A 72,089-nucleotide genomic window follows, 5' to 3' on the forward strand; every position below is an offset into this window, starting at 1 on the left:
TGCTTGGACTCGCCGAGTGCACCAATGGACTCGCCGAGTCAGGCCAACTCGCCGAGTCCACTATAGAACTCGCCGAGTCCATGACTCAGAAACACAAAAATCGAATTTTGCAGTTATGTTCCGACCAATTAAGCAACAATTTAAGAGAAACCAAGCTAGGCTCTGATACCACTGATGGGTTTTAGCCATAAGAACTTTCCTATGTGCACATGCAAAACCCTGATGCTTGGATCTAGGCTTTCTAATTAAACATGATTTGAATCCAAGACTTCTAATAACTAATTAGGTATAAGAACAATACTAAATCAGATCTGTAATCATACCTTTGAATCTCTTGCTTGATCTTGTTGTCTTCGAGCTCTAGAGTCACAATTGTCACTCCTCTAATGGCTTACAAACACCAAATAGCAAGGAGGATGATTTGGGAGAGAGGGACTAGGAGGAAATCGGCCAGAGGTTCTCTATTCTTAATGAAGTGCCGATTTCCCTTTGCCATAGGGTCTATTTATACTTGTAGACTCCTTAAGGGTTACAGCTTAAACCCTAATTGGATAATCTTCTCTTAAAGCAATCCAAATCCATTCCTTAGATAGCCTTGGACGATTTGAAGCTATCCATAGCTTCTAGAATCCATCCACTATCTATCCAATATGGATTTACAGTCTAAAGTTTAACTATCAAACAATTGACAGTTTATACCCTTTTATTTAATTAATCTCTTTAAGTCACCAAATTAATTCCAATTAATTCCAATTAATTCTATGACTTATATTAATTAAATAACAATATATTATTCTTTATATTATTCTCATAATATATTAATAATATTTATTCTCTCATAATAAATCATCCTATCAAGTTGCTATGGTGAAGGCAACCCAAAAGGACCATGCACAACCGGGTTAAATACTTGCCTAATATAGTTGCAGCCTTAGACACTATTCCAACACAACGTACCATAGGTACAACCAGCATACTAAGGGGAAAACCCTGTGTCCAAGTCTTGCTAAGGAACGCCCAGTGCACCCCAATTATGCCCAACGTAATTAACACAAATGCAATTTAATTAAACATTTAAAACTTTAATGAATTTACCTGGGAACCGAGCGTTACAATTCTCCCCCCACCTGTACCAGACTTCGTCCTCGAAGTCCGCCGATGCAAATAACTCAGGGTAATGCTCCCACATCTCCTCCTCGGACTCCTACGTCCACATTGAACCCTTCCAATGCTGCCATTGCACCTTCACTAGACCCATAACCTTGTTTTGCAAAGTCTTCGTCTTCTTATCTAGGATCATAATCGGTATCTCTATGTAATTCGGACGCTCATCCACCTGAATATCCTTCAAAGGAACCAATGCGAAGTCATTAACATGTGCCAGTGAAGGTCAAACCCCACTCCATATTTTTAGATGGTGTTTTTGAAACCTTCTTAGTTGGTACAAGGTTTAGAATATAGGCAATAGTCTCTAAGAAAAATCCCTAGAATATGATAGGAAGTGTAGCATGATTCATCATAGATCAAACCATATTGAGTAATTTTTTATTTCTCCTTTTAGACACGCCATTATGTTGTGGTATTACAGGTGGAACCAACTGTGAAACTATTCAATAGTTCCTAAGATGATCGTTGAACTCATGACTAAGATACTCTTTGTTGGAAGATAGTATCCACAACCACAATAAGTTTGTGATATTACTATTAATGACAGTGTCATTTTGGGTTACATGAAAGAATAAATATAAGCAATATTGATTTTGAAAAGAATTATAAGGATCTTGTTTGTTAATTAATTAAGTCATTAATTAATTTAATGAAACTTATAGATGTATAAGGGTCTGAGTGTAAGAATCTGAAGGTCAGATAATTACCAAAGTTAAGAATAGTTGCTTGGTAACCAAGTAATTATTTCTTAGGGTTTAAAATCATTCTATCGTAAACACTACTAGAAAAAGCTAGAGTTTCCTACATAAATTTCCGATGACCAATAATTCATCGGTGTTTCCTACACATTACTAATGAACTTTCAAGGAAAATGCGTTATGATATTTTCTCAAAAATTCCTTAGTAATGTGTAGGAAACTCCAAGGAGCCTCACATACGTTAAAAGTTTTTCATTTAAGTTTGGAGGTCAAAATCTCATCCTATCCACCTGGGCCGTCGTCTCCACCTTCTTTTGTCCGATCCTTCTCCTTTTGAATGATCGTCGCGCTTCTCTTGAGATCAAGATCAGCTTCCCAATTCAGAACTAGAAAGAATAGTAAATAGCACTGTTGATAGACTTCTAGAACAATCATTTGATCTGTTTCATTCTTTGACTGCTCTGCTCCCCCAAAAAAATGGAAAGACTTGTTTCGCCAGTTGATCTGTTTCATTCCAATTAAGGAAACCAAGAAAGACATGGGAATTTTGGGTGTTGAGAAGTAGTACGCCCGGTTCACCAAATCATAGTGAAAAGAAGAGTTTGATCCTGACTCAGAAGGAACGCTAGTTATATGCTTAACGCATGGAAGTCGAACGTTGTTTTCGGGGAGCTGGGCAGAAGGAAAAGAGGCTCAAGTTTTTCATTTAAGTGGATTCCTAGAAAGTTTTTTGGAACTTCCGAAAATATTTAAAATAAAAATAATATACATTATAAATACGGGATTTTTCCAGAAAAGTTCCAATATTTTGAGCAAATTTTTAATAAAGTCCTAAATTTTATTTTTTGAATAAAAAAGTCCTGACTTTTTCACATTTTGAATAGAAAAGCTCAAAAAACCGGCTAATTTATTCACTTTAACCCTTTTTAACCTGTTCAGCAAGTCATGGGACCAAATTGTTAATTTTTCGAAAATAATGGAACTTTTTTACAGATTTCGTCAAAATTTTATGTAATGTATAAACATATCTTTTACATATCTATATCTATTTTTACGTATTTTTGTATTTTTTATGTTTTGTATGTATATATTTACGTATTTTTATATATTTTAAATGTATAAACGTATAATTTTACTTATTTATACGTGTTTTTAGCCAGTTTACATATTTTTTATGTATTTTTATGTGTTATTTTTATGTATTATGTATTTATATGTATTTTTATATATTTTTATGTGTTTTTTATGTATTATATATTTTTTTTAGTTTTCTTATATAGATGTTTATATATCTTTATGTATATTAAATGTTTAAATGTATATTTTAACATTGAAAATACATAAACGTCTACATAAAAAACTTTAAAAAATACATAAATACGTAAAAGTGTATAAAAATACATATAAATACATAATACATAATAATAACACATAAAAATACATAAAAAATATGTAAAATGGTTAAAAACACATATAAATAAGTAAAAATATACGTTTAAACATTTAAAATACATAAAAAATACGTAAATATATACATATAAAAACATAAAAATACAAAAATACGTAAAAATAGATATAGATATGTAGAAAATATGTTTATACATTACTTAAAAATTTCGACGAAATCTGTAAAAAAAAGTCTCATTATTTTCGAAAAATTAACAATTTGGTCCCATGACCTGCTGAACAGGTCAAAAAATGCTAAAGTGAATAAATTAGCCGGTTTTTTTTTTGGGGGATTCAAAATGGGAAAAAGTCATGACTTTTTTATTCAAAAAATAAAATTTAGAATTTTATTAAAAATTTGATCAAAATATTTGGGACTTTTTGAAGATATCCCTTATAAATACTATTAATATTATCATATAATATTATTATTAACATTATTTGTAATATTGTTGTTTATATTATAATTTGTTATAAACAATACGTCAATATCTATATTATCACTTTATTATTTAAAAATTAACAATTACATCGATAAAAGGAATATTATCGATGTAATGACGTCAAAACAAATGACAAATATTTGACCAAATAAAAATTATAAAGCACTTTACAAAAACTACAAAGACTCGTCACCTTTCTTTTAGTGGTAAAATACACAAAAATTTTATGGTTATGTTTAATGAAATTTATAAGAAGGGCATTACAAAGATCACAAATTTTATCCCACTACCTTCAGTATCAATCTTAACCCAAACCAAATCCAATGCATGTCAAACTCAATACAAGGTCTATCAATCCGGTATAAAGTTAAGTTACTACAACTTTGAACTACAATTATAAACAACATAACATAACAAAAAAATAAAAAAATCCAAATCATCCCCAAAAAAAAAAAAAAAAAAATAACCAAATCAAACGGACCCACGTGAGCGTATATCACTCGCTTGCCCGTCTCCTTTTGTCGGCACGGTGTACATGTTCTTAAGCAAATCCTGAATCTTATTATACATCATCATCTGAGACAGCTCACCACCACCACCGCCGCCACCACCACCACTGCTGCCACTACTGCCGCCGCCTCTGGATGAAGTTTCCGCCAACTTCATCTTCTCAAATAAATACTGTTTTTCAGCTTCAGCCTCATGTAACCTCTGTTTCAAATACCTGCTGGCGTAATCGTCCTCTGATTTTTCAACTTTTGCAAGTGCGATCTGTTGCAGGCGGTCGGCTTCGCGGCGGGCCTCGGCGGCTTTAAGGTCAAACATCTCGGCCTCGGCCTGTTTGAGTCTGACGATGCTTTGGAGCTCCTCCACTTGTTGCTTCTTTTTTTGTCTTTCCATTTTTAAGGCGGCTACTTCACACGCTTTGTCTTTCAGTTCTTGATCGCATGCCTCCAGTGCCAAACGCGCTTTTTTTGTCATTCGCACTTTTTCTTCTTCCACCATTTCCATTTTTTTAATGGCTTCTTGGACCACGTCTGCTATTCGGTTGAATGCTTCTTGTGGGGCCATTACCCCGCCACTTTCTTCGTGTTTTCGGGGGTCTATGTCAAACTCTGCAATAAATGGCAATGTACTTTCATTTCCTATTTTAAGTTTTTCCTATTATTTAAACATTGTACTTCAATATTCTACCCAATTATAGCATTGTACTTTTAATTAGGACATTACACTTTGAAGAATCTATCGTGAAAATTTCATTTGTATTTGGATGACATTGCCTTAATTGTGTTAACACAACCTTAACATTATCAAATGTTTAAAGGGAGGGAAATATGTAATAGCTTCCTACTTTTAATCCTTTTTAGGGTAAAATACAATAATTGCAATGTACTTTCATTGACATTTTACAGCAGCCTACTTTTGTTTTTTCCTATTATGGCGTTGTACTTTAAAAGATAAACCCAATTATAGCAATATCATCCAAATACAAAGCAATTAAACTATATTCCATCCCGATTATACCATTAAACTTCAATATTGATTTTATAATTATTATAACGATAACTATTATTATTATTATTTTCTCCTTTCTCTATTTTTCTAAGTTTTTCCGATGTATTACTACGGAATTATGATATTTGACCATGAAGAGTGATCTCTTATCCCATATCAGACTAGTTATTTTTCATGGATAATTGCCGAATTATGATATTTGACCTTATAAAATGAAAACTACAATCAAATTAACTAATTAAATATTTCAGCAGAAAAAAAAACAAGAGTAAATTACAAAAATGGTCCTCATGGTTTGGGGTAATTTGCACGTTTGGTCCGTAACTTATTTTTTTAACTTGGAAGGTCCCTACAGTTTGTTTTTGTTGCGTGCTTGGTCCCTGTCTTACATAAAAAGAGTACTTTGCCCTTGATTTTTTGATTTATTTAAATAAGTTGGGGTAGGTAAGGTAAGGTAATGTGAGGCGGAAGTGGGGTAGGGGTGTGTTTACGTAAGACAGGGACCAAGCGTGCAACAAAAACAAACAGTAGAGACCTTCCAAGTTAAAAAAAAATAAGTTATGGACCAAACGTGCAAATTACCCCAAACCATAAGGACCATTTGTGTAATTTACTAAAAAAAAACTACATGAGAATATTGATTACCTTGGAAAAACGAGAGTATTGCCTTTGAAGCGACAGGTTCTGCTACCCCAGTTTTCAGCTTTTCCACAAGTTCTCCACACTTCCAATACAATTTCCTCCCTCTAACTTCTTCACTCCCTCGAAAAATCCTACTCACATATTCAAGTTCTCTAACCAAAGCCTCTCGATCCCACAAAGGAGCACAATGATGAAACACATCTTTCACCCATCCAAACAATTCAGATGTCCTCATACACGCCCTACACCTAAAAACCATCTCCCCCAAACTCCCACCATTCCCAATTTGTGCATTATGTATTGCACAATCCGTATGTGTCCAATGAGAACACACATCACACCCGATCCAACGACACGTATTCACCTCAAAATCAAACTTGCTACAGATCACACACATGCAAAGATTACAGAAACCGTTTCTTTTCACACAGATCTCACACATGCAGTTATCAGCAGGGATCTGGTTTCCACACGCGATGTTTCTACATCTTTTGTATAAAAAGATTTCGATTAAAGAAGCTTGAGATAGACTAACAGTTGGATGAAGGAAAGCTTGGATTCCAGTCTTTATAGCGACCAAGATTTCTAACTGTCCTCGGTGAGCTAAAACAAGGGTCTTTTCGGTCAAATCACCACGACTCAAAACCATTTTTTGAAGAAAAATGTATTCTTCTCATTGTTGATGACCACCCATTCCTTCGATTAGACCACGGAGTTCGTTTTTTAGCTTGTCTAAATACTCGTTGGGAAGATGATGCATTCTATCTGCGATTATATCGACTCTTTCTCTTGAAATGTCTCTAAGGGACATTTTGTCAGTTATATGGCGGATGACAGAATGTTCGGCTTCTAGTGGTTTGGATATTGTTAATGGGTCGGGTGTGGGCCAGGTTTCACGGGAACTTGCACTTTCGGTTGGTGAATCACGGATTTGGTCTGAATTTGAGCCACGTTCTTGAATGTTGGGAGATCCACATGCTTCACCTGGAACCAGAGTTAGAGATGTGTGGAGGACCCCGGACTTTGGTTGCTGACGTGGCGGCAACATTGATTACTGATGTGATTAACAAACACATAGGGAGATTTAGTTTTAATATTCAGAATGAATCATCATGACTGTAATTGAAGATGATAGGTCAAACATTTGCATACAGTATGATTCAAGAACAAATGAACAGTTACATATTTGAGTCTTTAAAATGTTCAGGGAAAAAGGGGTATCATCAAGGAAAGGAAGTAGAGAGATTTTTCTCATGTGCCCTTATAAACCGTAAAATAAGTTTGTAAAAAAGCCCAAAATCTTTCCGGTGATATCCAAATACCAAAAATGGAAATCTAGATATAGTAAGCACCCAATTTCGATCTTCATAAACGTCGTAAATTTCATATATGTCACCTTCGAAATCTTAAAAATGTTTTAGAATCGTAATTCGAGCAAAACAGTTGACTTTTGAAACTCAGAGAGCTTCTTCATTTTCAATTTCATCACACCGCAATTCATAAACCTCGGGATCCTAAGCTTCCAAACACTACCTTCTACACACGTCTAGTGCTAAATCAACGATTTGATGTTCCAATCGACAAAGACTATGACACGGGAACTATGGATTCCGTTAAAATCCAACATATATAACACGAAATGCAAAAATAACATAAATCTAATCGGAAGTATACTCACCAGAAACCAAAAAGTCCTCGATTTGAAGAGAAATTAGATGGATAGCCTTCAAATCAAGCTTTCAAATTAAGTCGATGAAGAGAGAGAAACACGTAATTTTAAGATCGCTCTCCCTTCTCTACTTCTGCAATCCTTCGATTTGACCTGACGAAAACCCTAATCCATTTTTCTTGTGTTTATACCAAAGAAGGAAGCCGACCGTTTTTTCCCTTTTCGCCTTTTTCTTCAATGCGTTGACCGGTTAATCCGGTCATCGTCTTGGCGGCTTCAGCGTTCTTTCACTTATTTCGGCAGTGGACTAACAAGCCCCACAACTATCTCTATATATTATAGACACCCCTCCATGATTCGGTAAATGAGAACACATTGACCCTTTTATAAATGAGAAATTAAAAATCTTTTATTTTTTGTTCCTATAAATCTTCTTATCAAATAAAATGATAATATGTGTCATATTTAATGTTCATTTAATGATATTTTAGTATACTAAAATGATACATGTTATCATTTAATTGGATAGAAGAATTTATAGGAACAAAAGTAGAAGAATATTTAATTTTTCTTTATAAATATGTTAGCAGTAAATGCAAAAATAGGAACGTAATTTGAATTATTTATCTTTATATTTTTATTATAACGTTATGACTTAAAAGAAAATGTTTAACTGTAATTTTCAATTTTATAGTGATAGAGAATTTTAAAATATATTAATATATAAAAAATAACTAACTGTAGGCTATAATAATTAAAGAGAAATTTTTCTTATTGGCTAAAACAAGTTTTTTTAGTATCGTCTATTGGTGTCGAAATTTGAATTTGGCTTTTTATTCGAGTTTTGATCTCATGAAGTTTCTTGTTAAATAACCCATTTATTAAGTCCAAAAGAATGGGATAGGTATGAAGTTCTTTTCATACAACTCTCGACGACCAAGATGTTACCGTTGTAGTAAAGATACAACGAATCAGAAAAATTGTCTCTATCTTCTGTATCTTCTCTTTCTCTTTGCAATTCTCTGTATCTCAAGAACACAAATCATCACAAAGTATTTTTATGTCTTTTAAGTTGAAAAATTATTGAGAAAACATCTTAGTTATCATCGTACAACAAATAAGAAGGCAAACAGACAACAAGTTGTGCCGCTAAGCTTTTTTGTATGGCAAACCCAATTCTCTTGAAGACTACATCCACAGATCTAAGGAGATATAACATTGTTATGCATGATCCGTTATAATCTATTAAGAAGCTTCACTGCATCCGACATGTAACACCGTGAATTTCCAAAATAATTTTTCGCAAATTATAAAAACATTTCTCATTTAATTTTCATAAAAACATTAAGTTTAAATCCCAATTTACATCATACAAATCCCAAGATCATATATAAATCAAAAATCCCATGTGTGTGTACAGATCAAGCCGGCGCCTTCCCCCGGTCATCGCTAGTACCTGAAACAACAACACTAACACTGTAAGCACAAGGCTTAGTGAGTTCCCCAAAATACCACATAAACATATATTAGCCACTCGAGGCTATAACTCTATGGGTCCGTGCACCCAAGATCTGTGAACCCTCAGGTTCTAACTCTGGGAACCTTCCGGTTCCAACTCTATAAACATGCACAGCATAAATCACATAGACATCATGCAGTACAACACATAGCATACACATAACAAACACATAATCTGACACATAACTCTGATTACCTACTCAAGGTAAAGTATAGTGAGAAGACTCACCTCGTGTATCTCGATAACTCGCGAATCCTGGAAATCACTCGTGCTCGATCTTTCGAGCTATAATCCTCCTATAACATCAGATGTCTCTAATTAACACTTTTACCACTAAGGTTGACTACCCCTAACAAGTCAACACTGGTCAACTCTGGTCAACGGTCAACGGTCAACTTTGACCGGACTCGGCGAGTGCACTAGGGCGACTCGGCAAGTCTATATGTATTCACCAACCCTCTAGGATTCCCTTTTTGACACGTCGAGTACACCCCTGACTCGACGGGTTCCACCTGGCATGAATCGCGGGGCCACCACGACTCAACTCGCCGAGTCTTAAGAACAACTCGGCGAGTCCCAACTCGACTCAGTCCACCTGTCAACCCTCGCTAACTCTCCCTGACTCAGTGAGTCAACTCATAACTTGGCTGGACCACTCACTGAGTGGTCAAGGACAATCTTCATGCTACTTGCCGAGTCTGTTCTTCAGACTCGGCGAGTCCATGCCATGCATCTACTCAAACTAGCTTCTGAGGTCAGATCCGCACCATCCACTCATAGATCTGGCCCTCCTAAGCTTATTCACCACGTAAAGTCCATATCTTGGTGCTCATAACACACCTACAAGGCTCTTTTTGGAGAAATAACCTCTAAAATGGCAACCCTAGCCTCTAACCCAAAAGAGAGGGCATAAAGCATGACATTAGGGACTCTCTGGACCTGCTAAGGTCCAGATCTAAGCACCATATCCCCATGGGACCTCTCACACTTCTAATATAAAGCAAATAAGGCATGAAGAAACCCTAGATTTGACCAAATCAACAAAAATACGGAAATAAGCTCTGAATGATACCTCAAGAAGCCTCCTCTGATGAAATGAAAGAAGATCCAAGCTCCCCAACTCCTCTAGCTTGACTTTCCTCTTCCTTTCTTGCAAAAACACACAAATTTGGTGAACAATAGCCTCTTATCTCACTCACACGAATCCCTCAGTTGCTTTGGTGCTCTCAAGATAAAGGTAGCCGCAATGAAGGGCCATAAGGTCCTTTAAATAGGGCCTAGGGCCGGGAAATTAGGGTTTCATTAAACAGCGAGGACTCGCCGAGTCCATTCCTTGGACTCGTCGAGTCCGGGCGCGAACCCGCGTCCTGATCCGCGATCCCACTCGGCGAGTTTGAGCTCCAACTCGCCGAGTCCCCTCACAAAACTCCAAAAATATAAGCATAAAAGATACCTGGAAATCCGGGCTGTTACAATTCTCCCCCACTAGAACTAGACTTCGCCCTCAAAGTCTCGCTCTGCAAATAGATCCGGATGCTGCTCACGCATCTCACGCTCCGGCTCCCAGGTCATGTCCGATCCCCTCCGATGCTGCCACTAAACCAACACCAGGGGTACTTCCTTGTTCCTCAAAACCTTGATCTTCCGATCTCTGATGGCCACTGGCCTCTCGGCATAATTTAGGCTCGCATCAACCTGAATATCCTCTAATGGAACCACTGCCGACTCTTCGGCTATACACTTCCTCAGCTGCGACACATGAAAAGTGTCGTGAATCTGCCCCAACTCTGCCGGCAAATCCAAAGGATAGGCTACCCGGCCTACCTTCGCGATCACACGGAATGGACCAATATACCGGGGCCCCAACTTGCCCCTCTTCCTGAACCGAATCACTCCTTTCCAAGGAGAGACTTTTAGGAGAACAAAGTCGCCGACCTGAAACTCAAGCTCGGACCGGCGCCTGTCTGCATAACTCTTCTGTCGGCTCTGAGCGGTCAACAACCTCTGTCTGACTTGCTGAATCTGCTCTGTCGTCTGAAGCACGATCTCTGTACTGCCCATCACTCGCTGACCGACCTCTCCCCAACAAATAGGGGTTCGACACCTCCTCCCATACAACAGCTCAAAGGGTGGCATACCAATGCTCGAATGATGGTTGTTGTTGTAGGAAAACTCTGCCAAGGGTAAATACGCATCCCAGCTACCCCCGAAATCCAACACACATGCCCGGAGCATGTCCTCAAGTGTCTGAATCGTCCGCTCACTCTGACCGTCTGTCTGGGGATGATATGCGGTACTAAAATGCAGTCTAGTACCCAACTCCTCATGAAATTTCTTCCAGAATCTGGAAGTGAAGCGCACATCACGGTCCGAAACAATCGAGATCGGCACCCCATGCCGAGATACCACTTCCCTCACATACACCTCCGCCAATTTCTCTGCTGAAGAACTCTCACTGATGGCAAGGAAGTGAGCGCTCTTCGTCAACCTGTCCACAATCACCCAAATTGCGTCAACTCCTCTGGCAGTCCTCGGCAATTTGGTGATGAAATCCATAGTGATTTGTTCCCACTTCCACTCGGGAACCTCCAATGGCTGCAACTTGCCATGCGGCCTCTGATGCTTGGCCTTAACCCTACGGCAGGTCAAGCACCTCTCAACAAACCACGCAACATCCCTCTTCATACAGGGCCACCAATACTCCTTTCTCAAATCCAAATACATCTTAGTGGCCCCCGGATGGATCGAAACTTTCAACCGATGAGCCTCCTCCATCAAAGTGGTACGCGTTCCTCCCACAAACGGTACCCAGATACGCCCCTGAAATGTCATAAGCCCCCGACCATCGGTAACGAACTCTGAAACCAAACCAACAACCCGTTCCCTCTTCTGCATCTCAGGTTGCACAGCCTCGGCCTGTGCCCCACGAATGGCGTCCAATACCGGAGCTATCACGGTCAATCTCAAACATACACCCCGCAGTGGAGTGCTCTCCGCCCTGCGGCTCAACGCATCGGCTACCACATTAGCCTTGCCTGGGTGGTATAGGATTTCACAATCATAATCCTTGACCACATCCAACCACCTTCTCTGACGCATATTTAGGTTGGCCTGATCCATCAAATACTTCAGACTCTTATGGTCCGTGTATATCGTACTCCGAACCCCATACAAGTAGTGACGCCAAATCTTGAGGGCGAACACCACTGCCCCCAACTCTAGATCATGGGTGGGATATCTCGTCTCATGAGGCTTCAGCTGCCTCGATGCATACGCTATCACATGCCCCCTCTGCATCAGCACCGCTCCCAAACCCAAAATCGATGCATCACAATATACCACAAAGTCCTCCATCCCTTCCAGGAGAGCTAACACCGGGGCTTCGCACAACCTCTGGCGAAGTGTCTCAAAGGAGGCCTGCTGCTCGGGGCCCCATGAAAAAGCAACACCCTTCCGGGTCAATCTGGTGAGTGGCACTGCGATCTTAGAGAAATCCCTGATAAACCTCCGATAATACCCTGCCAACCCTAGGAAACTCCTAATCTCGGAGGGTGACTTCGGCACCTCCCAACTCATCACTGCCTCAACCTTGGCCGAATCGACCAATATCCCTTTCTGATTAACGAGATGTCCTAAGAACTGGACCTCCCGCAACCAGAAATCACACTTGGAGAATTTGGCATAAAGCCTCTCCGATCTCAGAACTCCGAGAACCTCCCGCAAATGCTCCTCATGCTGCTCTCTAGATCTCGAATATACCAGAATATCATCGATAAATACAATCACTGACTGATCCAGCATTGGCCTACATACTCGGTTAATGAGATCCATGAACACTGTCGGGGCTTTGGTGAGCCCAAAAGGCATCACCACAAACTCGTAATGCCCATAACGCGTCCTGAACGCTGTCTTCTGGACGTCCTCATCCCACACCCTCACCTGGTGATACCCAGACCTCAAATCGATCTTGGAGAACCAAGATGCTCCCTGCAACTGATCGAACAGATCGTCGATCCTCGGCAACGGGTAACGGTTCTTGACCGTCAGCTTGTTCAACTCCCGGTAATCAATACACATCCGGTGTGAACCATCCTTCTTTTTGACGAACAGGATAGGTGCTCCCCACGGCGAGCTGCTCGGCCGAATAAACCCCTTTCCCAGCAGCTCCTGAAGCTGCAAGGATAACTCTTGCATCTCTGGAGGTGCAAGGCGGTAAGGCACCTTAGCGACAGGCGCAACCCCCAGAACCAAATTGATATTGAACTCCACTTGCCTCACAGGAGGCACACCCGGCAACTCCTTGGGGAAAACATCCGGGAACTCACGCACCACCGGAACCTCCTCAACTAAACTCGGCCTCTCGGAAGCCACTCGCGTATCCATCACATACGCCACAAAACCCTTACAGCCCTGCTGTAGACACTGCCTTGCTCTAGCGGCCGAACAAAACGCTGATCCTGATCGTGTACCCTCGCCGTATACCGAAAGAACTCCCCCACTAGGGTCTCGTATGGTCACCAGCTGACGCTCGCAGTCAATAACCGCACCAAATCTGCTCAACCAGTCCATGCCCACAATGACACAGACATCACCCATCGCAATAGGAACCAGATCAATCGGGAACTCAACACCGAAAATCTCGACTACACAACCTCGGAGAACCTCTGAGGCATATATCACTCTCTCATCAGCTATGGAAACTCTCAGAGGCCGACTCAACGCCTCACGACTAACACTGAGATGCTGACTAAAAGCCAAATATACAAAAGACCGACTCGCACCCGAGTCAAATAACACCAAGGCAGGTACAGAATTCACAAGAAAAGTACCTACGCAACATAACATAAGCATAATATCTCATCATCAAAATAAATACATGAAAGAATACATACCAGCCACGACATCGGGCGCTGCGCGGACCTCCTCCGCGGTCAGCTGAAAAGCTCTCCCTCGTGCCCTCGGCGCCTCGGCCTTCACCGGCCGACTCTCTGTAGCTCTGATGGCGGCAGGGGCAGATCCCTGTGGTGCTCCCTGAGATGACCCTCGCAACTGCGGACACTCTGCCTTCCGGTGTCCGATCTGATTGCAGTGAAAGCACACTGCAAACCCCTTGGGGCAATCCTTGGCCATATGCCCCTCCTTGCCACATTTGTAGCAAGATCCCGCTCTGCAGACTCCATCGTGACCCTTGCCACACCTCCCACAAGTGCGGCCCTTCTGGCTCCCTGGTTTGGGATCAGCGGGCTTGGCCTGCTTGGCTGCCGGCTGAGACTGTACCGGTCGCCGCTCCCTCCCCTAAGACTCCGCATCCTCCCTAGCCTGAGTCTCTAGCTCAATCTCCCTCTTCCGGGCATTTGCCTGAAGCTCAGCAAATGTCCGGTACGAGGAGTTCGCCGCGAACTCCCGAATATCCCGCCTCAAAAAGCTCAAATAATGACTCATACGTGCCTGCTCAGTGGACACGTGCTCAGGGCAGAACATCGCCCTCTCATGGAACATCCTGGTGATCGTTGTAACTGACTCAGTACCCTGCTTGAGGGTCAGAAACTCCTGTGCCAAACGCTCCCTCTCCACCTGGGGAACGTACTCATCTCGGAACATGACAGTGAACCTCTCCCAGGTCACTGCCGCAAGCTCAGCAGGCGTATAATGCGCCATCACAAACTTCCACCAGTCCTTCGCTCCCAAGCGAAGCTGGTTCAACGCGAACCGAACCTTCAAATGCTCAGGAGATGAGCAAGTGAAGAAGCACCCCTCTATGTCAGATATCCACCTCATAGCTGCCACCGGATCCTGGATCCCGTCAAACTCTGGTGGTTTTGTGTTGCTGAACTCCCGGAACAGCAACGCATCACCACCTTGCGGCCTCGCGGCAGCAATCGCTGCGGTAGCCGCTGCAACAGCAGCCTCAGAAAGAGCGGCATAACGCTCATCAAAAGTCTCAATCAGCGTGGTCTTAATAGACCCGAACATCTCTGGTATCTCTGCTCTGATGGCCGCAGCCACCTCCTCGTGGATGACCCGGCGGATCTCCTCATCACTGGTACCACTGCTCTCAGGCATCAAACGTGTCCTCACCATGATCTACCTCTGAAATACAACATACGAAAAATTAGAACCCCTTCGAGCATACTCACACTCGACAACTCATTCCTCCTTGATCCTTGGTATTCCAAAGGTTCTTACTTGGGCTGTACACCGCTCCGGTGCTTTCAGTAGTACGGGCCCAATACTACTGTCCACACCATATCAAAATACACCCAAAGTCCTCCTCTTCGGATCCCAAATTCCAAGTACTCTATCATGCATAAACCTTCCTCTAAAAGATCTCTCACAAACCCCTCACTGCTACCTACTCACCCTCAAGCATCTCATAGCAGCTCACCTCTTCCTAGGCTAAGGCATCACAAATCAGGCCTCTCTAGTCCTAATAGGAATACCTAGCCTACTTTAGCATGCGGATACATCATAACAATATCAATATCACATAACATAAGGGTATTTTGGGAAATCACCATTCGGGCGCGGACTGATCGTACACACACTCTGCTCTGCATTCTTTTCAATTTCTTTTACTTTTTTTGAAAATACTTCTCAAATCCTCAGTTTGAGTTCAAATACGCCCGAAGGTGTACTCGAATCCCTCAAACCAAGGCTCTGATACCAACTTGTAACACCGTGAGTTTCCAAAATAATTTTTCGCAAATTATAAAAACATTTCTCATTTAATTTTCATAAAAACATTAAGTTTAAATCCCAATTTACATCATACAAATCCCAAGATCATATATATATCAAAAATCCCATTCGTGTGTACAGATCAAGCCGGCGCCTTCCCCCGGTCATCGCTAGTACCTGAAACAACAACACTAACACTGTAAGCACAAGGCTTAGTGAGTTCCCCAAAATACCACATAAACATATATTAGCCACTCGAGGCTATAACTCTATGGGTCCGTGCACCCAAGCTCTGTGAACCCTCAGGTTCTAACTCTGGGAACCTTCCGGTTCCAACTCTATAAACATGCACAACATAAATCACATAGACATCATGCAGTACAACACATAGCATACACATAACAAACACATACTCTGACACATAACTCTGATTACCTACTCAAGGTAAAGTATAGTGAGAAGACTCACCTCGTGTATCTCGATAACTCGCGAATCCTGGAAATCACTCGTGCTCGATCCTCCGAGCTATAATCCTCCTATAACATCAGATGTCTCTAATTAACACTTTTACCACTAAGGTTGACTACCCCTAACAAGTCAACACTGGTCAACTCTGGTCAACGGTCAACTTTGACCGGACTCGGCGAGTGCACTAGGGCGACTCGGCGAGTCTATACATATTCACCAACCCTCTAGGATTCCCTTTTTGACACGTCGAGTACACCCCTGACTCGACGGGTTCCACCTGGCATGAATCGCGGGGCCACCACGACTCAACTCGCCGAGTCTTAAGAACAACTCGGCGAGTCCCAACTCGACTCAGTCCACCTGTCAACCCTCGCTAACTCTCCCTGACTCAGTGAGTCAACTCATAACTCGGCTGGACCACTCACTGAGTGGTCAAGGACAATCTTCATGCTACTCGCCGAGTCTGTTCTTCAGACTCGGCGAGTCCATGCCATGCATCTACTCAAACTAGCTTCTGAGGTCAGATCCGCACCATCCACTCATAGATCTGGCCCTCCTAAGCTTACTCACCACGTAAAGTCCATATCTTGGTGCTCATAACACACCTACAAGGCTCTTTTTGGAGAAATAACCTCTAAAATGGCAACCCTAGCCTCTAACCCAAAAGAGAGGGCATAAAGCATGACATTAGGGACTCTCTGGACCTGCTAAGGTCCAGATCTAAGCACCATATCCCCATGGGACCTCTCACACTTCTAATATAAAGCAAATAAGGCATGAAGAAATCCTAGATTTGACCAAATCAACAAAAATACGGAAATAAGCTCTGAATGATACCTCAAGAAGCCTCCTCTGATGAAATGAAAGAAGATCCAAGCTCCCCAACTCCTCTAGCTTGACTTTCCTCTTCCTTTCTTGCAAAAACACACAAATTTGGTGAACAATAGCCTCTTATCTCACTCACATGAATCCCTCAGCTGCTTTGGTGCTCTCAAGATAAAGGTAGCCGCAATGAAGGGCCATAAGGTCCTTTAAATAGGGCCTAGGGCCGGGAAATTAGGGTTTCATTAAACAGCAAGGACTCGCCGAGTCCATTCCTTGGACTCGTCGAGTCCGGGCGCGAACCCGCGTCCTGATCCGCGATCCCACTCGGCGAGTTTGAGCTCCAACTCGCCGAGTCCCCTCACAAAACTCCAAAAATATAAGCATAAAAGATACCTGGAAATCCGAGCTGTTACATGACACAAGAAAATCGAACGTATAAAATGCAAATGGTATGAACACGTGTTGATTTTCCGTGCACGATTTCTCATGTTTGGTGACATTGCATGTGACAGCTTTTAATGCAGTCTGTCCCGCCGTGAAACCCCTGACTCTCAAGCCTACGAGAGGGGATACCCCTGAAAGGTCCACGCATACATGTTTCCTTCCAACCCATCCAAAAATCAAAACATCAACTGGTCTAAGGGTTGACCTTCCTTATATTTTATGATTTTGGATTAGGTAGGCCTGTAAACGAACTGAACGTTCGGCGAACCGTTCGTGAACTGTTCAGCGGGAAGTTCGTTTATGTTCGTTTATTTAATAAATGAACGAACATGAACAAAAATTATCGTTCGTTTAGTTAAATGAACGAACATGAACAATGATCTCGTTCGTTCATTTATGTTCGTGAACGTTCGTTTACGATGTTCATTTACGTTCATTTATGTTCGTTCGTTTAAGTTTATTTATATTCATCTATATTCAATTATTTTTATTATATTGCTATATTATATGTTCGTTTATGTTCATATATGTTTAATTGTGTTTTTTTTATCTTTGTTCGTTTATGTTCGTTTAGCATGTTCACGAACATAAATGAACGAACATGAACTAAGTAATTTGTTAAACGAACGAACATGAACAAGAAAATCTCGTTCGTTTATCCGTTCGTGTTCGTTTGTTGTTTGACTAACTTAAACGAACGAATATGAACAAGACCTTGTTCGTGTTCGTTTGGTTCGTTTCCAGCCCTAGGATTAGACCTTTAATACAAATAATTTTTTTTGGATTATCCTACTTCTGAAATTGTATAAGGGAGCTGATTTTTCCACATGGTATTTTAATTCATCCACTGGAAAACTAAAAGGTGGACATTTTTACCCTTCACTCTATATTTTAATTTTTGATTTTGGAGAGATAGAAACGTGATCTATTGTATTTTTAACTTTTGATATTAAAGAGATAAAAACGATTTGTTTCCAAACTACAAACAAAACGAACGACGTCCGAATTCTTCCTTGTTCTGTGTTGCTGCTCTGCTGCATCTTCCTCTCTGCTCAAAAGGTATGTTAACTTGAATCATTCCTAGAATCTGTTAAAACCATGTGCTTCATCATCATTGATTACATAGAATAAAAAATAATAAAGAAACGATTTTTTTAACCCTAAACTACTCATGATTATAAGATCCTTCATCTTCTAAACAAGAGAGATAAATTAGTGTGTGTTTGTTATTGAGTTTAATTTCTCAAAGAAACTTTATTTCTTCCATTAATTTGAGTATCGATCCATATATATATATATATATATATATATATATATATATATATATATATATATATATTATATATATATATATATATATATATATATATATATATATATATATATATATATATATATATATATAAAGAAAGCTTCATCATCTATTTGCATGCCTTCTAATGTTCTTTCATGTCACAGTGTGCTGCTAAACTATTGATTTGTTTTATGTTTTTTTTTTATTGTGGGTGTTTGGTTTCTAGTTTAAGCTTTTAATGCAGTTTGGACATTTAAATTGTGTTGATCGCAATATTGTGTCACTTAAGCTTATTTTTGATGATTTTTTTATAATCAAATGATGGCAGAATTTTTCTTCCCAGAGACTTCATTATATGTTTTCTCTTTATTTGCTCTTTGTAGTTAAGTCAAAACAACTTTCTGTCTTCTTTCTTCTTTCCTAACTGATGAGTAAAATATAAAAGCAAAAGTACTCTTTTGACTTCACAACCTAGGTAATTGTTAGTATTATATACATTTTATGTTTTATCTATATTTATTAGAATAGTTGTTGATATTTTACATTTGGTAATTGTAAATTGTCAACTTATTTATATCTTCAAGCATAGATAGCTTAGTTGATGTTTTATTTTCGATTTTTGAATGTAATGTCTGATTATGTTAAAAATGAATGTTAACAGTTAGGAATGGATTCATCAAGTTCTACAATACAAAATGAAGAACTTTATTTAGCTAACTCCAAATTTGATTCATATGATGAACTACTAAAGAGTGTAAGAGATTTTTATTACGTTAAAGGATACGGAATATCTATTCGAGATTCAAGTAAAGACAAATATGTCACTTTGCAATGTGATAGAGGTGGTTGTTATCGAGATAGATTGAGTATTGGAGATAAAAGGAAGAAGAATATCGGATCTCGCTTGATTAATTGCCCTTTTCAGATTGTAGGTAAAAAGGAATATGATGGCGGTTGGATACTTAAGGCAAAAAACTTGTCTCACAACCATGAACCATCTACTAATATCTCTGGGCATCCATCATTTTGTCGATTATCACCAAATGACGTGCAAAGTGTCAAAAACATGACGCTTTCTGGCATACCCCCAAGGCAAATTCTTTCTTCTTTACGTCAAGGAAACCCGAACCTTCCGGCAGTCTCTCGAACTATATACAATCTGAAGGCAAAAATTCGCAAGGAAAACTTGGGAAATCGATCAACGGTTAGTGCTTTATTTGAAGAGTTTGAAAAAGAGGGTTTTATCTATGATATTTTACATAACTCAATAGGGCATATAACCCATTTGTTCATTGCACATCCTTTGTCGATTAAATTGGCAAAAGCTTTCTCTAATATATTTATAATGGATTGCACATACAAAACCAACAAATATAACATGCCTCTCCTTGATATCATTGGGGTTTCATGTTTTAATACATCTTTTTATTCTGGGTTTGTATTTCTGGAGAGAGAGGATGAAGATAGTTACATTTGGGCATTAAGTGTGTTTAAGAAGACTCTTGAAAACCGTGAACCGTCTGTGATTATGTCTGATAGAGAGTTGGCACTAATGAATGCCATAAATATGGTATTCCCAAACACGACAAACCTTTTATGTATTTGGCATATTGAAAAGAATGTGTTGGCAAATTGCAAGAAGCATTTTCCACATACAGAAGAGTTTGATATATTTATGTCAAGTTGGAATAATGTAGCATATTCAACAAGTAAAACTATTTTTGAGCATAATTGGGGTGAGTTTGAGTTGTTTTATCAGACGAAAAAAGTTGCAATCGAGTACATCAAAAAAACATGGTTGCCTTGGAAGGAAAAGTTTGTTAGTGCTTGGACAGAAAATTATTTGCATTTTGGTAATCGGTCATCATCAAGGGCTGAAGGTGCTCATGCGAAACTGAAACAATATCTACAAGTATCTACAGGTGGCTTTCAAGATGTTACCAAAAACATTTTTCTTGCAATCAAACATGAGTTCAATGAGATTAAAGTGAAACTCGCAAGTGAGAGAATCCAAATTCTTCATAATTGTGATGCACCTGTTTTTAGAGAACTTTTGTGTCATATATCTCATTTTGCATTAAAGGAGATACATATGCAATATGAAAAAAATAAAAAAGGGTAATATTTACAATGCTTATAGTTTTACATTGTTGCACAACATTAAGTTTTACATTAACCTTTAATATATTTTTGGTTTTTAGGTACAATGACTCCTTGCACCAGTCATTTTATGGCAACCATGGGTCTTCCTTGTGCTTACAAGATAAAACATTTAGAAGGAATGAAACTTTCATTAGATCTTATTCATCCACATTGGAGGATTGATACGATATGTTTGAATTCAGAAGATGATTTACACAATGATGGAGCCAAGGAATTTGATGAGTTGCTTAGTGAGTTGTCTTCAAGATATCAAATATGGCCTCAAAGTAAGAAAGAATTTGCTAATTCTATGATTACTCAACTTCTAACTGAATCTGATATATTATTTGAGCCTTTGATTCGCCGACCAAAGGGTAGACCTCCAAAATCAAAAAATAAAAGAGGAATAAATTCTACCGCACGAGACCCTTCAAGATTTGAGTTTGTAGAATCATCACAAGCACAAAAAGATTCAAGTTCTACCCATGTCGTGCAAATGATCAATGAAGTGTATGATAATGTTGGTCATGTAAGTCATGAAAACGACTTACTTGATCTAAATTCATATCCCACTTTTTCAAGTGATGATATGCCATATGAATAGTTTGATTATTTGATATGCATTAGGTGTGTTTTTTTTTTTGGACAACATTTTATTGTTATTTGATTTGTATTGGGTTGAAGTTGTATTTTTTGTTATATAGTTTACTATATAATAGTTTTATCTTTATAACATCTATTAATAAAAAAAATGCATGCGTTAACCTTCACTGTAAGTATAAATAGGAGTGTACCCAAACAACTTTTAGTTCCAAAACTTCTCTTATTCCATTAAACAATATTAATAGTTAACTGAATTATTGACGTTGTAGAATCATTAAACTACTCTTATTCCAATAAACAATATTAAGACTTAATTGATTTATTGACATTGTAGAATATTTTTATTTTTAAACCTTGTCGGTGTATAACAACAAAGTGAGTTTAATATTTACTAAAATCCAATTCACCACAGTTGGTGTAAAAAATAAATAAAAGCAAAATAAAATGTAATATATTATATTGGTTAAATATTTTCAAGAAAGATATATAACTGGGAGGCAAGATAACTTTTTAAATTGTTGGAAAATATATTTGGCATTGATCACGTAAAAAAGGGATGTAAAGTTTGGAAAGATCTTTCTTTGTTTTCATTACTCTAAATTAAAATTAAATTATATTGATTAAGGGTAAAATAGTCCATTCATTAATTATTCCTTGGAAATATTAAAAGTCTTCCTTGGAAATATCGCGTCCCATTATATAAACGCACACAATAATAGACGAATAAAAGTAAATTAATCACAATCCAAACAATATCCTATTGTTATTCCGAAATCTTATATCTAACAAAATAAAAATAATTTCTATAATATAAACATTAAATACAAACATTTTTTATTTTCTTTATGTGTTCAAGTTGATTTACCATAAATATTCTATAAGTAATGAAGGTAAAGTTAAACATAATGGGATTCATCGCGATGCTCTCCCACTCTCCCTCGAAAACCATCAAACAAAAAGTCATGTCCGTAATTCACGACTCAAAAGAACTCCATATTATCTTCCAAATCCATGCATTCCTTCTAAAAACTTCCTTACAATCCGACAACTTCATCATCACCAAGCTGCTTCGGAACTTCTCTTTGAATTCTTCAAACAATTTGCTTTATGCCAGATCCCTTTTTGACGAAATGCCATGTCCAGACACATTTCTTTGGAACACCATGATCAGAGCTTACTTAAATTCCGAAAACCCCGACGAATGTCTGTCTTTATTTCACCAGTTGCGTCGCCAAGATCACCACTTTATAGACAGTTTCAGCCTCTCTCTTGTGGTTCAAGCGTGTGGGAGGTCGGGTTTTCTTCAAAACGGTCAAACGATACATACCCAGGTATTGAAACTTGGTTTTGGGAATGATCTCTTTGTCCAGACGGGTCTCACTGAAATGTACGTGAAATTCGGGTGGGTAGAATTTGCGAGGAAGGTGTTTGGTGAAATGAAAGATCCAGACTTGGTTTCGTATAATGTAATGCTAGCTGAGTATGTGAGGATTGGGAAAATAAGTTTAGCACGCCAACTGTTTGATAAAATGTCTCAAAGAGACTTGGTTTCATGGAACATCATGATCCATGGTTATGCCTCACTTCCCCATGGAGATAAATATTTGGTTTCTTGGAGCAAGCAGTCTCATGAGGCTTTGAATCTCTTCCATGATATGCAATTAGCTAACTTTTTACCTGATAAAATCACAATTGTGAGTGTGTTATCCGCATGTGGAGATTTATGTGCTTTAACTACAGGCATGAAAGTTCACAAGTACATAATTCAAAACCGAATCGAAATAGACATAAAGCTTGCAACTTCCCTTGTCAACATGTATGCAAAATGTGGAGATATAAACACTGCATTGAAAGTTTTCAATGGCATAAAAAAGAAAGATGTGTTCTTATGGAGTGCTATGATCATGGGGTTTTCAAACCATGGGTATGGCGATCTTGCACTCGATCATTTCAACAATATGATAAATGAAGGAGTTAAACCAAATGGTGTCACCTTTATAGGTGTTTTAAGTGCTTGTAGTCATATTGGTTTAGTGGATAAAGGGTGGGAATACTTTAACTCCATGAGTGATGTATATGGATTAACACAAGAAATGGAACATTATGGTTGCATGGTTGATATTTTGAGTCGTGCAGGACATTTAGATAAAGCCAAAGATTTAATCATGAATATGCCTTTTGAACCGGATGTGGTGGTTTGGAGAGGGCTTCTTGGGGGATGTAAGATTCATAAAAATGTTGAAATAGGTGAAGATGTTAATAGGAAAATAATGGCACTAGAAGGTTATGATGATGGAAATTATGTGTTGTTATCCGATATATATTGTGAAGGTAAAAGGTGGGAAGAAGCTGTAAATGTTAGGAAGAAGATGGAAGAAGTTAGAATACAAAAGTCTCCTGGAATGAGTTCAATCGAGGTTGATACCACACCCAATCAAGATCTAGATTGACAGACATTCTATATCAAAATTCATAATTTTTTGTTCTCTACAGTATCGATATATTGTTATTATAATAATGATTACATCTATACATACAATTTATACATCCATACATACAAAAATTAGTTGGTCAGAATAACCAACGCAACCGATAAGACCAAATATTGTTGTTGATAATTTATAAATGAATGATTAAAATTTATAATTTTTATTCTTTACAAAGAAATGATGAAACTAAAACATATAAAGAGAAGAGAGGAGGTGGATGGAAGTTTGCACCATGTCTAGCAATAAGTTACATGCAAGTGTTCAAAAGCATCAAAAGAAAGAAATGTAAACAAAAAAAAATGTATATAACTTATAACTCTTACAATAATTGCCATTCTAAATGCATAAATCTATCTATAGATCATTGAAGCTCTTTTAACAAACTAGACACCAATATATACCATGTTACATGATTAGGTACAAACCCTTTGACAACACCTCTACTTAAAAGCAAATACGCTTTATCAAACATGCTTTCTTTACAATACGAAGATATCAAAGTATTATAAGTAATCACATCAGGACTCATACCTTTCAACTCCAAAACTTCAAACAGCTTCATACCTTCTTCCACATTTCTCATCTTGCATAATCCACTAATTAAAGTATTATAACTCACAATATCAGGAATCATCCCTGAATTCTCCATATCTTGTAAAAAATCAAACGCCTTTTGTAGTTTTCCAGTTTTAACAAATCCATTCATCAAAAGATTGCAAGAAACAGTAGTTTGATTGAAATCCTTCTCCCTCATCTTCCCAAAAACATCGAATGCTTTTTCAACAGCTCCATCTCTGCATAAAGCTTTTATTAGGCCATTATATGTGATTTCATCAAGAAAGCATCCATGGAATAACATCGTGTCTACGAGGTTAAAAGCGTCATTAATCAAACCTTGTTTAAGAAAAGAACGAATCAAAGTGTTGTAAGTTACAGTATCCGCAACAACACCTTCCAACACCATGTCTTTTTGACACATTCTCAATGCATGTTGAATCATTTCAATCTCACATAACCCAAATATTAGTGAATTGAAAGTGAAAATGTCGCGTTTACATCCATTCATACGCATTTCTTCAAACAAGTTTACAGCTTTATAGACATCACCATACTTACATAACGAATGTATGATTGAATTGTATCCAATTGTGTTTAAACTCAACCCCTTTTGTGACATTTCTTGAATCACCTCACTTGCTTCATCAAATCTTTGATTCTTACAAAATCCATTAATCAAGATTGTGTAAGTGATTGTGTTGGGCTCATAACCTTTTGATTCCATTTCTTTCATCAAATCATGAGCTGAAACCAAATGCCCAGTTTTGCAAAGACCATGAATGAGTGAAGTGTATGTATGAATATCGGGATGACAGCCATTAATGGACATCTTTTCACTCACAATTGCTTTAGCTTCATCAAACTGCCCTTTTGCAATAAACCCGTTTACTAACATGTTGTACATGATGCTATTTGGTTCATGAACTTTAGTAATTAGGGTTTTAGCTTCTTCCACTTGCTTATTTCGACATAATCCATGGATTAGAACCCCATAAGTTAGGGCATTTGGAGTGAACCCACGAAGAAGCATCCTATCCATTAATTTTGCAGCTTCATGGATTCGATTTGATCTACAAAGAGCATGAATAGCATCGTTGAAAGTTTCAAGATCAGGTGTACAACCCATGACTATCATCTCTTCCAAAAGTGTTAACGCTTTATCTACTCTATTATCTTTGGATAATGCGTGAATCAGGGTCTGGTAAACTTTTGAGTTTGGGGCACATCCGTACTTTGTCATGCGTCTAAGGAGAGTACATGCGGAATCAACTTCGTTAATGGAGCAATGTGCTTTCATTACAATCGCAAAACTGAAGACATCAGGAGGGATGCCTCTTTCAAGCATTTCGTCGAACAATTTGGGTGCGTCTTTGAAGCAACCTCCTTGGACGAGTATATCCAGAACGGCGTTATACGATTTGGAGGTCGGTTGACACAAGAAAACGTCTCGCATTTTTACCAAAAGCAATCTCCTGGCTTGACCAGGTAAATCGGCTCTCTGGTAATGCCTCATGATCATAACGAAAAGGGTTTCTTGAAAAACTATCCCTTCGTCTTTCATCTGCATCAACAATCTATCGATGGTCTTGAATTCTCCAACCGCTCCAATCTTATCGATTAATGCGTAATACACGTCGAACGTATGAGCGTAGCCTTTTTGGGTACCGGCGGAATTGAATATTTCAAGTGAAGTTGATACATCAAGTGGAAGGTGAAGTAATTTTTGAAGCTGAAGTGGGGTGATTCTATGGAGCGATTCCCTGAGTTGTTCAATGTCGAAAGGTTTAAGCAATTTCCCCCAATCGGTTTCAGACTCTGAACAACTTCCATTGCCGTTTGAAGTAGAAAATGGATAAATTTGGGTTTTGTTTAGAGATTTTAGGATTTGGAGAAGATGGGTTGATGAAAAACTTGATCTTTTCAACATGATTTGAAGGATTGACATGAAAATGCGTGTGGTGATGATAGTAGGATCGCAGAGAGCTCATATCTGGGTCGGAAGCGAAGAACACCGTAGTTGCCACATCAACTGAAAACAATATTCCAACATCTTCCTTTGTTGTTAACGACTCCAAACATAATATAGAGTAAAATTTCATTTTTAAATAATGAGACTTTCACAAATCTATTGATAATAGTTATTAATTTAAAAACCAATTCATAATATAATTTCTTTTACAAAAACAAAAAATTATCATCTACAACTACAAGTACAAACAACACAATTTAGAGATTTATTTCAACGCCTACTCATCAAAACCACAATAATTATTCTTGTAAAACCAATCAAGTTAATATATTTCTTTTATATAAACAAAGCAATGTAAAAATCTATTGCAATATCTTACTTTCAAAACCACGAGAGGTATAAATCATATAAAAGACGACAATGGTTGTCCATCACTTCCATGTAAATAGAAGCCATCTTAATGGAATCATTTTAATTTTTGGAGAAGATGAACATTGCATCATATTTTTTTTTGTAGCAAACGATTATTCTTCTAGCAACAGAGAAGTAAATCTGACATACTATGCCCCATTAGATATTTGATATAAAGATGTAGTGCTCACAAAATTTTCAATCCATTATGGAATTAAACCTTTTATATAACTAATGGGACTCAAACCCTTAGACCATTTTTGCCGAACCCAGCTATGCACTAACAACTGTTGATGTATTTTTTTTATATGAAATTAGTAACATTAATATATTTCACTTTCTTATAATAAATATATCCATTGAATTTTGGTTTGTAATTTCCATACAACATCCCATTAAATATAGAAAACACGTACGTAAGTTTTTATACAATACAATTCAAGGGTTGAATGTCAGGAAAGAGTAAGCACGTTTTACAGATATTCCATGAATGAATGAGTAAATTGACTATAAGAATGAGCCACATTGAAGGTTATGTGTTTCCAGAACATTTCTTGCAGACTGTTTGACCTTTTGACCAGTCAAATAATGGTTTCTACAAACAGGCATGTACACGTCAGCACCAGCCACTACTTCTCTCTCTGTCTCCTCTGTTTTCCTTAAAGTAAAAAAAGCAGGCTTCCCACACACCTCACATCGTGCCTTTAATTTCGTTACAGTATCTGCAATCGGTATTATATCTAGCACCCCAAAGCTCCTCCTGAAAAATACCAAATTGAAAAAATAAATAATACAAATAAATGAATAAAATAAAAATGTTGAATTACCACAAATGGAAAAAAATAAAAATTACCGCAAATAATCACCATCCAAGCCAGCAACAATTACAGTTTTGCCATCATGGTCAGCAGCTTTAATGCAGAAATCATACAAGTCTTCAAAAAACTGAGCTTCATCAATTCCAATCACCTCTAGCTATCATCACATTATTAAAAAAAAAAAATCATTAAACATCTACCAAAAGACTAAAAATTACTCCATTTGTTTTGATTTAAGGTAAAACTAAAAGAGGACAAAAAAGATGAAGAAAATAGAAAAAGACAAGGGCAAAATGGTATTTTTTTCAAAAGTTTATGAGCCGAGATGTTAAATCAGACGGCTCAAAACTAGAAAGGTAATAAAAAAGCAAAATACGGACGAAAAAGGCGAAAAATATTCTTTTTTTGGACCATATCCAATAAAGTTGATATAATACAGGGACTAAAAGTGTAACTAACCTTATGATAAGCTTCAAGACCAATTCTTTCTTTGAATGATGATAAAGCTTCAAGTGGCCAACATGAAAGCTTCTCCCCATCATGTGTCACAATTGAATCCAATCCATATCTTGTATCCTTACTAGACTTTATAACAGCTGCATTTCTACACACAAATATAAACATTAATCACACTACTACAGCTAACAACAATTCAAACTAATAATTTTCCTCAACCAAAAAAAAAAAAAAAGATCCACATCAGCTAATGAACTCACAAAAAATTTATGCTATCATAAAAAAATATGATACTTGCTGGAAGAATAACCCTTTTGATCAGAAAAAGTAGCTAGAAAGAAATAGAATCTTTTAATATACAATTCAAATCCTTGATAACTTCATATATTTTATCAGTTTCTTCATGCATGTTATCCCCCATAAAGAAAAAATGGACCTTTTTTTGAACCCCAATCATGCTATAACCAGGCTCCTTTTTCATCCCCAATTCCTTCAATCCACTCCTAATCTCAGCAACATTATCCCACTGACTAAAAGTCGCATAAGCATTAGATAAAACCACATATTTACCAACATTATCACTTTCCAATTCAAAATACTTTTTTGCTGCAATTTTCACCATATCCATGTTTCCATATACCTTACAAGCTTGAATAAGTGCACCCCATATCACTGGGTGGTCTTTACATGGTGCATTTTTTACAAACTCAAAAGCTTCATCTAACCTTCCTGATCTCCCTAAAATGTCCACCATTGCTGCATAATGCTTTTCCCCAGGGGTAATCACGTAATTTCTTCTCATTGATTGAAAATACTCCCAGCCCTCTTTTACCAAACCTCCATGGCTACAAGCGGAAAGAACTACAAGAAAAGTAACACTGTTTGGTCTAAATCCTTCGTTTATCATTCTATGGAAAGCATCTAATACCTCTTTTACCCTTCCATGTTGTCCATATCCAGATATCAAGGAAGTCCATGTAACAATATTTTTATCTGAGGCCTTGTTGAATACTAAATGTCCATCGTATGGACAGCTGCACTTGAAATACATATCGATTAGGGCACTATTGACTACAAGATTTCCATTTATTTGGGTCTTGATCATAACCCCATGTGCTTGTTTACCCTGTTCTAGTGTTGCCAGGGTGGCACATGCCCTAAAAACTGAAGAAAAAGTGAACTGGTCAGGTGTTAAACCATTTTGTCTCATTTTGTAATAAAAATTCAAGCCCTGTTCTTCAAGACCCTTTTGGACATAACCTGAAATCATGGCGTTCCATGAAATCACATTTGGGATGAGTAATTTCTTGAAAAGAATGTGGGCAGTGACTAGATCGCCTGATTTTGCATATAATATAAGCAACTTGATGTTTAGGTACTCATTGGGAACAAAACCAGATATAATCATTTGTGAATGGATTCTTTTCCCAAACTGATAATCTTTTTTGAATATGCAATCTTGCAAAAGAAGGGAGTAAGTCTCTGAGTCAACTTGGTGTCCTGTATGGCATAGTAATCCAACTGCTTCTGCTAGTCTTCCTGAAAAACATAGATTCTTCAATGTTTCATCCATGTTGAGGAAGCCCTTTGAGACCTTATCCTGAAATCTGGGAATATCTTACCAGTGATAATTGCATTCAGCTATTGGAACAGAAAGCAAGGAGAAATTTACGAATTTAACATGTGAATCGATTGAACATTCAGCTATAATTTAGATTGAATGCAAAATATGAAGATGAGGTGAATTTATTCCAGCTTTTGATGATGTTGTTGGAGCCATTTTTGCTTTACTAATGATCGACTTAAAAACATTGTTTGGATGAATTGCGACAGATACAGTAAGACATCCATGTAATAAATTCAATGAAGTAATTGAATTAGCAGACTACTAAGGTGAGGTACAAACCTGCCATTAGAGCTTTCAGATTTAATCCGGCGAAGCAAAGTGGTGGTTTTTCCAGCGAACATAGGGCCCACAATTACGTGAATTTCACCCTCAGTTTGGTGGCAATGGCCGTTTTCTTCGGTGATTGGCGAAGAATAAGCTGAGGATAATCTAAGACGACGTAGTTGAGGGAGATAATTAGGGTTTCTAACAGGTAAGAAATTAGAAATGGAAGAAAGCGAGTTAGACGGATTAAAAACAAGATTTGGAATTAAGATCGCGGCTGTTCTTGTTGGAAAGATCAGTGATTTCATCGTTAAGTTATCAGCGGCAGAGCTCAAGATATGGTGTATAATGTAATATGTGAAGACTGAAGAGTAAAACAGGGTTTAGGGTTTTAGGAATTTTGGCGCCGGAGACATACACGCAGCTGCCCTGAAAATCCTCATACTTAAATTTCTATTTCTTTTATTATATCCTTTTTCATTTTACATGTTTACAACGTTTTTTTTTTTTTTTTTTAATTATAATTGTTTTTTTTTTTTTTAACGTTTAACACACCCATTAAAATTTATTTTTGAATTACTCTGTTATCTATAGTGAGACTTGAATCATCAACCCTTTAGTGGATACATATATTTCCAACTAGGTTATATAACCTGTGGAAACCAAGGTAAAAAATTTAAAAACAAATTTGTAAAAAAGTATTTTTTGTATTGGTTTGTTTACTATTTTTTGTATTGGTTATTTAAAATTAATATTAATATAAATTTGTAAAAAAATATATAAATTTGAATGTATGTTGAAGAGAAACACAATGAATCCATGGAAAGGTAAATATGAAGATAACTAAAATGCATTTTTCAATATGTGAATGTTTTATGAAGTGTGAGGGCAAATCATTATTTTTTGATTTGAGGGAGCAATCAAGAAACACCATGTGGCATCTATTAAAGTCTAAAAATCAAATATGGAAACAAATTCAATATTATGATTTACAATGCTATATAAAATATAAAGGGAAATTTCCAAAAAAGTCCTAAAATTTTGGTCCAATTTATGAAAAAGTCTCAAACTAAATTTTATTTACCGAAAAACACAGAATACCGATTAAAACTTCGAAAAAACCCTTTTCGGCCGGTTTCACAGATTTTGCCGGTATTCTGTCTTTTTTCGTTAGTTTGTTCAAAATTTTGGGACTTTTCCAAATACATAATAACCAAAATATTGAGACTTTTTTGAAAATTACCATGAAATTAATGGATATTATTATTGGTTTTTTCCAAAATAGACCTTATATTTATATTTTTTTTCTATTTAAACCAAATGTTTTACTTTTTTCCTAAAAAGACCACATGTTTTGATGATCCTTGTTATTTAGAAAGGATAACCGGTTGACTAGTCAATAGCCAGTATCATATGAAGGCGAGCATATCCCTCCTGCGTTTCTTTTCTTCTACACTTGTCTCTAGGTTTCGTTCATTGCGCTTCAAGATACACAAATTGATATGCAAATCTAGGGCTTTTTCTGAAATCACACAACAAGAAAGCCATGGCATCCAATTCTCAGTTCCAGAAATTTGCGCTTCAAGATACACAAATCGATATGCAAATCTAGGGCTTTTTATGAAATCGCACAACAAGAAAGACATGGCATCCAATTCTCAGTTTCAGAAATCACACAAGAAGGCTATGACATCCAGGAATCACTGAAGTAATTTCTTTTCTCGATCTCACGCTTTGTTCAGGTCGATATCCTTCCGCTCCACTCACCAACTCCACAACTATCTACGTTCAACATTCCTTATTCTCAACCCTCAGGTTTAATTTTTGAATTCCCCTCTTAGTACAAAAACTTTTGAGTTTGTGATTTGTGCATTTCAGGGAAATATGTTTTTCGATTTTGTTTGTCTTCTTAGCTCTTGATTTGATCTTTTGGAGTTATGTGTTAATTGATGTTGATTCAGGAGAACATGTTGATTCATTTTACCAAACTACCCTTAAGAAATCTAATAGAAAACAACGACAGAAGAAAAGAAAACCAAACTTATATCACTTTATCAAATTGCGTTTTTTTTAGTATGCACAAATCTAATAAAAAGTTTGTTTTTTTGTATGAAAACTTTGTTATATGAAACTGAATTGATGTTTATTGATGTTAATTCAGGTTTATAAAACTGAATTGATCATTTTTTGCTTGATTCACCAACTTGTTAGTCCTCAAAAATGTCATCTTCTTCAAGCATCAAGAGCATCAGAAGTAGAAGGATAGTAAGGAGCGGTGGAGTTGACTTGTGCAAGTGTAATGAAGAAGCTCCTATCTTTACATCATGGACTGAAAAGAATCCTGGTAGAAGATTTTATGGATGTCCAAATTACAAGGTAAAATGTTTGTAATTTTTTTTTTTGTGGATGTCCAAATATAAACCTGAACTTATACCATGTAGTGATATAATTGATCATTCTTTGCATTGTACTGAAATAAAATTATAAACCTGTCACTTAAATAAAATTATATTCTTTGCAGGATGAAAGTATGAATTGCAAATATTTCACGTGGATTGATGATGAACTTACAATCCAAAGGTACAAGGATCTACTCTTCAATATGAACCATGATATGAAGGGTATGGAAGATAAGATCAAAGAATTAAAGTTAAAGTTGAAGAAAAAAAACATGTTTGGAATGTGAAGAACGAAGAGTAAAATATGTTAGGATTGTAGTATTCTTGGTAGTTGTCTTGACATTGGTCATCTTAAGGTTGTGTTACTTTTGATGAATTAAGGTATGTTAGGGTTATGTTTTCTATCTTAAGGTTGTGTTACTTTTGATGAACTAAGGTATGTTAGGGTTATGTTTTGTATGGCAAGATAGTTGGTTATGTTTTGTATGAGTATATAAGTACTTTTCTATATATGCTATTTTCAGTTTCCAATTTTACCCATTTAAAGTTTACATTCTTTCAATGTTAAAATTTGCAGTTTTGGTAATTTATTATATATATAATTACATATTACATATTATCTAAAAGAGTAATAAATACTAATATATATTTTAACGTTTATTGTAACATAAATAGAAAAATAAAATAAAAAACTGTTAATATAGGAGCTGTTAAGTTAAAAATTGGTTGAAAGTAGAATGTCGTAATAAGAAAAAGACAAAAAGACAAAAAGGAATTTAGAACATAAAGGAATTTAGAACATAAACAAAGTACACAACATTTAATAGATATTTGAAAGTAGAATGTCGTAATAAGAAAAAGACAACAACGAATTTAGAAAATAAACAAAGTACACAACATTTCATTAACAGTTTACAAAGGGGAATGTTAATCCAAAGTGGATTAGAGTTTCTAAATAACATGTGGGTGTGAACTTGGCGATCATTAACACTTACAAAAAGGCCAAATAATAAGTTACAACAAAAAGACCAAAATGGCCATATTAATAGTATTACACAAAAATACCCCCACCCCCTCTACAAAAATACAATCACCTCTATTCTACTAGTCCAATGTCATTGGTTATGTCCGGTCGAACCAGGTGCAATAGTTTCAGGTACAAAAGTTACATCACCCATTAGTGTTTCTTCAATGCCTTCTACTTCAAGTGTGACATCATCCATTGTTGTTCCCGCTACAGTTTCAGGGACAAAAATGACATCATCCATTGTTCGTAGTTGCACGGGTTCTTGGGTAAAATCATCCATTGTACCCATTAGTTCCTCAATTTCTTGGGAAATGTATCCAGACGCCCGCAAATCAGCAATTGCTTGTGAATATGCACTTGGAACTTTAGTTTTTTTTTTTTTTTGTTTTCTTGGTCTTTTTGAAGTACCTTCAATCTTCTCCACACTTGGCCTTCCTATCTTCTTTTTTGGTTTGGGCTTAGGCTCCTTTGTAGGATTCTTACATGACTTTTTATTATGCCCAAACTGTTGACAATTGTTACACTTAACAGTTCTTTTCCTAGATCTGCAGTCTCCTTTCTCACTGGCATGCTTCTTCCTGTTCACAGTAGGCCTCCCAGGCATCCGCCTAGACATAGGTGGCAAAGGTTTTTCATAAGGAGTCTTTGGCCATAGGTTGCTACCATTCATAGGTTGTAAAAAAGTAGAATAACTCTCCTTGAGTTTTTCACTTGAAAACCAAGGACTGATGAAATCCTCTGGATTTTGCTGATTGTAAAACATTGTAGCTATTGCATGAACACAAGGAATTCCTGATAATTCCCATAGTCTACATGAGTAGTACCAGGACTATAAATCTACACAGTAGGACTTATGGGTTGACCTTGCCTCAAATACCCCTCCGTCACTTGGTATGACAGACCATGACCTACAAATACATTAAATGTACTTATTAGAAGGTGTAATAGGCCAACACATGTTTCCAAATACAAGCAATGTACTAACCTGTAGTGTTCACCAAATGTTTCCAATTTCGTAATGATTGCAGGGCAAATAGGAGCCTCCCACATTTGTTGTAGGTTATACATAAAAGAAATTCTCTCCCTGACACTTAAACGTATCATCTCCAACATTGTTAACAATGGCCTTTTTCTAGCATCAACAATCATCGCATTGAAGCTTTCACTAACACCGTTCTCAAAAGCCTCACATGCTCTATCTGTTAAAAAATAAACATACCTGTTTTTCAGATTTACGTTTTTCAGATTTCAAAATTCTATTTTAAGATTTCAGATTTTCAAATTGTTGTTTTCAGATTTCAAATTTCAAATTTTCAGATTGCTGTTTTCAGATTTATATTTTCAGATTTCAGATTTTCAGATTGTTGTTTTCAGATTTCAGATTTTCAAATTGTTGTTTCAGATTTTCAGATTGTTGTTTTCAGATTCTAGATTTTCAGATTGCTGTTTTCCGATTTATATTTTCAGATTTTTGTTTTTCAGATTTCTGATTTTCAGATTTTTGTTTTCAGCTTTACATAAATCACAACAACCTTATCCACTTTGATTTACAAATTCATCCACTTTGGCTGCATTGGAATTGCTCATTCCTTTGTTCAATCTAGCACAATCTAGCACATCAACAAGGGCAAAAACGTCCAAACCACAAATGTTAAGTGCAGACACCAAATGTTAAGTGCTATTTTAAAGTATAAGGAACAAATTTAAGTAAAAAGGAAAATGAAATACTTACCTTGACAAAAGTAAGCACGACTCCATGAGCTTGGGTTATGGGACATTACGTATTCATATGCACCCACATCTATAGCCTTCAATCTCTCCATCACAGATATGAATTCAGGTTCGACAGTGCAACCAGCAGCAGCCCAAAATAGATCTTTGTACTCTTCTCCTTTATATGACTTCTTAAAGTTTGCGTATATATGGCGAACACATTGTCTATGCTTCACATTTGGAAAGACCTCCTTTACTGCTTCAAGTAGCCCCTAAAAGAATAACAATGTTATTTGACACTTTTTTTATGAAAAAATGGACAAGAAAATTTTGAAATTTATGACATAGGGGACAAGAATAACAATATACCTTATGCTGGTCTGATATAACTATAAGATCTCCACCTTCTTGTACTCCAACATCCTCACTAAGAAGCTCCAAGAACCATTTCCAGTTTTGCTTGTTCTCAATGTCTACCACAGCCCAACATATAGGATATACTTGGTTATTGGCATCCCTTCCTATAGGTGTTAGGAGTTGACCCTTTACTTGCCCTTTCAAAAAGCACCCATCTAATCCTATCACTCTCCTACATCCAACAATCCATCCTGTTTTCAATGCATGAAAGCATACATAGAATCTATAGAAGTAATGTTTTCCATCAGGATTAAGGTTTACACCCACTTGCACAGTACTACCAGGGTTGGATCTTTGTATTTCTGCAACATAGTCCCAAATTCTAGCATAATGATCACTAGCCTTCCCTTCAATCATCACCATTGCCTTATGTTTAGCCCTGTTACATTTACTGAGAGATAGGGTGATCTTGAATTTTGTCCTAATGAATTCCCTCAGTTATTTAAGTTTAATAGATGGGTTGAAAACAATCTCCTTCACAAGATGAGAATCAATCCATTGAGGGGATACAAGGTGTCCAAAAGTAAACTTTCTTGAACACGAGTGCTTCTTTTTCATTGACTTTACTTGGACTGTTCTTTCTGTGTTCATCCATGATGCATACAAACGAAAATCACATTTTTTTTGTCTGTATCTCTACCACATCTAGCTACTAACCTAGTACTTTCAAGTTTCTCAAACCTTAGGGGATACCCATGGGCCACAACGTAGTTAATAAGACAATTTTTCAATTGAGAAAAATTTTGATATTGCTCTCCGACCTTTGGTTCCATGAGATTCCACTCTATGGTAGGATCATGGACAGAATTGGAACCACCAATGTCATTCTTGTCATCTTCTAGATGAACTAAATCATCTACATATTCATCTTTTTCACCAAAAAACTCAGATTCATCTTCAAAAAGTTTGGTAAGAAAAGGATCTTTAACAGATTGGAATGAAACAGTTATTACCTTTTCCCTCTCATAGTCCATGGGCATGTCTGACACGAGAATTTCATCTTCGGGATCTTCATAATCAACATATATTTTTTTTGTGTTTCTTAGTTTTCTTCTTGGCATCGTTGTTGGATGCCATGGCTTTCTTCTTGAGCAATTTTAGAAAAAGCCCTAGTTTTGCATATGGACTTGTGTATCTAGAATCGCAACAATGAAACCTAGCGACAAGTGTAGAAGAAGAGAAGTGACGTATAATGGAGGGGATAAGGTACATGCATACTTGATACCTTGATACCAGCTATTGACTTAGTCAACCGGTTATCTCTTCTAAATAACAAAGATCCTCCAAAAATGTGGTCTTTTTAGGAAAAAAAGTAAACAATTTGGTTTAAATAGAAAAAAAGTATAAATATAAGGTCTATTTTGGAAAAAAAACCCTATTATTATTAACAAATCATTTATAAACATAAAAAATATTTTAATTATAAAAAAGGAAATACATTTGTTGCTAATTTCTAGGAATAAATTGGTAGTGTAAGTACTCTATTGTTTCCTAACCACTCAAACTCTCTACATTCTTCCTAAGCATTGTTGTAGGTATGATGGTGAGATCAACTTAGTTAGCATTCCTCTAATGTTGGTGTTCCTATTGTGCTGTTTAACCTAACTACAAACCAACATTTATACCTTACATGTTAACAACTATCGGTTAACACACATCTATAAAATGTGAAAAGTGAAACGTGAATGATAATTTATATGGAAACAAGTGAAGGGTTATTATCTATTTAAATTTTCATTCAAAATTTACTTTTCACTATCGATAGATGTGTGTAATTTTATGGTTGTTACCGGGTAATGTTTGGAGGTTAGATGGTAATTAGGTTAAAGAACATAATGAAAGATCTATATGTTCATGTAATGATATTTTATAATAATACGTGATCATATAACATCATGCCTAATAGCAAGTAGACACTTATTGATTGTGTATTAATAAATATTATCAACTCTTGTATTGTAACGACCCAAAAATCACGACTAAAAATTTCTTTTGAAATATTACTAAAATCATATTTATAAAAACATATCACCGGTCATAACATAAATTCAGAATGTTAATTTCGAAACCTATTCTTTTCATCAGAGTAAACATCCCAGGTTGTCTAACTATGGTGTGTGCACTGCAATCTTCCCGAGCTCCTCCTTTGAAAACTGAGTACCTGAAACCAAAAACTGAAACTGTAAGCACAAAGCTTAGTGAGCTCCCCCAAACTACCACATACCATACAATAACATATAAACAACTACTGGGCCTTGCCCACTGCATCGGACCGAAGTCCGAAAACTAACCAGGGTCGAGCCCTCTGCATCGGACCGAAGTCCGGAACTAACCAGGGCCTTGCCCTCTGCATCGGACCGAAGTCCGAAAACTGATTGGGACCTTGTCCCCTGCATCGGACCGAAGTCCGAAACTAACTGCATCAGAACGAAGTCCGGAACTATCTGGGACCTTGTCCCCTGCATTGGACCGAAGTCCGGAACTACTGAACATAGCATGGCATAAACATATCAACTAGCATAACAACATATACTACATACTGCATCGGACCGTATCCCGGAACACCTAACACATAAATCCTGCATGAGCCACGAAGGCATCAAACATACTAGCTACTGCATCGGACCGAAGTCTGGAAACTACTGCTAACTAAACGGGCCAACATTGTGGCCTTAGACCCGTTCCTACTGGAAGGAAAAATCACCTGCACTGCTGAAGTTCTTGCTGATACCCTTCTGACTGCTATCTGACAACTCCTGAACTGCTAATCCAATAACTCCCTGATCTACTAATACCAAAAATAACACTTAGTCCCAAACTGCCCTCCAACAGTCAAACTAAGTCAACTCTGGTCAAAGTTAAAGTACTGGTCAAAGTCAATCCTCCAGATTGACTATACTCGCCGAGTTAGCCCGTTGACTCGTCGAGTCCTTGCACTCTGAAAATTCTTAGAACACGACTCAACTCACCGAGTCACCCCAAGACTCGCCGAGTCTAACGATCTCCGAGTCCTATCCTGCTCAACTCACAGAGTCACGTCCCGACTCACTGCTTCGAGGCTTAACCAGAAAAGGTTTGAGGTTCTGCGACCAGACTCGCTGAGTCCAAGAACAGACTCGCCGAGTCCAAGGCAATCTTCAACAGACTCGCTGAGTTGTTCTTCCAACTCGCCGAGTCCATGCTCATGTTCATACAACTCGCTGAGTACACCCATGTGACTCGCCGAGTCTCTTCAGTTCTTAATCCATACAGTGGCTTTTCGAGCCATGCAGGGGCTCAAATCCATAGATCCATTCCTCTAGATCCTAACCCCCATATAAAGTGGCAAACTTTACGTGTAACCAAGGAGTTATAGGCTTAGAACACTCTAGGGCTAGGGTTTGTAACAAAGGGGCTTCACCAACAACTTATTGGCCTAAACTTTATGACTTTCTGGATTATTACCAACCTAGATATGAGGTAGCAACCTCAGATCTACTCCAAACTCAAAATAGATCTCATCCATACTCAAAATGCCCAAATCTCAAACATAAGGTAGATCTAGATGCACAAAAGCCCAAGAAACAGACTATTACCTCAAATGAAAGCTCCAACTGAAGTAAATCCCAGATCTACACCACTCCTTTGCAGCAAAGCCCTTGATCTTCAAGCCCCTCTCCAAGATTCTCCACTCCAAGGCTCTATTCTCTCAAATAATAAAGGCTCACTCAATTCTAGGGTTTCTGGAACTCAAAAGGGGAGTAAAGAGGCTGAGTGTGGGTTATAATGTGCTTTATAGAGGGCACAACCTCTGGGATTAGGGTTTTTCTTGCCCAAACTAGACTCACCGAGTCCACTCACTGACTCACCGAGTCGGTCACTTACTCAATGACCCGGATCCCGCTCCGACTCGTCGAGTTCCTCCCTGGACTCGACGAGTTGACTCTTGACTTAGAGCTTAACCTTTCTTTTCTTGGTCTTCCTGATTCTGGGTGTTACATGTATTGGTCACGCATAACAGAGTACTTCTCACTATGACATCCACAACGATACATAGGAAAAACATAGAGACTTTGAAGTGGTCAACAAATAATAAAGAAGTAGATATTCGACCATTCTATTCCTAGAAATTAGCAACAAATGTATTTCCTTTGTTTATAATTAAAAAAATATATTTATAAATGATTAGTTAATAATAATATCCATTAATTCATAGTAATTTTCAAAAAAGTCCTAATATTTTGGGTATCGGGTAATTTTCAGAAAAATCCTAATATTTTGATCAAACTAACGAAAAATGACAGAATACCGGCCGAAAAGGGTTTTTTCGAAGTTTTAGCCGGTATTTTGTGCTTTTCTGTAAACAAAATTAGTTCGGGACTTTTTCATAAATTAGACTAAAATTTTAGGACTTTTCTGGAGATTTCCCAAAAATAAAATATTAACATATTAAAAAATGTAATAAAAAAAAGAAAAAAAAAACATAATTGTTTGAATTTAAAAACTAAGAAGCATTTATAAATTCCTAAAAACTTCCTTATACACAACATTGAAAGTTTTGTTTGTAAGTCTACCATCCTTATCTAAAATTAACAATTTCAATCATTCTCTACTTTGAACTCTAGATAAGACAACATACAACTGTCCATGTGAAAAAACAGGATCTTTGAGATACAGACCAACCTTTGATAACGATTGCCTTTGACTTTTATTAATTGTCATTGCAAAACATACTGCCAATGGAAATTGTCTTCTTTGAAATTTGAAGGGAATTTTTTTCAGATGGACTTAAAGACATTCTTGGAATAAACATTTGCTTTCCAATATTACTTCCAAATATGATAATTGTCTCAATAACACGTTTGCCTAGAGATTTCACTTGTAGTCTAGTGCTGTTACATAAACCATTTTTCTGATCAATGTTTCTTAGTAACATAACTGGAACACCGACCTTTAAAATTAACTTGTGATTTGGCAAACCTGATACTTTAAGAACATTTAAAATACATGGGGAGTATAAATTGGGATCAAACTGATCATGAACAAACTCTGATTGGAATACACTATCTGAACTTAAATATTCTACTTCGTCTCTGGGAAACAATGCTAACAAACGATCATTGATTTTTGGACAACTTCATTTTTGGGAGCTAGTATAGCTCTTTTTTGAAAATAACTTGTAATGTTGAATTTTTCCAAGATTGAAGGATATACAAACTCAATTAATGAACCTATAGGATCATGTGGGTCATTGATGAGAATATCATCCGGAACATCAATAATTGCTTCACCATCGTTCGAACCACCAACTTTTCCTTTTCCTATATCCAAAAGCCAGTTTGCAAAATTATGTATTTTTCGAATATCAGATGGATCCCTTCCAACGTTTAGTCTCATGTTCATTGTTAATCTATGGACTTTGCATTGTTGCCATATATATGAAGAACTTAAAGAAGCATTAACGATATTTTTTCTACTACCTTCTTAAACAACAGGTAGAATATGTTTGAAGTCTCCTCCAAAAACAATTGCTTTCCCTCCAAATGGAATTTTTGAGTTGCTTGACTTATCAAACTTACATACATCTTTCAGAGCTCGATCTAAAGCTTTAAATGCATGCGTGTGGACCATAGGTGCTTCATCCCAGATAATTAATGAGCTTTTTCTTACTAATTTGTTGAGTTCGCTATCAGGCGGTATCTTACAAACAGAATACTCCGTAAGATTCAACGGAATTATAAACCGAGTGTGTGTTGTCCTACCTCCAGACAATAATAATGATGTAATACCACTTGAAGCAACCTTTAAAATTATATCACCATTACATCTAATTGCTGCAGATATTGTCTTCCAAAGAAATGTTTTGCCCGTTCCACCATATCTATACACAAAAAACACACCTCCTTTCTTATCATTGGTCAACAATGAAGATGTTATTCAACCATGAATGATTTTGAATAATATTATTGGAATGAGCAAATAAACAGATTGTCCAATTCTTTAATCAATGAAGATGCTATTGGAATAACAGATTTTACCATTTCATCCATCAATATCATCTCAATTGCTTTGACAATAGAGGGGTTAACATCTGAAATTGATCTCCATAGCCAGATCATAGACACTTTTAATGTATAATCATCCTTCATACTGTCCAATTCTTTAATCAAAGTGATGTTTCTATCTGCCATTGTCACTATAACAGAAAGATAGATATACAATAATAAGAAAAACAATGGAAGAAAATTACAATTATGCAATAAAGTATAAGAACAAAATCAATAATGCAATAAAGTATATTCAAACATTCAAACAAAGAAAAGATAACTAAAAGACACATAAAAACACAAACTATATACCACTGTATAGAAATTTACCATTATGTCCCTGGACTATTAAAATAAACCATTTTCAATTATTAAAACACATAAAAATACAAACAGTTTACAATGATTCAACCAACAGTTTAAGCATGAAAGATTCTGTAAGTAGGTTGCTAGAACATTACTATAATAAATAATTTTGAAAAGAAGCTACTTGCTTGTTTGCATTGGTACCTCATTCATATGTAATTTGAGTGTAAAAGGTGTAAACAAATGGGCGGGGGTATTAGTTTTCATGTGACATTTCTTTAAAGGCTTCCAAGTAAGTTTAGAAGTTTTATTTTCGTTGTCTTACACAATGAATTCACACTTGTCATATTAAGTTTTAATGTGACACCTACCACCAAAGGTAGGTTAACAAATATAAGCAATACTTGGTATAATTACAAAATATTTGTATTAAAAGGGTAATAAAAAGAACATATTCTTGAATTAAATAGGCTTTGCAGGATAAAGATTTCAAATAGTGTGACAATAGTTACAATCCTTTAGAAATTTGAATTGTTGAAATAATATAAGTAATGTTATTAACAAAACATTAGCAAACACCACCTACAGTGATGCTATAGTTTATAGATATGGAAATAAAAGAATGCAATATACACAATGCAACAACCATTCGATCAATAGTAATTTCATGCTTTACAACGCTTTGTATGGAGTGTTTGAAATAAACCAGATATGCAAAACCCACATAAAACAAACCAGATGTGAAACAAATTAGATATGGAAAAATTAAACCTCATAAATAGAAAAGTGGTAGGCAAAAGAAGATTCCTAAATTAACGTCCACAAACATCTCTATCTAAAATTGTGCAACAATACTTTAAATTAGAAGGGCAAAAATTGGTTTCTCTATTGGAATATGAACCAATTTAATAGGCAGATAAATTGAATGAAAAAAGATTTAGCATTGATATTAAATCAAAACTTATTATGAGTATAACAAAGATGTGAATAGGAAATTTAAGTAAATAAATGAATAATCTCACATAAAAATTACTAGGATGCGTCTTACTTACCCCTTGGATATATTTATAGAGAAATCTTTATCTTAACTCATCATTACAAACTAAATCTTTATTTTCTCCACCTTTGAAAATTACAATGCAATAGACTGTACATTTTTTAAGTGAAATGTTACTATATATATATATATATATATATATATATATATATATATATATATATAAAGAAATAAATCTTTGTTTTCACCATCTAATATGGTACACATGACTTTCAGTGCTTATAATTTGGTAACAATGTAATAATTTACTTTAAACCAAGTCTTTATAATATCATCTTATTTAAAGTAAATTGACCTAAATTCTTTTTGAAGTAGAGTGTTAAAATTGAGTAACATTTTGAAACTATCAGGGTTAATATAACAACTTTTAAAAAAAATGTGTGTGCGTTTGTGAGGTCCCTATTTACAAAATTTAACAAAAACTATAACATCGTAAAATTTAAAACAAATTTTCGCATATTAAAACACATTTTCCAAACATATTTATTAACAAATTCCCATTGTATCATAACTTTGTTTCACAGAATATTTCCCAAGATCAAAATACATAAATCCCATGCATGTGTAGGAATCATGCCGACGCCTTCCCGCGATCATCACTGGTACCTGAAACACATAACACACAACACTGTAAGCACAAAACTTAGTGAGTTCCCCAAAATACCACACATAACACATACTAGCCACTCGTGGCTATAACTCTGTGGGCCCTTGGGCCCTAACTCTATGGACCCTCTGGTCCTAACTCTGTGAACCTTCCAGTTCTAACTCTGATATACTTTGTTATACACATGGCATAAATCACACAGAAGTAATGCAGTGCAACACATCACACAAATAACATACAATAAGTCTATCACATAACTCTAGTTACCACTCAAGGTAAAGTATAGTGAGAAGACTCACCTCAGATGTCTCGGTAAATCTCTGACTCGGTAGAAATACAATCTACCCTCCACCTAATCACATAAAGTAATACTCTCATAAATATAACTCTCAGGACTAGACTTAACCCTCTCTTGGCACCCTTAGAAGGGTAAAAGACCATTTTACCCCTCCTTTGGCTCAAAGGCCCTCATTGTTGACCAACCCTAAAAGTCAACTCAAGTAAACGGTCAAACTTTGACCCGACTCGTCGAGTGCACTTGGGCAACTCGGCGAGTCTACACGTGTCCACTAACTCCCTAGTCTCACTTGACATGTCGAGTCCCTCCCCTTGCTCGACGAGTCACACCTGATATGAATCGCGGGGCTACCCCGACTCAAGTCACCGAGTCTCAAGAACAACTCGGCGAGTTCCGCCTTGTACTCCGGTCCCCTAATCCCTCTCTGACTCACTGAGTTATTTCCCCCAACTCGGCAGGTCTACTCGCTGAGTGATTTACGGGAAACCCTAACCCTACTCGCCGAGTCTGCCCTAGAACTCGGCGAGTTCATGCCATGCACAAACTCAATTGACCTCCTGAGGTCAGATCTGTTCCTTTGGTCCATAGATCTAACCTTCCCAAGCCTGATAAACACGTAAAGCTCAAATCTTGACACTCATGGCACATCTACAAGGTTCCACTTGGTGATTTAGCCCCAAAAATAACATCCTAAGCTTATGGCTCCCAAAACAACCCAAAAAGTTCCCAGGGTTAAGGTCTCTGGACCTCTTTGAGTCCAGATCCAAAGCATAAACTCGAGAAGGGACCAATTGTTCCACATATCCATTTTCTAAAGGGGTTAGAAAACCCTAACTCTAAGAATCAACACCAAAACTGAAGAAGGTCCGAATAAATACCTCAAGATGAAGTCTCTGAACTCTAAAATGACCAGAACCGCTCCTCCTTCAGCCTCTTCTTGCTTTGGTCACCTCCTTCTTGCAATCACACCAACAAAATGATCAAAAGTGGCCTCTCCTTCCTCACAATCACTCTAGGCCTCTTAGGGTTTCTCTTTGGGGTTTGGTAGCCGCAAATGACGGCCCTAAGGGCATTTAAATGGGTCCCAAACCTGGGATATTAGGGTTTCATTAAACAGCGTGGACTCGCTGAGTCCACTCATGGACTCGCCGAGTTCAGTCATGAACCCGGATGAGAATCCGCGACCCTACTCGGCGAGTCTAAGCACTAACTCGCCGAGTCCCTCCACAAAATTCAAAATAAATGAATAAAATAATATACCTGGGAATCTGGATGTTACAATTCTCCCCCACTAGAATCAGATTTCGCCCTCGAAGTCTCACTCAGCAAACAACTATGGATGCTGCTCATGCATCTTGCGCTCCGGATCCCAAGTCAGCTCTGACCCTTTCCTATGCTGCCACTGGACCTGCACCAGAGGCACTTCCTTGTTTCTCAGAACCTTGATCTTCCGATCTGTAACTGCCACCGGTATCTCAACATAGTTCAGGCTCACATCCACCTGAATATCTTCTAATGGCACTGCCGACTCGTCGGCTATACACTTTTCTCAACTGCGACACGTGGAAAGTGTCATGAATCTGACCCAACTCTGCAGGTAGATCTAAATGGTAGGCTACCTTGCCTACTCTCGCAATCACCCTGAAAGGTCCAATATATCGAGGCCCCAACTTGCCCCTCTTCCTGAATTGGATCACTCCTTTCCAAGGAGAGACCTTCAGGAGCACGAAGTCGCCGACCTGAAACTCGAGCTCGGACCGGCGCCTGTCCGCATAAATCTTTTGACGACTCTGAGCGGTCAACAACCTCTGTCTGACCTGCTGTATCTGCTCAATCATCTAAAGCACGATCTCTGTACTACCCATCACACGTTGCCCAACCTCTCCCCAACAAATAGGGGTCCGACACCTCCTCCCATATAGCAGCTCAAAGGGTGGCATACCAATGCTCGAATGATGGCTGTTGTTGTAGGAAAACTCTGCCAAGGGAAAATACGTGTCCCAACTCCTGCCGAAATCCAACACGCATGCACGGAGCATGTCCTCGAGCGTCTGAATCGTCCGCTCGCTCTGCCCGTCAGTCTGTGGGTGATATGCGGTACTAAAATGCAGCCTCGTACCTAACTCCTCATGAAATTTCTTCCAAAATCTGGAAGTGAAATGCACATCTCGATCTGAGACAATCGAGATCGGCACCCCATGCCGCGATACCACCTCTCTCACGTACAACTCTGCCAGCCTCTCCGTAGAAGAGCTCTCGCTAATAGCAAGGAAGTGAGCGCTCTTCGTTAACCTGTCTACAATCAACCAAATTGCATCGACGCCACTCACATTCCTCGGCAATTTGGTGATAAAATCCATAGTAATCTGCTCCCACTTCCACTCGGGAACCTCTAACGGCTGCAACTTACCATGCGGTCTCTGGTGCTCGGCCTTAACCCTACGACAGGTTAGGCACCTCTTAATGAACCACGCGACGTCCCTCTTCATACAGGGCCACCAATACTCCTTCTTCAGGTCCAAATACATCTTAGTGGCCCCGGGATGGATCGAGAACTTCGATCGATGTGCTTCTTCCATCAAAATGGTACGCGTCCCGCCCACAAACGGTACCCAAATCCGACCCTGAAATGTCATAAGCCCCCGGCTATCGGTAACGAACTCCGATACCTGCCCGATAACTCGTTCCCTCTTCTGGTTTTCTGGTCTCACAGCCTCAGCCTGGGCCCCTCGAATGGTGTCCAACACCAGAGTCATCACTGTCAATCTCATGCAAACGTCCTGCATCGGGGCGCTTTCTGCCCTACGGATCAGGGCATCGGCTACCACGTTAGCCTTACCCGGGTGGTACAAGATCTCGCAATCATAATCCTTTACCACCTCCAACCATCTCCTCTGCCGGATATTCAAGTTGGGCTGATCCATCAAGTACTTCAGGCTCTTATGATCCGTGTATATGGTACAACGGACCCCATACAGATAGTGACGCCAGATCTTGAGGGCGAACACTACTGCTCCCAACTCTAGATCGTGGATGGGATACCTCATCTCATGAGGCTTCATCTGCCTCGATGCGTATGCTATCACGTGCTCCCTCTGCATGAGCACCGCTCCCAACCCTGATATCGACGCATCACAATATACCACGAAGTCCTCCATTCCCTCCGGAAGGGCTAACACCGGGGCTTCGCATAGCCTTTGGCGAAGTGTTTCGAAGGAGGCCTGCTACTTTGGGCCCCATGAGAAAGCAACACCCTTCCGGGTCAACTTGGTGAGTGGCACGGCGATCTTGGAGAAATCCCTGATAAATCTCCGATAATAGCTTGCCAATCCTAGGAAACTCCTGATCTCTGTAGGTGACCTCGGCACCTCCCAACTCATCACCGCCTCAATCTTGGCCGGATTGACCAATATCCCTTTCTGGTTAACGAGATGCCCTAGAAACTAGACCTCTCGTAACCAGAAATCACACTTGGAGAATTTGGCGTAAGCCTCTCCGATCTCAAAACTCTAAGGATCTCTCTCAAATGTTCCTCATGCTGCTCTCTGGATCTCGAATACACCAATATGTCGTCAATGAACACGATCACCGAGCGATCCAACATCGGCCTACACACTCTGTTCATGAGATCCATGAACACCGCCAGTGCATTGGTGAGCCCGAAAGGCATCACCACGAACTCGTAATGCCCGTAACGAGTCCTGAACATTGTCTTCTAGATGTCCTCATCTCGCACCCTCACCTGATGATATCCCGACCTCAAATTGATCTTAGAGAACCAAGATGCTCCCTGTAACTGATCGAACAAATCGTCGATCCTCGGCAACGGGTAACGGTTCTTGACCGTCAGCTTGTTCAATTCCCTGTAATCAATGCACATCCGATGTGAGCAATCCTTTTTCTTAACAAAAAGGATAGGCGCTCCCCATGGCGAACTGCTCGGCCGAATAAACCCCTTCCCTAGCAGCTCCTGAAGCTGCGAGGATAATTCCTGCATCTATGGAGGCGCAAGGCGATAAGGCGCAGCCCCCGGAACCAAATCGATGATGAACTCAACCTGCCTCTCGGGAGGCACACCCGGTAACTCTTCCAGAAATACATCCGTGAACTCACGCACTATCGGAACCTCATCCACTGACCTCGGTCTTTCTGAATCAACCCTCGAATCCATCACATACGCTACAAATCCCTTACAGCCCTGCTGTAGACTCTACCTCGCCCTAGCGGCTGAACAAAATGCCGACCCAGAACGCGTACCCTCACCGTACACTGTAAGAACTCCCCCACCAAGGTCTCGTATGGTCACCAACTGTCTCTCGCAGTCGATAACCGCTCCAAATTTGCTCAACCAGTCCATGCCCACAATGACACAGACATCTCCCATCGCAATAGGAACTAGATCAATCGGAAACTCAATGCCGAAAATCCCGAGTACACACCCTCGGATCACCTCGGTGGCATACACCGCTCTGTCGTCAGCTATGGAAACTCTCAGAGGTCGACTCAACGCCTCTCGACTAATACTGATGTGTTGACTAAAAGCCAAAGATACAAAAGACCGACACCAAGGCATATACAAAATTCACAAGAAAAGTACCTACGCATAACATAATATAAGCACAAAATCTCAACATAAAAGTAAATATATGAAAGAATACATACCAGCCACGACATCGGGCGCTGCGCGGACCTCCTCCGCAGTCAACTGGAAGGCTCTCCCTCGTGCCTTCGGTACCTCGGCCTTCATTGGCCGACTCTTAGTAGCTCTGATAGCAGCAGGGGTAGATCCCTGAGGTGCTCCTTGGGCTGTCCCTCATAACTGTGGACACTCTGCCTTGCGGTGTCCGGTCTGGTTGCAGTGAAAACATACTGCAAATCCCTTAGGGCAATCCTTGGCCATATGCCCCTCCTTGCCACATTTGTAGCAAGACCTCGCTCTGCACACCCCATCGTGTCTCTTGCTGCACTTGCCACAAGTGCGGCCCTTCTGACTCCCAGATCGCGAATCAGCGGGCTTGGCCTGCTTGGCTGCCGACTGAGACTGTGCCGGTCGCCGATCCCTCCCCTGAGACTCAACCTCCTCCCTAGCCTGGGTCTCCAGCTCTATCTCCCTCTTCCGGGCATTTGCCTGAAGCTCAGCAAATGTCCGGTACGTCGAGTTCGCGACGAACTCCCGTATATCCCTCCTCAAAATACTCAGATAGTGGCTCATACGTGCCTGCTCGGAGGACACGTGCTCTGGGCAAAACATCGCCTGCTCATGGAACTTCCTCGTAATCACTGTGCAGAATCAGTACCCTGCTTAAGGGTCAGAAAGTCCTGGGCCAAACGCTCCCTCTCCACCTGGGGAACGTACTCATCTCGGAACATAGCAGTGAACCTCTCCCAAGTCACTGCAGCAAGCTCAGCAGGCGAATAATGCGCCGTCACAAACTTCCACCAATCCTTCACTCCCAAGCGAAGCTGGTTCAATGCGAACTGGACTCTCAAGTGCTCAGGAGATGAGCAAGTATAGAAGCATCCCTCTATGTCTGATATCCACCTCATCGCTGCAATCGGGTCCTGGGTCCCATCAAACTCCGGTGGTTTTGTGTTGCTGAACTCCCGGAACAGCAACGCATCACCACCCTGCGGTCTAGCCGCAGCTACAGCTGCAGTGGCCGCAACAACAACAGCATCAGAAAGAGCAGCGTATCTCTCGTCGAATGTCTCTATCAGGGTGGTCTTGATAGACCCGAACATCTCTGGAATCTCATTGCGGATGGCAGCAGCCACCTCATCATGAATCATCTGGCGGAGCTCCTCGTCGCTCACACCCCCTCCACTGGTCCTTGGTCTGTGGCGTGTCCCTACCATGATGCCTCTCTGAAATATAACATAAAATATCATTTATTTGCTCGGATGAACACACACTCGATATCCCAACCCTACTTGATCTCTGGTACCCTAAGGATTCTTACTTGGGTTGTGCACTAACCCGGTGCCTTCGGTAGTACGGGCCCAATACTACCGACCACACCGACTCAGCATTCAATCCAAGTCCTCCTCCCAGAGTCCCAAATCCCAAGTACGCTATTATCTCTAATCATGTGCTACTCACTAGCAGATCTCTCATGAGCTCCTTGCTACTATCTAAACACTCTCAAGCATCTCTAGCAGCAAAACCCCTAGACTAAGGCATCATATATCAGGCCACGCTAGTCCTAATAAGAATACCTAGTCTACTCTAGCATGCATAACATAATTCATCATATAGCATAGCATAACGTATCTTTTAACACTTATTGTAAGAGTATTTTGGGAAATCACCATTCGGGTGCTGGCTGATCGTACACATGGCTCTGCTCTGTTTGTCTCCAAAACTCTTTTTACTCTTTAAAATTTTACTTTAGTATCAAAATTCCCCTAAAATCCTCAGTTTGAGTTCAGATACGCCCGAAGATGCATCCGAATCCCTCAAACCAAGGCTCTGATACCAAATTGTAACATTGTAAAATTTAAAACAAATTTTCGCATCTTAAAACACATTTTCCAAACATATTTATTAACAAATTCCCATTGTATCATAACTTTGTTTCACAGAATATTTCCAAGATCAAAATACATAAATCCCATGCATGTGTAGGAATCATGCCGACGCCTTCCCGCGATCATCACTGGTACCTGAAACACATCACACATAACACTGTAAGCAGAAAGCTTAGTGAGTTCCCCAAAATACCACACATAACACATACTAGCCACTCGTGGCTATAACTCTGTGGGCCCTTAAGGTTTGGTAGCCGCAAATGACGGCCCTAAGGGCCTTTAAATAGGTCCCAAACCTGGGATATTAGGGTTTCATTAAATAGCATGGACTCGCCGAGTCCAGTCATGAACCCAGATGAGAATCCGCAACCCTACTCGGTGAGTCTAAGCACCAACTCGCCGAGTCCCTCCACAAAATACAAAATAAATGAATAAAATAATATACTCTGGAATCCGGATGTTACAAAAACAATACATGAAATAACCAATGAACTTGTAATTTTATTACCATAATATCAATTTACGTTTGATTTTTAAAATTTTGCATTATATCAAACACATATCTAATCAAAATTAACCAAAAGGTAAAGAAAAAACACAAATAGAACATGGCGAAAAAATTAAAGTATGATGATATATTTGGCTTAGAACTGAAACTGCATTGCTATTTTATTATATAATACACTGATGCCATTTGAATTAATACAAACAAAAAGAATACCCAAACATGCACAAAACACACACACAACACACGAAATCGTAAATATCCTATACGATGAACAAAGTTTATTAATAAACACACATTAGTTGGGTATTTAGAGTCATTTAAAAAATAAAAATAAAAACAAATAATCAAGAGGGAATAGTTCCATTGACTTATTTGACTTACTGTAAACATTTACAGACAGAACAATCATAGGTTAAACAACATAAATAGCAGCAGTAACATGCGAGAACATTGGGAAGGGACAACAATTATCGTTTTAATTGTATTAATTCCAGTCAAAGTTCAATACACTAACTCAAATTTGCCATGTTCTGTCAATGAGTGGGAAACAGAGACTTACAAAATACAATTTAGTTAGAGAAAACAAATACATATACACATTGAGAAGCAGAAACTTACCAAAAGGATTGAACTGTGTGATTGAATATTCGAAAACTGAATAATCGATGATGCAAAACCTTGGAAACACAATGCTGTAAAGGAACGTTTATATCATATATTTCAAGTATATATTGAGCAGATTATGATAAAATCGACATCGGCATCGACATCGACATAATATAATATAATAACTGACATAATAATTTCAATTAAATGTAATCGATTGATTGATATCATACCTTATATAAGAAATCGGATTCCATAATCACATTCTATTAATTGGGTATGTGCAGGATTTGAGTTAAAGAATACAACTGTTATCACCGATAAAAATGGAAACAAAACAGAGCGTTATATGGATTTGATATCGAATTGTATTCAATGTGAAACCAATTAGGGGTATAATGGGTATTTAACTTTTACAAAATTCTGATGTTTTGAAGGGACACGTGGACATATGGTTTTGTTTATTAGATAGGGAGATTCCTTGGATGTATTTTGCTAGCTAAAAAAAAATATAATGTAACATTTATAAAATTGATTTAGAACAATTATTAATAAATTTGGTTATAGTTTTAAGGTTCGACCAGGCTTTTTAAAAGATCCATCCTAAATTTTAATTTTTAGGAAAAAAGAAATCTTAAGCTCACTAATAGGTTAATGAAGTTCGATTTGAAAATGAAAGGTAGATATGGCTCGATTTTTCATTCATTTGCTGCTAATATTTTTAACGAATTTATTACCGATGTTGGACTCTTTGATATTCCTCTGCCCAAATCTTGCACCGAACAATAAAAGCGCCCCATTGCTAGCCAAACATAATGATCACTCAGCTCTTGAGATCCTGAAGATTACTCTTGTAATCTTAACCAATTGGATGATCCCAATCGCTTTCGAAGACACCCTTTTACCAAAGAAATCTTAAGGTGAATACAAATTTACCACCATCTTACCGCAACCTAGAGACTGGTAAATGCTATGGGCTACACTACAGTCCTAAAACACTCTCGCCATGACACAACTGTCCAAAACATTGCCGTCGATCCATCAGATTGGTCTCACCTAGGGTCGAGCACCCACTAGCAATGTCACCTGTTGACATGATCAATCCTTCTATGCTTGTAGCAACCCATACACCTGGAGCGATAACCCCATCGTACGGTTCCCCGCATGTGCCGTACTGACTCCAACCTTACTGGCCTTTCAAACGCCGTTCAGAAGTCTTGGGTCTCTTCCCGAGACCCTCCGCTAAATGCACCTGACCTAAACTTATCTTTCCGAGGTACTCCAAATTGATTTCCTGCCCTCGGGCTCTGGGATTCCTATCATTTAGGGTCTGGCACCCTGACATACTTACCAGCTCAATCCTCAATGGAAGAATTGCAATAGCTGGAGCAACCTCTGCCCTAAACCGGACTACAATCTACTCCCCAAACATAGTCTCTAATCTCGAAAGTGCAATAGGTCGCACAACCAATCCTTGTCGCCCGATACAAGAGATCTAAGGCGAACCAAACCTTAGCTCCTATGGGGTAGGGCTAGTGCGGAAAACACTTTCCATTCTCGTGAACTCAAAACTCTGGCAGTCCTTTCACTAACTAGCTCACCACCAGAGCCGGGACCAAACCCTAGTCCTTCCCCATGCATGCTCATCCTCATCTTGCAAAGCATCTATTCCCATGATCAAAGCATAACTAAGAATTCTCCTTTTGATAAGTTTCTTAGATTTTCCAAGACTCTTCCCGATTCGAGTATGGATCCTGTGCTTTTAGCAATACGGGCCTAATACTACCTTCCACACCTATCCACACTTTCCTCAGCAATCATCCCGGATCCTCCAAGTCACCATCTCAAACTGGCACTCCAAATGTTCGCTAACAGCACAACGAGATCCACTAAAGCATTTCCTAGGCCTTCCTAGGTTTTCGTCCTCATCCCTGAAAAACTCTCCATAATTCTAGTTAGCTATGTCATGAATATAGTCACATGGAATAAAGGTCAGATAATCCTTCAAGTGAAAGACTAATCCCTACAACTGTTAGACTCAAATAAGAGTTGTGCAATATGGTCAAATCCATCACTCTGAGATTATTCAACCCTTACTACATGTGACTTAACACATTCACTTAATAGCTAACTTACTGTTGGATTAGGTGTCTAAGCCCATAACTATAAGTGGTATGTACTTGACTCGAGAGTAACATGGTCCATTTGAGTTGCATATCACCAGGACAATTTGATAGGATGGACTTTTGAGAAAGGTTGTTTACGATTTGTTAATATATTATAAGTTCTAATATATTAATACGAAATCATATGATTTAATTAGTATTGATCAATAATTAATTTGGAATTAATTTTGTGATCAAAAGAGACTAATTAAATATATGGGGATTGATTTGGTAAATTATTCATTCTTATGATGTGGGCCAATGATCCATGATTCCTTAGGTTGGGCTAAACCCATGTGACAACCCATGGATGATCCATGGAGCCCAAGGAATATAGAAGGTCATGCACATTATGGTTTACCTGGTGTAACCCTAATCTTGCCACACTATATAAGAAGCCCTTTAGCATCTAAAATTAACTACTAGATGTGCTAGTGTTCTTGGAGATCAATGAGCCGATTTTGGTGCAAGAAAATACTCTCTCAAAAGTCTCATTTGTTCTAGGTGTGTTGTGATTCCATTTGAGGTGCAACACTTGGGGCACTAAGTTCTTAAAGGCCAAACTCAAGAAGTTCTACAAGCTACAACAAAGAGGTAATTCTATAACTCTCTTTTATGTTGATTATGTCATTTCCATGCTAGTTGTAGGCTTAATGCTTTGGAAACAATATTGCATGTATAATTAGAGAAAACATAGATCCAAAGCATTTAGGGTTGTATCTATTGGATAAGGTGTCTAACTCCATAACTATATTTGGTATGTACTTGACCCGATTTGGTATGGTCCATTTGGGTTGCATGGCATCATAACAATTGGATAGACAAAAAGAGAAAAAGGACACTTGTGATTTGTTAATATATTATAAGATCTGATATATTAATATGAAATCATATTATTTAATTAGTATTGATCAAGAACTAATTTGGAATTAATTTTGTGATCAAAATAGACTAATTAAATATATGGGGATTGATTTGGTAAATCATTCATTCTTATATAGTGACCTTATGATCTATGACTCATTAGATTGGGCTAGGACCCATAGGGTGCTCCACGGATGCTCCATGGAGGTTAAAATCCATGGATCATGGAGGAAATGAAAAGTCATGCACATTAGGGTTTGCATGGTGTAACCCTACATGTGACACATTATATAAAGAACCTCATAGTAAGAAAAATTGGCCATGAAGACAAAAGGTGAGGGCTAGCCGATTTTGTGCTCAAATGTCCTTCTCTCAAGTTATTCCAAGAGTTGTAGTGTTGTGTGAAGCATTTGAGGCATCACATTTGGGGTGCTAGGCTCACAAGGTCTTAAGGAACCCAAGCTACAAAAAGGTATGTCCTTCTACTAAGTTTTGTAATACATATACCCCATGATATGTTAGTTAGGATGAAAACCTTGGGAAATGAATGTTTGCATGTATAATAGAGAAAACATAGATCCAAGGTTTCTAGGGTTGCGTGTATACCATAGGAGTGTTAGAATGCTCAAAACCCATCAGTGGTATTAGAGCCTAGACTTGTTTTTAATGATAGTTGATGCATAATCCTAGAAAAAGTCGAATTTGTGCTCACTAATCAGTAGACTCGCCGAGTCCATGGGGGGACTCGACGAGTCCAAGTGAAAACTCATCCTACTCGTCGAGTTGGTTCTTGCACTCGGCGAGTAGGAGTCCCTGTGTACAGAATTTTTAGTTTTGTTGATGGAAATGGACTGAAATCATTACCCTAAACTATTTTATACTTGTAAAATATGTTTTTGATGTGGTAATGATTATGCTAATCCATTTTCAAAGTTTATTATCAAAGTTTCAAGTTTTATATATGTTTATGTGATTCTTGAAAATTGTTGATATGAATGTTCATGCTTACGAGTTTTGGTAGATCATAGGAATTATTTGCAAATTGTTTGTTAGTGTAATTCTTGATCTAAATGCTAATTAATGGACTCCATAACTTGTCCTCAAGTTATGGAATTCTAAAAGGCTTTTCTTTAAAACCAGTAAGACTCATAAGTTATAAAAATAAAAAGTTTTGAATAGTTTCAAAACTTGCGCTCAAGTTTTGGAATTTGTAAAGTCACTTTAGAAAACTTTAATTCCGAGCCCCATAATTTTAAAAGTTTAAAAGTCAACCCATATACTGTTATAGTATTATAAGTTGATAATATATATATGTATAAGATCAAGTCAGTTTTATCGTTAGTAGGCCTCATTCACGAAGTCGGTCTATAAAAGAGGTATAAGGTTGTTGCCTATAAAATGGCAGCTTATTGGGTGTCCACTCTCACCCACCGCTTCCTTGACTGGTGGAGGGTCATTAGCTGAACGGGTAGGACAAAGACTATAATTCTCATTAAAAGTATAATGATAAACATAAAGTAACTAAACCTTTTATAAATTCCCAATCTTAGTTACTTTAGGAAAATGTGAAGTTGATGCTAACCCGTGAAATTACACTTTGCACCTTGCTAAAGTCGTTAGTGGAGCGTGTGTTGTTAACCGACACACTAACGTGGACTTGAAAAGGATAGCAAAGGGTGGCTTAATGTTTATCATAGATCAGTGGAGCGTGTGTGGTTAACTGAAACATCGATTAGGTGATAAAATTAAGAGTACCAAGTTAATTTGCATGACTATTCACACCTTGTTTGTGATCCTTGGTATCCCAGTCACAAACTTGAAGGGAATAATCGAGATTTAAACATGCCATTGAATTGTTCAATGAATCTCAAAAGATCTAGGAGTTTCAATCCAATTAAAACCTAATAATCTATTTCATTTTTCATAGTGGAAATTGGTAAATCGTCATTTATCTACCTTCAAATATTTTGTAGCTTGGATTACAACATCCCTCTTCCAAGTTATAAAATATTGTGTTGGGTCCTAGCCTTGATATTTCATTTGGGTGTCTTATTAAGGATTCTATATTTAATCTAAACTTGTCTTTCTTCCTTTTTCAGATGTCTTCCAACAATGCTGCTTCTGGTTCAAACCCTACTGGTTCCTTCTTTCTCATGAACCTTTATGGGAGAGTCATCTTTGATGGAACTAATTTCAATGATTGGATTAGGAACATAAGGATGGTCACTCGTTATGAGGACAAGGAATATGACCTCGACAAGGAGCTTAAGGTTATCGATGAGTCGTCTGCTACTCCCGAGGAGATTGCTGAGTACACTAGCCATGAGAAGGATTCCACTAAGGTATCTTGTATCATGTTGGCTACCATGACAGCAGAATTCTAGAAATCCTATGAAGATTTCTGCCCTTATGAGATGCACCTTGACTTGATGGAAAGATACCATCAGAGTGCTCGCCAGGAAAGGTATGAAATCACCACCTCCATGATAACAAAAAAAAATGAAGGATGGAGAGTCTATCATGGGCCACCTGCAAAAAATGCAAAGATTCGTGGACCGATTGCTTAAACTGAATGTTAACTTTGATGAGGAGCTAGCAATAGACATTATTCTACACTCCTTACCCTACTGTTATGATCAGTTTCGTATGACTTATCATATGAACAAAGAGGAAGTTACGCTTAGCAAAATTCAAGGACTTTTGAGGACTGTTGAAAGTAGTCTCAAAGGTAAGAATGTTGTTCCTACTCCTACTACCACTCCTGTCCTGACAATCGGGAAAAGTAAAGGGAAGAAGAGGAAAACCCCTTCGAAGGGTACCAAGGGGATAGTCTCTTGATGGCTCCTCTTCGAGTGGAACTAAAGGTGGTTCTGCCACTCCCTCTTCCAACCTGAAGGATGCACAATGCTTCTACTGTCAGGAAAAGGGGCACTGGAAGCGAAGCTGCCCCAGGTACTTGTAGGATGTTAAGGATGGGAAAGTTAAACCCACCCATGCAGGTATTTACACTATATTGTCTAATAACTCACCACATACTAATTCTTGGGTCCTTGATACAGGGTGTGGAATTCACATTTGTTCTGATGTGCAGGGCCTAAAAAGAAGTAAGGATGTGGAGCACGGGAAGATAAACTTGATCATGGGGAATAGGAAAGCTTCACATGTCACCAAGATTGGAGTTTATTCTTTGTTGCTTATAAGTGGGTTAATATTAGATTTGAATAAATGTTGTTACTCATCTGAAATGGCGAGAAATATTATTTCCTTTCATGGTTTGTACAAACAAGGATTTACTTTTTCATTTGATAATGAATGTGGTGGTATTAATGCTTTTTTATAATGGTATTCTTTATTTTAAAGCATTACTTTGTGATATGAACCTATGTCGGTTAGTAGACAACTTAGGAAATAATGTATTGCATATTGATTCTTCCACTAGTTTGGATAAGGCATCCTTGTGGCATTGTCATCTTAGACATGTCAACAAGAAGCGCATAGGCCGACTCCAAAAGGCTGGAGTCTTGGAGTCATTTGACTTAAAGTCAGATGATAGTTGTGAATCTTGTTTACTTGGAAAAACGACTAAGTCACCCTTCATTGGTACTTGTGCCAGGGGTGAAGGTTTGTTGGATCTCATACACACCGATGTGTGTGAGCCCTTCAGAATCGCCACAAGGGATGCTAACCGCTTCTATGTGACTTTTACTAATGATTAAAGTAGATATGGTTATATCTACTTAATCAAGCATAAGTTAGAAACCTTTGAGAAATTCAAAGATTTTAAACAAGAAGTGGAGAATCAGTTGGGTGGGACGATAAATATGCTCTGATCTGATCGGGTTGGTGAGTATCTTAGTATCAAGTTCCTTGACTCTCTTAAGGAATGTGGAATTGTTTCACAATTGACACCTCCTAGGACACCACAGTTGAATGGTGTGGCTGAGAGGCATAATCAGACCTTGTTGGACATGGGTCGTTCCATGATGAGTCAAGCTTTATTGCTAATCTCATTCTGGGGGTATGCCTTAGAGACTGCTGCCCATATGCTTAATCTAGTCCCTACCAAAAAGGTAGCCAAAACACTTCACGAGATGTGGACTGGGAAAGTTCCCAATTTAGATCACATCAATATTTGGGGTTGCGAGGCTTTTTTGAGGCGCGAGACTCACGACAAGTTAGAACCTCAAAGTGAGAGGTGTATATTTCATCGGCTACCCACAGAGATCCTTTGGTTATCTCTGCTATAGACTGAGTGACAATGATGTGTTCATGACGAGGAGAGGAGTCTTTCGTGAAAGAGAGTTCATAAGCCCAGGAAAAATTGGGAGGAAAATTGATCTTGAAGAAATTCAAGTGTCAAGCGGTGAAGGAACCTCAAACACTAGCAATCAACCTGAGGAGGAAACACCTGTTGAGCCGATTGATGAGTCTGTACCTCTGAGGCGTTCTACTAGAGTTAGGAATGCACCTGAGCATTATTATGGTTTCCATATTACTACAGAAGGTGATGCATTTATCAGTGATAGTACACTAATATATTTGGATGAACCTAACAACTTTAAGGAAGCCTTTAAGGAAGCCATGGCAGGCCCTGAATTTGCCAAATGGAAAGAGGTTATGGACAGTGAGATTCAGTCCATGTATGAAAGTCAAATTTGGAACTTGGTTGACAATGTACTGGGTCGTAAGACAATCGGGTGCAAATGGATCTTCAAGAAGAAGAACGACATGGATGGGAATGTACACACTTATAAGGCATGACTGGTTGCGAAGGGCTTTACTTAAACTCCAGGAGTTGACTATGATGAGACGTTCTCACCAGTAACGAAGATTAAGTCTATTAGGGTGATGCGGACTGTTGATGCATTTCATGATTATGAAATATGGCAAATGATGTCAAAACTGCTTTCCTTAATGGAAAGTTGGCACAGGATGTTTACCTGAGTCAGCCAGAGGGTTTTGTCAATGAAAAGTACCCTAATAATGTGTGTAAGCTTGAGAAATCCATCTATGGATTAAAACAAGTATCTTTCAGATGGAATATTTGTTTCGATGAGAAAGTCAAAGAGTTTGGCTTTTCGAGGAGCGAGGATGAGTCATGTGTATATGTTAAGGCTAGTGGGAGCATAGTTAGTTTTTTGGTATTATATGTAGATGGTATACTACTCATAGGAAATGACATCCCAACCTTGCAGGAGGTTAAGTCCTAGCTTGGGAAGTGTTTCACTATGAAGGACCTTGGAGAAGTTGCATATATCATAGGGATAAGGATATTGAGAGTCAGGAGTAAGAGACTAACTGGACTTAGTCAATGTACCTAGTTGGGTAAGGTGCTAAATTGGTTCAGCATGCAGGATTCCAAGAAAGGTGACTTACCAATCCAGAGTAACGCCAAACTGAGTAAGACTCAGAGCTCGAGTACAGAGGCTGAGATAGCTGAGATGAGTCGAGTACCATATGGTTCCGCTGTAGGCTCGATCATGTATGCTATGACTTGTACCCGCCCTCATGTGTCCTTTGCTTTGAGCATGGTCAACCGATATCAAGGGAATCCTGGAAAGGCTCACTAGACTGTGGTGAAGAACATTCTCAAGTACCAACAGAGGACTAAGGATTGGGTCCTTACCCTTGGTGGGAGTGATGACTTGAGAGTAGTAGGGTATGGTGACGCTAGCTTTCAGAATGATAGGGATAATTTCCTCTCTTAGTCGGGCTGGGTCTTTACCCTAAATGGAGGAACAATTACTTGGAAAAGTTCCAAGCAAGAGATAGTAGCTGATTCAACTTGCGAATCAGAGTATATAACAGCGAGCGAGGTGGCGAAGGAGGAAATATGGCTGAATAACTTCATTGGAGACCTTGGAGTTGTACCAGCTATAAAGGAGCCCATGGAGATTTTTTGTGATAACGAGAGTGCAGTTGCCTTAGCCAAGGAACCAAGGCATCACGGAAGATCCAGGCACATCTACAGAAAATACCATTTTATTAGACATCGAATCGAAGGACTCCTCGTGGCAAAGAGGGTATCATCAGATGAGAACCCAACAAATCCCCTCACGAAGGGACTGTGTAGGGTTAAGCATTTACAGCATGCGAGGCGCATTGGGTTGAAGGATGATATTAGTTTTAGTAGTTAGATAGATTTCGAAACTTGTAATAGTTGAAATGTAATTGACATTTGATGTTTAAATAAAAGGTGTTTTTATTTACTAGTATGGTACTATCTTGTGTCAATCATTTACTATTGTTACATTTTTCGTGTTTTGACTTCCAAAATAATTATGTTATGGTATATAATATTATTCAAAACTATCCACAGTCGATCATACTTTGGAAGTAGGTATTGAAATAAGACTTTCATGAATTGGGTTTGTAGATTTGTCTGAATTGTATTAGACATAGCAATTGTTGCTGCATCATTTATGAGTGCTCATAAGTTTTGAGTATTGGAATCAACCCACGCTCACGTGTTTCACTTCATGGAATTTTGTCTCGAGTGATCGTGAGACGGTAATATCATATAAGTCTTCAAACCAAGAGATATGAGTTGTTTGACTATGAGTTGGTTGTACATTGATAATACGAAAACGCATCAGGAACTTGATGTTATAAAACGTGTTGTTGTGTACAATTTGATGATTAGTTAGTACAAGCATATGAGTTGAATTTTATCTGTTCCTTTTAGTCCTTGGAGGATTAAAAGCGATATCTTGGGCCCCTCGATGATTTTGTTTTGACCTATGTACCGAGCCCGGTCTGGACTCAATTGATGCGTTCGATTAAGTTCTATGTCAAACAAGCCGGAAATCGGGAAACAACTGTTGGACAATAAGTACGACGTTGTTCCATGTATTTGTTCGGCTGATATCTCGAACAGAGGATTATATGGTCACTTATCTTAAATGGCATGTCATCTTAGTTCTGCGAGACTTTGAAAGATCTACGATTGCTAGTCGGATCCTGAAGTCGTACTTGCAAATATAGTTATTAGACTTATCCAAGTGGGATACTGTTGGATAAGGTGTCTAAGTCCATAACTATATTTGGTATGTACTTGACCTGATTTGGCATGGTCCTTTTGGGTTGCATGGGATCGTAACAATTGGATAGATAAAATGAGAAAAGGGACACTTGTGATTTGTTAATATATTATAAGCTCTAATATATTAATATGAAATCATATTATTTAATTAGTATTGATCAAGAATTAATTTGGAATTAATTTTGTGATCAAAGAGACTAATTAAATATTTGGGGATTGATTTGGTAAATCATTCATTCTTATATAGTGGGCTTATGATCCATGACTCATTAGATTGGGCTAGGACCCATAGGGTTCTCCATGGAGGTTAAAACCCATGGATCATGGAGGAAATAAAAAGTCATGCAAATTAGGGTTTGCATGTTGTAACCCTACATGTGACACCAGTCTTGGCCAAGGTAGTCTAACACCGGGATGGCAGTTCGTTTCCCTCGCTGAGGTACGAATATCCCCCACAATCTGCTCACTCAATCACGACCAATCAGGATGTAACAAAAATCTTAGGTGACGCTCAGAGCTGACATCACCAGACAGTTAGTTAACATGGGCGTGATTCATCTAGTCAGAGGAGGCCACATTTCACGCTTATCAGATGAGGTCCTCACGATCCGTTAGAAGCAGGTATAAAAGGATCTCTTCCACCTTAAGGATGGGATCCACCTTCTCTCACAAAAAGATTACCCTAAAATTACCTATCTCAAAAATCTTACTTGATAATCAGAGTGATGTCCCGGGAGAACACCCAGACGTCCTTTAACGATTCTTCTATGTGTTGTGTTCTGAGGACAACTCTCAAGGCAGATCCATCATCCGACATTTAAACCCCGTGAAACGTGTCACAATAGATATCTTCTGTTTCCTTATGGCCAGTTATAAAGAATTTGTTCCGTGTTGGAATTTTGGCTTGGGATTTGGGTAAGTAACATCTTGGATGGATTTTCTGCTATTGTTGGGATTATATTATCAAGAAGTGTAATATGACATTCTGCGCGGTGGAAGTCTTCAATGAATCATTAGAGGGTCTTATTTTGTTATGTGGGTTCCAGTGGGTTCCAGTGTGTTCCATTTTCTATCCTAGTCCTTGGCAGGATCACTTCAGGGGTATTGCTTGGAGGATCTTTGTCCAGGGTTGGCGTGATAGTGTTGGATTAGGTATCTAAGCCCATAACTAGTTTGGTATGTACTTGACCCGATTATGAGCATGGTCCTTTTAGGTTTACTTCATCATAGCAACTGATAGGATGAATTATGGAGAAAGAGGATTAATTGTGATTTATTAATATATTATGTGAATAATATATTAAAAGAGAAATCATATTGTTTAATTAATATTGATCAGGAATTAATTTAGAATTAATTTTGTGATCAAAAGAGATTAATTAAATCAGGGGGACTGATATTGTAATTATAAGATAATTGCAATTAGGTTGATGGATCACCATGGAATAAAGGTTTGACATCCCAAAAATCAAGGCCAAAAATTTCATTTTTAATTAAGTGGTTTATAAAATAACTTATCAAGACATTACGAAAATTATGTCAATACATAAAACCGTAGTGTCATGTCTCAAAACCATAACATCAAAAGTAATGAAAAATCAGAGTACAATCCCAGAAACCCAAAGCGGAAACCATGTGTGTGTGTGATGCGCTGCTACACCGCCGACTCCTTCCCCTTCGACTAAGAGGTACCTGAAACCAAAACCAAAAACTGTAAGCATAAAGCTTAGTGATTTCCCCCATCATACCGCATACCATATAATATCGTCAGTATCTTTCAACCGGTAACTGCCATCGGTATCTTTCAACCTGTAACTATCATCGGTATCTTTCAACCGGTAACCACCATCGGTATCTTTCAACCGGTAACTGCCATCGGTATCTTTCAACCGGTAACTACCATCAGTATCTTTCAACCGGTAACTAAGGACTATTTCACCCCTACCACTAGCATACAATAGCAAGATATAAACATACAGTCAGGCATATCGGGGTACGGACCTACCCCTTGGTCCTAACGACCTATGCAAGGGAAAGACTATTCCCTGTCACTACCACTGACACATATATCATATCACGCAGGCATATCTCCTGAACAAATCACATAACCAAACCAAGATAATTATCATAAAGACAATTATCTACTAAATACCCCTGCTGGTGGGTCGGCATTGTGGCCTTAGACCCACCCCTACTAGAAGGTAACTCACCTCGATGTCGTGTAGTGTCTGAACCGTCCTCTGTGCGAAGTTCGACTCTCCTTGACTCCTTAATCCCTACACAACAATCCTTATGTCATCAAATAGAAAATATGACCCTAGCCAGGGTCAATACCATAACCAGTCAAAGTCAACACCTAGTTGACATGACTCGCTAAGTTGGTCTACCAACTCGTCGAGTCCATGCTCCATTAACCTGATCGAACCTCGACTCCACTCGTCGAGTCTAGCAAGAACTCGTCGAGTTCTCCTTTCATTCAAGCCATTAAGACCATCTTCATCCGACTCGCCAAGTTCTTCTTTCATCTCGACGAGTTCATCTCCCTCCTAGAAACGTTTCTAGTCTATGACTCGTCGAGTTGTATGAACAACTCATCAAGTCCATCATCAATGGTTGGGATATTTCCTTGGATTCGCCGACTCTATTCTTACACTCACCGAGTCCCATGATTCCCAGGTCCCTTTACGTGTCTAAGCATGGGACTTTCTTTCCAAACAACTGGTCCATCCACAGAAAGGATTTGGTAGTCAATACACACTGACTCGCCGAGTTCCAAGAACAACTTGTCGAGTCCCTGCTTGATCCTTGCTATACAGCTGATTTAAATGGGTCTCAACACATCAAAACCATAGATCTGGCCTCCTAATGGCCATTTTATATGTAAAGTTCCAAACTTTGTGCACATGCATGAGGTTTTTGGCTCAAAAATCCATAAAAGGTGCCCTACAATGTGCATGGGGCTCTCATGGCCATAAAGTTGGCACCTTTATGCCATGAGACCCCTCCAATGACTCAAATATGAAAGTAGAACCCCATGAATCACTTCACAAATCCGAAAATAGCTTGGGAAACCCTAAATGAACCCAAAATCTAGGCCCTAAAGATGAACAACCAAATGGAAGACCAAAACTGGGGGCATTTACCTTGATTGAGCTAAAGATGGAATAAGATCTCTGGATCTTCAAGCCCCAACTCGAATTCCTAAGCTTCTTCCTTCCTTTCAAGCTTCACAAACCACCCAAAAGCACCAAAATGGCCTTCACACAAAAACGGTTAGGGTTTCGATATACAACTTCTTGGGAGAGATAGGGATGAAGGAGGCTGAGTTAAGTCGTTTAAATAGGTGCAAACCCTCAGATTTAGGGTTTCCTCAAACAACACCTACTCGTCGAGTTAGTCGCCCGACTCGTCGAGTAGATCACTTAAAATGCCCGCGGATCACGACCATACTCGACGAGTTCGGTGTCACACCCCGAACCAGACGACGGAAACGTCCGGGGGCTTGTGCGTGACTTCATCTTGAAATATCATTACAGTGAATATAATTGAAACATAACATCATCATCACACATGTAATATAAAAACATTCATTGTTTACATCGAGTATTGTATTTGAATATTACATGCTGAAATAGTAAGAGTATGATGAAACAAAATATCACACAATATCCATTAGTTTGTTTCGTTCATCCGGCTTCAACGGTTTCCTGAAAATACAAGTTATTTTGAAAAACGGTCAACATAAAATTTTGGTGAGTTCATAAGCATGTTTGTGAAAATGATTTGTATAATTTTGAAAACCACCAGAAAATCCGATATTTTCTGCAAACTGTTTAGTATGTTTGTGTCAGATCTTGTATTAATGCATGTATGTTATTGTTTATTTAACTAAAAGGGTAAAGAGAATGTAGAGAGAATGTAAAGAGCATGTAAAGAGAATATTCCTAGACAATCCGTTGTTGTCTGTAAAAGAGAAAGTTGCCATACCAACCCCCGAGGTTGAGTACTAGTAAGAGTATATTTCTGAGTAATCCAAGAGAAAAGAGAATGGTCTTCCGTAAACTTCATAACGTTAATTCCTCTAAGCGAGACGTCATAACCATACTAAAGAATAAAAATTTCACCTGTCTTGGCGTCGTGGACGCCGACGGAAAATAGAATAAGGTTTTCGTCACCCTAGACTGAGTTAGTCTAACTGTAGCGAACAGCTCAGGTGTGGGGTGTCATCCCCGTATAGATCTATACACAAATCCCCGCTCTCCCTTTAAGAGACTCTGGTTATAAGTACAGGCTACGATCGTACACTTAATAGGTGCCAACCGATAAAAACTCACTAGATCCTTAATCGAATTTACACGAAAAAAATGTATAAACTCATTCTAGGTCCAATGATCCATGTAAGTGAACCACTAAGGCATCACTAAACATGAAATCATTTCAAGGTCCAATGAGATTATATAACATGGGCCCAAAATATAAGTGAAAGGACAACTAAGGCCCATTTCACATGTAAGGTATTCATAGGCCCAAATAGCACGCAAATGGTATCCAAGGTCCGTCTCACATGTTAATGGGTCAATGAGGCCCAACAAACATATAAATAGTATACACGACCTATCACACATAAAAATGGGCCACTAAGGCCCGATAACCTAGAAAATGATCAAATTAATCCGTTTGTTAGTTTATCGTTGGTTTTGGTTCTAGTATTCACTTAAATAGCATAAAAGTCCACTTTTTGTAAAAATGACGTTCTTGGCCCAATAAGCCAAAAATTTACAATTAAGACCCAATTTTGTAAGAATAATACTTTAGTCTCCATTTTGTTAAAAACTTGTGTTAATGACTAGTTTGTGGTAAAAATAAACTTTTAAACCCATTTTTGTCAAAAATATCATTTTTGGCTTGATTTTTGTGAAAACACACAATTTTATGGTTTTGGGCTTTTTAGAGCTAGTTGTTGGAAAATTTGTAGAGAAATCATCGTAAGTCTAAATTTGGATCCGTAAATTCTAGAAGTTTGGAAATTTTGTCTGCTTTGTTCGCTATTTTTCTCATAATTTTCAATGGCTTCTAAAAAGTGTGAAATTGCTCGCCTTCATAGGCTGGTCCGAAAATATTTCAAATATGACAGACAGTTTTGTAAAATTCGCCAAAAATTGTAGAAAAATCTTATGAGAACGTGAGAGTAGTCATTTTAAAGGTATAAATCTGAAATTTATCCATATTAAACATTTTTGAAAAATATTTCCATTAAGAGGGTCAAAACAGTCCGAGATTGGACCAAAATTTTTCTGTCAAGGGCTATTTTATGAGTTTAAATTATAGATCTTAGAACACAACACTCATTTTTGCTATTTAAAGTGTATAAATCCCAGATCTACTAGTTTATATCTAATATATGTGATAAAACATACTTTTCTCAAAGTTCTTATGAAGATCCAAGTGATAAACTTCAAGTTCTTAACATATTTTTAGATTAATGAAGAAATCAACACATAATCACCAAATAATTCATGGAAAACACACATACTCATGCATATACACATAGATCTACACATAAGACTTGTATTCTCCCCCAAAAACCAAGTAAAAATCGAAAATAGGGGGTATGAACTCACCTTTGCTTGGATATTTCGGTTAAGAAGAAGAATGGAAGAAGATGATGTGATTTTTGGTCCTAGTATGCTCCTTGGGAGGTTTTTGGGCTTGGATGGGGTCTAAGATGTAAGATCACGAAATTTCATGAGTTAAGAGGAGATTTTTGAAGTAATAAGGAAACTAAACCATGGATCTAAGCAAAAACTTACCAAGGATGATGATTTTGGTGAAGAATCCTCTTGAAAACACCCACAAATCTCGAAATTTTGATGGAAGAAAGAGGAGTTCTAGAGAGTGTTTTGTAGTAGCTTGAAACGAGAAAATGGAGGTGGGTGGTGGGTGTGTTGGCCGTGAGTAGAAGAAAAGAGAGAGGAGAAAAGAAGTGAGTGAAGTGATGTATGCATGGGAACATGAGTTATAGCATGGAACTCAACTCTTCCTCCATTTGAGTTGTAGGGTCGAGAAGAGGAGAAGGGAAAGAAAGAATATTGGGTTTTTTGTGTTTAAGCCCATATTATGATTAAAATTGGTAATTTTTGGCCCAAATAAATCAAGGAATGATTTTGATGACCCATTAGGGCTATATAAATTTGTTGTGACCCAATAAGGCCAATTAAGGTTATCCTAGTTTATTTTAAGCTTATAGGGCCCAAAATATTTAAGTTTCAAGTATATGGGTCCAATTAGGGCCCATTTGAGAGTTCTATGTTCAAGATAGTTAAATTGGAAGCTTATTGGTCCATTAGGCCCAATAAGGAAATCCTAGTCCATAATGGACTTAAACTAGGATTTTAAGGGTTTCCAACCCTTATTTACACATATGAGATGTATTTGAACGAGCATAGAGTGTAGTATCCACTTAGAGTACAATTTATTACACTAGGTGATTGATTGCATGAGAGTGGAAATTTCCTAGCAAAAATGCTAGTTGTGACATCATCCCCCGTTAGAGGGAATTTTGTCCCGAAATTCTTTCAAAAGATAGGTTCATGAATGAGAGAATAGGTGAGGGTACTTCTGCTTAATCTAGTCTTTGTGTTCACTTGTGAATTCCGATCTACGTTTTGCGTTCCATTGAACCTTCACAATCGGAATACGACTTTGTTTTGTACACTTTAGTTCCTTATCCAATACATCGACTGGTTCTTCGACGAACAAGAGATTCTTGTTTACTTCGACCTCTTTCTAAAGGAATGATAAGAGTTTTGCCTGATAGGCACTTTTTCAGATTCGATACGCTGAACACAGGGTGTACGTTGCTGAGCTCTACAGGCAGCTGCAGCCTATAAGTCTCTGGACCAATCTGAGCAAGAATCTCGAACTGTCCGATGTATCGTGGGTTTAGTTTTCTCGGTTCCTAAATTGAATCATTCCTTTCCAAGGAGATTCCTTTAATAACACGCGATCCCCGACTTGACATCCTAATGGCTTATGCCGCTTGTCAGCATAGCTCTTTTGTCGGTCTCGTGATGCTTGAAGTCGAGTTCTGATTTGGATTATCTTCTCTGTCGCCTCACGAATAGTTTTCTGGTCCCCTGTGAGTACTGACGAGTAATCTGCATTTACGATCATAAAGAGCTTCGAAAAGAGCATCCTTGATGCTCGTGTGATACCTGTTATTACGTGAGAATTTAATCAAGGGCAACTGGGCATCCCATGAATTGCTGAATTCAAACACTCAGGCTTGGAACATGACTTTGAGTGTTTGAATGGTCCGTTCACTTTGGCTATTGGTTTGAAGGTGGTAAGCAACGCTCATATCAAGCTATGTTCCCATAACCCTCCGAAGTGACTGTCAAAGTCTTGAAGAAATTCCGTTATCTCGATCCGAGATAGTAGATACGGATATTTCATGGAGTCTCACGATCTCCTCGATATAGATCCAAGCTAACCTTTTCGTCTTGTTTGATTTCTGTACTAGCAGGAAATGGGCTGATTGGGTTAACCTATCGACGTTCACCCAGATAACGCCCAACTCAACTATTATAACAATAAGCTTCGTCTTTCAATTTCGAGATTTTTATCCATTCATGCAGTGCTTCCTCCGTGATGTTCTCCGGCTTCGATGCTTTCAAGGCTGGTCGTAAGTGTTGACAGTGTTTTGTTCTTGCTTTGTGAGTAGACGAGTATGTTATTGATGAAAAAAATGAAAAGGATGACTAGGAATGGTTGGGAAATGTTCGGTTTGTAGGGTCCATGAATACCGTGGGAGCATTCATTAGACCGAAGGGTATCAAAATGAATTTAAAATGGTCGCGACGAGTTCAGAAGGCAGTTTTTGGAATGTCGCCTTCTTGGACTAGAAGTTGATGATAATCGGTTCTTAGATCTATTTTAGAGAAGTAACTAGCTACTTGGAGCTGGCCAAATAGATCGTCAGTCCGAGGGACTGGGTATCGATTTTTGATAGGGAGCTTATTCAATTTCCTAAAATCGATGTACCTTCTGAAGGATTCGTCTTCTTGAAGAACAAGACCGGAGCTCTCCAGGGTGAGAAGCTTGGTCCGATGGATCCTTTGCTCAAAAATTTTCTTAATTGACTGGATGACTTCTGAATTTCGGCGGGAGTCAACCTATAGGGTGAATTGGCAATTGATGTGATTCCCGGTATGAGTTCGATTCGAAATTCGACCTGTCTCTCTAGGGTATTCCTGGAAGTTGTTCGGGAATTACATCCGAAAAATCGCATGCTACTGGAATACCCTGTATGCTTACTTCTTCCTTGGTCTTGTCCACAACATGAGCGAGGGAAACGTATTTCTTCTGGTGCAGGCACTTCTGTGCCTTGATGCACGAGATAGGACGAGGATGGGCGCCAAGTTTATAACCATAGATTTTAGGGTTTCGTGATTGGGAAGGTAAAGGCAAACAAACTTCTCGCGACACATAATATTAGCATGGTGGGGGCTTAACCCAACCATGCCAATTATCACATCAAAACTCCTAATATTTACTGGCATTAAATTTTATTTGAAATGAATGGTTGTTTAGTGTTAAGGTGTACTCCACATAAATATCCTAGGTTAATTTGGTTTTTCCATTAGTCATCTCCATCGTTAAGGCTTAGTTTAGCCTCTAGGGTTGTGGTTTTAGTAAGTGTTTGAATATGTTACTAACGAAACTTTGCTCAGCTTCACTACTGGGTAAGAGGTAAGCGAAAAAGTTGTTAACTGGGAACGTACCAGTAAAAACCGTCGGGTCTTGGACTGCTTCGCCTTGACTCTAGGTCAGGACCATTTCTGATCCTTCTGCTCCTTGATTGTTATCCTTGGGGAAATTGCACCTGAAGTGACCGGTTCCTCCATACCCACAACAGGTGTGTCTGGTCTCATTATTGGTGTTGTTGTTAAGGTTGTTGTGATTGTTGTTGTTGTTTTCGTTTGGCTGACGGTTCTGACATGGATAAGTTCTACAGTATTTGGCGGTGTGATTCTTTCGGTTGCATTTCTTACAATACATCTCCCGGCAGGCTCTGTTATGATGGAAATTGCACTGGTTGCATTTAGGAAGGCTTCCAGCATATGGTCTCGTTGATGTTGGTGTGATAGGGGTCATGGTTGCATGAACAGCAACAACATGTTGCTTCTTTGAGAACCTTTGAGTTGGCTGTCCCTTTCTCTTACTTCCAGGATTTTGCTTCCTACTCTTAAGCTTTGGGTTTAGTGTTCCTTGATAAGCTGTCACTTGTTGGTTTCTATGTTCGTTCCTTCGGCTGGAGTTGTCAATGCTATTCCCGCCTCCATTGGTGTTTTTTGCATTGATTTGTGCCATAGCAGCGGTTACTGCTGCTGTTACAGCAGCTTGGAATGTAGCAAAGTCCATTTGTAGGAGCGGTGTCTCGCAGGTGCGCTTGTTATTCCTGCGGGATGGCATTTTCCTGCTGCACGTTGATAATCCAGATCGTAAGTAATGATCGTCATTCCTGGTTGTACTCTATAAATTTTGCATCTTGTTGTATAATTCTCACTGCTTCCATCTACATCCCTATGATGTATTCGCGGTAGTAGGTAATCGCATATTTGACACGATCGTTACGTCTATCCTTAGAGTATATAGGTTGTTCTGGTTTCGAGATCCTTAAGTATCTCGCGGTTTTGAGGGTTTGGTTGTGCATATAATAGAATTTATACAATAACACGAAATAAAGATAGAACACAATCATTTCATTAGTACACGAAAGAGAGTTATATCGGATAGTAAGGGGGAAAAAGAAAAGGCTGATCCTAATTGTGGCTGAAAGTGTCTGGTGGTGGTGCTGATGAAGTGGATGCACCTCAGAGACGAGCTACTTGTTGCTCGGTATCTCGTAGTCGTACCTCCCAAACTAGCTTTCTCGCTCGGGAGTCTCCGTTCACTTCCTGTGTTTGTCTCTCGTCTCTTACAATAGAAAACCGCATTTGTCCCGTTCGATTTGGGGTGTCCTGAGCTTGGTTATCAATACCTCGGGTGCGCCGCACCATGACTGGGAAGGCCCGATCAGCTGTCCTCTATGACTAAGATCGAAGAGACCTCGGTTCCTACCGTAGTGTGGTCGTATCCCCTGCTGGTGACTCCATCTCCAAATATCGTGTACCCAAGGGGGCATGGGGCCACCGGGGCCCACACGATAAGTCGGTGCTCTCGCTTTACATGGAGGATTTATGACATCAGATTCTGCATCCGAGTCATCATCACCATTGCCCTCTGGCTCTTCCTCTTCGAGGTCCACTATTGACTCGACGGTTCCATCTATAAGTTCTACTTCGTGTTTCTCCTCTGGTTCTTCCTCTGAGTCGAGCCA

At 38.5% G+C, this 72,089-nt stretch overlaps 5 protein-coding genes and 2 pseudogenes across 7 annotated transcripts; 2 read left to right on the forward strand and 5 right to left on the reverse strand.

The window, feature by feature from the left end:
• Positions 1–4,052: 4,052 nt before the first annotated feature.
• Positions 4,053–7,844, reverse strand: LOC145056543 (OBERON-like protein; annotated as a pseudogene). Its single transcript, XR_013685822.1, has 3 exons — positions 7,590–7,844; positions 5,915–6,965; positions 4,053–4,869 (listed from the first exon to the last, which is right to left on the reverse strand). The product of XR_013685822.1 is annotated as an OBERON-like protein (transcript).
• An 11,631-nt stretch (positions 7,845–19,475) lies between these two features.
• LOC145060022 (protein FAR-RED IMPAIRED RESPONSE 1-like) lies at positions 19,476–21,554 on the forward strand. Its single transcript, XM_079007760.1, has 2 exons — positions 19,476–20,808; positions 21,010–21,554. Exons 1-2 carry the CDS (start codon positions 19,476–19,478, stop codon positions 21,552–21,554), a joined length of 1,878 nt encoding a protein of 625 aa, XP_078863886.1.
• An 843-nt stretch (positions 21,555–22,397) lies between these two features.
• Positions 22,398–24,045, forward strand: LOC145056545 (pentatricopeptide repeat-containing protein At5g66520 pseudogene; annotated as a pseudogene).
• A 283-nt stretch (positions 24,046–24,328) lies between these two features.
• LOC145056544 (uncharacterized) lies at positions 24,329–27,097 on the reverse strand. The gene is made up of 2 exons (XM_079004234.1): positions 26,949–27,097; positions 24,329–26,629 (listed from the first exon to the last, which is right to left on the reverse strand). The coding sequence occupies exon 2, from the start codon at positions 26,543–26,545 to the stop codon at positions 24,404–24,406; it is 2,142 nt and encodes a 713-aa protein (XP_078860360.1). The 5' UTR covers positions 26,546–26,629; positions 26,949–27,097; the 3' UTR covers positions 24,329–24,403.
• Positions 27,098–27,317: 220 nt separating this feature from the next.
• LOC145056546 (thymidine kinase a-like) lies at positions 27,318–30,579 on the reverse strand. 2 transcript variants are annotated; one of them, XR_013685823.1, is made up of 5 exons: positions 30,161–30,579; positions 28,515–29,861; positions 28,258–28,402; positions 27,834–27,955; positions 27,657–27,740 (listed from the first exon to the last, which is right to left on the reverse strand). XR_013685823.1 is itself a non-coding variant. In XM_079004235.1 (4 exons), exons 1-4 carry the CDS (start codon positions 30,451–30,453, stop codon positions 27,488–27,490), a joined length of 813 nt encoding a protein of 270 aa, XP_078860361.1. In that variant the 5' UTR covers positions 30,454–30,579; the 3' UTR covers positions 27,318–27,487. The 2 variants fall into 2 exon arrangements, 1 of the variants encoding a protein (XP_078860361.1); XM_079004235.1 differs by lacking the exon at positions 28,515–29,861 and having other exon boundaries at positions 27,318–27,740.
• A 3,080-nt stretch (positions 30,580–33,659) lies between these two features.
• Positions 33,660–36,064, reverse strand: LOC145060023 (uncharacterized). Its single transcript, XM_079007761.1, has 6 exons — positions 35,654–36,064; positions 35,304–35,556; positions 35,113–35,181; positions 34,557–34,770; positions 34,435–34,479; positions 33,660–34,380 (listed from the first exon to the last, which is right to left on the reverse strand). Exons 1-6 carry the CDS (start codon positions 36,062–36,064, stop codon positions 33,660–33,662), a joined length of 1,713 nt encoding a protein of 570 aa, XP_078863887.1.
• A 4,327-nt stretch (positions 36,065–40,391) lies between these two features.
• Positions 40,392–41,083, reverse strand: LOC145060024 (uncharacterized). The gene is made up of 2 exons (XM_079007762.1): positions 40,912–41,083; positions 40,392–40,660 (listed from the first exon to the last, which is right to left on the reverse strand). Exons 1-2 carry the CDS (start codon positions 41,081–41,083, stop codon positions 40,392–40,394), a joined length of 441 nt encoding a protein of 146 aa, XP_078863888.1.
• Positions 41,084–72,089: the final 31,006 nt, after the last annotated feature.

The sequence above is a fragment of the Lactuca serriola genome, chromosome 6, assembly GCF_051521515.1.
Source record: "Lactuca serriola cultivar US96UC23 chromosome 6, Lser_US96UC23_V15, whole genome shotgun sequence".
NCBI classification, from domain to species: Eukaryota; Viridiplantae; Streptophyta; class Magnoliopsida; order Asterales; family Asteraceae; genus Lactuca; species Lactuca serriola.

Coding starts and splice junctions, on each gene's coding strand:
- LOC145060024 (XM_079007762.1), bottom strand. CDS start 41,083: ATGAACATGAGACTAAACGTTGGAAGGGATCCATCTGATATTCGAAAA. Junction 40,661..40,911: donor TGACCCACATGATCCTATAG/GTTCATTAATTG, acceptor TTAAAGTATCAG/GTTTGCCAAATCACAAGTTA.
- LOC145056546 (XM_079004235.1), bottom strand. CDS start 30,453: ATGAAATCACTGATCTTTCCAACAAGAACAGCCGCGATCTTAATTCCA. Junction 28,403..30,160: donor TCTGAAAGCTCTAATGGCAG/GTTTGTACCTCA, acceptor ATTTGTGTGTAG/AAATGCAGCTGTTATAAAGT. Junction 27,741..27,833: donor TTGGATGGTGATTATTTGCG/GTAATTTTTATT, acceptor GGTATTTTTCAG/GAGGAGCTTTGGGGTGCTAG.
- LOC145056544 (XM_079004234.1), bottom strand. CDS start 26,545: ATGTCAATCCTTCAAATCATGTTGAAAAGATCAAGTTTTTCATCAACC.
- LOC145060022 (XM_079007760.1), top strand. CDS start 19,476: ATGGATTCATCAAGTTCTACAATACAAAATGAAGAACTTTATTTAGCT. Junction 20,809..21,009: donor GATTAAAGTGAAACTCGCAA/GTGAGAGAATCC, acceptor TTTGGTTTTTAG/GTACAATGACTCCTTGCACC.
- LOC145060023 (XM_079007761.1), bottom strand. CDS start 36,064: ATGGTGATGATTGAAGGGAAGGCTAGTGATCATTATGCTAGAATTTGG. Junction 35,182..35,303: donor TCGTGCTTACTTTTGTCAAG/GTAAGTATTTCA, acceptor TTGATGTGCTAG/ATTGTGCTAGATTGAACAAA. Junction 34,381..34,434: donor GGAGGGGTATTTGAGGCAAG/GTCAACCCATAA, acceptor CTACTCATGTAG/ACTATGGGAATTATCAGGAA.